The sequence below is a fragment of the Humulus lupulus genome, chromosome 6 (assembly GCF_963169125.1).
Source record: "Humulus lupulus chromosome 6, drHumLupu1.1, whole genome shotgun sequence".
NCBI classification, from domain to species: Eukaryota; Viridiplantae; Streptophyta; class Magnoliopsida; order Rosales; family Cannabaceae; genus Humulus; species Humulus lupulus.
The window spans coordinates 61,897,108-61,969,196 of NC_084798.1; the positions used below are offsets into that span (position 1 = coordinate 61,897,108).

Here is a 72,089-nt window from a genome sequence, read left to right on the forward strand (position 1 = left end):
AAAAATTTAACTCAAAATTTCAAAATGGTAATGAAAATATATTCCAACGCATGAATATGCATACCACCCCCAACTTTAAATGAGACATTGTCCTCAATGTCTTACGTTAAGTTCGTTGTGCAAGAAAAAAAGGAATATGATAACCAACAACAAAACCCCAAAAAGTAAAATTTGCAACATAAAATAAAGACACAAATTAAAATAAAATACACTAAAAAGAAAGATAAAACCTTATCAGTCTTTGGTAGACAAAAGCATCGCTCTCAGGTAAGTCTACCAACTGCATATTTGCGTACTATCCTGTATCAAAAATGAATTTTCTTTTATCCTACGTCTCAAAAATAGAAGCGTTAGTAACATTTTCAAGATAAAGAAAATGTTTGGTATCAAAATCATGGAGGAAATTGGGTGAATGTTTCATTGCAAATATGTTTATGATTTCCTCAACGATTAAGTATATCACATCAGTATGATAGCTTCCATTTTTCTTTGGAGTGGTTGGAAGAATTTCGGTATGGGAAAGAGTTTCACTCCAAATGGTAATAGCATCATCCTCATCGGGTTTAGAACTGAGAGTAAGGGATGGTGTTATGGCCTCAAGTTGGGACGGGAATTGACTTAAATTATGTGAAATAATAGCGTTGGTCAATTCTGAAAGTTGAGTACTAGTTTCCCTAAAATCTTCCACAAATTGTCTATTGAATTCTCTTTGCTCCTCTATAAATGTGTGTAAAGTGTCCTCTAAGGAATTCGTATTAGTGTAGACATTATATGGAGGGGCATGAGGGAAGTGAGGAAAATTTTGCTCAAAATTCATGTGAGGCGGTGCATGGTAGTTGTACTCAGGCTTCCAACTAAAATCTACGGGGTTGGTCCAACTAGAATTATGAATCCTATGGTCGACTCTTTCAAAGTCACAATAACGTTCATCATAATCTACCTCGGGAACCTCGTAACTTTATCTTTCAAACTTAGTTTCTAAGGCCTCAAGTTATCGGTAATCTCTTACACTAAGTTTGCATGCACTCCTAAAATGGCTAGTACCATCAGTAGCACTAGAATTATGGTTGTTTCTAACTGAAGGATAATACATCGGAAAATACAGCTCGAAACGTTTCTTCTCTTCATCATTCATTTTTTTTAATTTTGTTTTTATGATTTTTTTATTTTGATTTTTTATTTTTTATTTTTTTTTGTACTTGTTTCTAGGTCGATTTGAGGTTTTTAGAACGGTCCCACTTAAAACCCACACTTTATCTAGAACTCCCCGAGGTTGCTAGATAATTGTGGAGGGGTCACAATTCATAAAAACGGTCCTCTTACAACCAATACTTACTAGAACTCCCCGAGGTTACTAAGTAAGCATGGAGGGAACTTTTACTCAAATTGGCCTTTAAACAAAAATTGCTTATGTTGACAAAACAAGCTTAGTTTTTATTATGATATATTTTATGATTTTTTTTAAGATTTAAAACCTAAAAATTAAAAAAAAAAAAACTAATAACAAAAAAAATAGAAAATAAATAAATAAATAAAATAAAATAAAGATACAAATTTAACAATAGAAAATAACACAAAAAAAATATTTAAACAAAAGAAATATTTTACCAACAAAACTAAACTAACCAAATATAAGCAACCAATAAACTAAGGTACCAATAATTAAAATAAAAAAAGAAATAAACTAAAACTAAACTAACAAATAGTTAAGCAACCAATTTATATCTTTTTTTTTCAAGTTTGTTTTTTTTAGTACAATAAAAAAAAGAAAAATAGAATAAGATACCAAAAATAAATTAAAAAAAAAAGAAACTAAATACACACACAAGTTTTTTTTTTTTAGAATTTTGTTTTCAACAATAATAAAAAAAAATAGAGAAAGAAAAAAAAATAATAAAAACAAAATAAAATAAGTTACAAGAAAAAAAACTAAATAAAATAAAGTAAAATAAGCTACAAGAAAAAAGACTAAATAAACACACAAGGAAATAAAGTAAAATAAGCTACAACAGCTTTTTTTTTTTTTTTAAATAGTACAACAAGCTTAAATTAACAAGGAAATAGAGCACAAAAAAGAAAAAAAAAAAGAAATAAGTTACCAAAATTAAATTAACAAGAAAAAAACTAAATACACCACAACAAACTTTTTTTTTACAACAAAAATAAATAAAAAGAGAAAAAAAAAACCGACAAAAGAAAAATAATAACAAAATAAACTAAGAATAAAACTAACAAATCCTAGAAAATAAATGATAGCAATTTTTTTTCTTTTTGTACAACAATGACAAACTAACTAAAAAGGAACAATAAAAAAAATAATTTTTTACTTTTTTTTAAAGGGTAAATAAGATAAATCTAAAAAAAAAATCCTAGAGAAATATTCACAAAAATAAAAGGATAGAATTACTTACCTCTTTTGCAAAATTTATTGAAAAACTTTTTTTTTCACTATTACCTCCCGGCAACGGCGCCAAAATTTGTTTAACGCCCAAACGTGACTTCCACTTAGTGGTGGTTGTAGTATAGATCAGACGGTCGATTCCACAAGGAGACAAATAAATAAAGTTAATCAATAAATAAAGTTTAGAGATAAATAATGTGGGGAAAATAGAACAAGTGATATTTTTGATGTTTTTTTTTAAAGTTAAATATTAGAAATAAAGATAGAATAAAGTGTGAAGTAGCAATAGGTAACAAGTAGGAAGAATCAAGAGTCACCAATATGCATACTTATTTATTTGGATCTTTGATTCGTAAAAGTTACACAAATAAGAAGTTCACATCCGAACTATTCATTTGGAAAATTTAACATTAAAGCACAAATATGTTTTACAAAAATGTATTCAAGTGATTATTATTCTTTACCATGGAAAGATGAGATAAATCTTATGAGAAATCTAAAAATGACATTATACCATTGGCAATAATGCAATAAAAGATTGAACATAAAACCTAACACAAATATTACTTTTACCATTTATAAAATACATAGAAAGAGCATGACTAATTCTATATAGATTTTAACAAAAATAAATATATATGAATGGTATGGAGAAAATGACAAATATATTATCTATATTATTTTTACTAATTTGATAATACATAGAAAGTTCTTGACAAAATCTATATACTATTAGTAAACATAAATATAGATAATAAGAAGAAGTAGTAGAGATGAAAGAAAATAAATCACTAGAATACATAAACTTTAAGCACATGGTGAATCAAAAATACCAAACAAAGTCATAGTACATATAGGATCATCATAACCTTCCTAAGAAGGTTAACCTATTATGCTAGACATTCTCATGAAATTCTAGAGAGAAAATATGAGAAATAAGACTAAAATTTGGTAGAGTTTTGCTACCTAAAAATTACATACAAAATGTGAAAGAAGAGTCCCTATTTATAGATGAAGAAAATGACTAAAAAGAAATTAAACAACAAAATGGGGTTTACAAAATAAATCTAAAATATTAATAATAAAATATGGTTTTGACAAATCAAATCTTATTATAAATATTAACCTAATTATTTTGGTGTATGGTCAAATGCCCTTTTTCTAAAGCACCAAAAACGATGAGCTTTAAAGCTCAAAATGGTAATTTTGCAAGGCCAATACCCACAAAATATGAGTTGAAAGTGGCTGGTGGCAGATGTGGGTTTCGACCCACTCCCAGCCAATGGGGAGGCGCCACGTGGATGGCTGGTTGGAAGAGGGTGAGCTCGGGTTGGGCCTGGTTGCTGTTGAAAGGTGCGTTGGGCTTAGTTGGCTGAAGGGAGCTTGGCTGCTTATTGGGCTTTTGGAGTGTTGGGCCAGCTGGAGGAGAAGGGAAGAGAAAGGGATCCAAATTGGAGGTCACGTTGAAGGAAGCAAAAGGGCTAACATGGGTCAAAGATGGTTGCTGGGACGCGTGGCATGCGAGGAGCGCGACAAGTGGCGTGCTGGAGAGAAGGGAAGCTGCGGGCCTAGGGTGCTTTGGGTCGAATTTCTGGGCTTCAATTTTTGCAAAAAATGCCAACTTTTCCTCCTTTCTTCAACTTTATTTCTTTCTTTCTTCTTTCTTTTCTTTATGATAAAATGCATCTTTAATTCCTACAAAATAACAATAAATTAAATTATAATCAAATATTTTCATTCATAAAATATATCATATTAATTAAATGAAAATAATAATCAAAACTTAATTTATTTTGACATTTATGATCAATAAAGTTGCACTTTTCACCTCTAATCAGGACAAATGGTGGATGCGCAGTTGCAGGAAGTTAGGCAGCATGTTTTAGCAGGGACAGCTAAGGATTATTCCGTCTCTGAGACTGGTATGCTTCGATATCAGGGGCGGATTTGTGTTCTAGCAGAGGAGGGGATCAGACGGGAGATATTGGATGAGTCTCACACTACGCCGTACTCGCTTCATCCGAGTACCACGAAGATGTATCAGGATCTACGGACATTATACTGGTGGCCCGGGATGAAGAAGGATGTGGTAGAGTATGTGTCTAGATGTTTGACATGTCAGCAGGTAAAGGTTGAGCATCAGCGACCGGCAGGATTGCTTCAGCCTTTGGGTATCCCAGAATGGAAGTGGGAGGACATCACGATGGATTTTGTGGGAGGATTACCCATGACAGTGGGACTTTGTGACTCGGTGTGGGTGATAGTAGACAGATACACCAAGTCAGCTCATTTTCTACCAGTGAAGTCGACCTATACAGTGGAACAGTATGCAGAGTTGTATGTGAGGGAGATAATTCGTCTCCATGGGGTTCCAAGGTCTATTGTGTCTGATCGAGATCCTATCTTTACCTCTAAGTTTTGGGGAGCTCTGCAAAGAGCTATGGGGACCCAGCTGAAGTTTAGCACAGCTTTTCATCCTCAGACTGATGGACAATCTGAGAGAACGATTCAGGTGTTAGAGGACATGCTTAGGGCATGTGTGATTGATTTCGAGGGATCTTGGAGTAAGTATCTATCATTGATTGAGTTCTCGTATAACAAGAGTTATCAATCCACGATTGGGGTGGCCCCTTATGAGATGCTAAATGGGAGAAAATGTATGTAATGCCCTGGATAACCAAGATCGTTACACTGTGTATTTGAAGTAGTGCAAGACTTGCTAATCAAGTCATTTAAATCATAATGTGTAACTAATGGCATAACAAGCTAGGTTAAAAAGAATTATGGTTATAAATGATTAAATTTTACTAAAATACATGTTTGATACATGGGATCCCAAAACAAGGTTTAAATAACGTAAATATAAAATTCTTGTTAACAAATAAACAACCAAGCCACTCTAATGGCAAAATACATAATTTAGGTTCCCGTTCCTGTACAAATCCTCGACCATGGTGGCCGAGCAGCTGACAATGTACACCTTGCCCCCAGAGCTCTCCAACCCATGGCCAACTTGCCTTACCTGCACCATGTAGCACCCGTGAGCCAAAGCCCAGCAAGAAAACATAATATCATAACATAACAGTATTAGCAACTAACAGTTCACATAGCATAGTCCAATAACCACAAAGTACTATTCGGTTCCATCGAGCCATAAAATTCACTCAAGGCAACACACTGATCAATAACCATTAATCCAGCTCCAGATACTCATAAAGTCACAGACAATAATCCACAATAAACACATATCAAGCAATAACTAGGGTTAATGCCTGCAGGCCGCACCCTTTGTTTAACTCACTGCCTTTGGCTCGCTTAGGCCAACTCCAGTGACATGCCCACTGACTCCGGCCAGCTTAACCGAGCTCAGTGATTAATAAGCTATCCTCGGATACCAGTGTTCGAGCCGCGCCATATGCGCAAGTGTGGATTTCGGCACCCTTAGGCTGTTACCACATGTCCCCGTGGCATAATACCACCTTATGACATTCATACGATTATAGGGAACTCTTAGTCCCAACATATTCACATGGTTTATTATGATCACATAACAATACATTCAAATATAGGGAACACTTAGTCCCATCCTATCCACATACACAGGTGCAGTTTTCTTACCTTGATTCCAAGTGCTTTAATTAGAAAGGATGACCCCGAGCACAATCCATTCCCGAGCCCTAGCTTATTACCTAGTCACAACCAAGATAATGGATTCCATTAATATTCACATATAGGTTTTCTGGTACAAAACTAGCTTCCGAGAAAACAAATCCCACCAAGCACGGTGGTGAAATCGATCCCGAGCACTTTAGGTATGATTCCCATACTTTAAAACTCCAAAAGTTCAAGTATACATCTAAGGGTTGTGGCCCTTGAAGCCTAGCCGCGGCCCTGCACCAAAACAGAACCTAAGCCCTTCCTGGAAGAAGACACGTGCCGCGACCCTTGCCTTGGGCGCCGCGGCGCTTGCCCTTGGCCGAGCCTCCCTGGCTCATCTTCAAGCTAGGGCCGCAGCGCTCTAGAACAGAGCCGCGACCCTTCCCTTCGAACCCAGAATTTCCCCCATTTCTAACATCCAAAACCTCATCCAAACCCATTATAAACAATCCCGTTAACACAACTCAATTATCCCAACACTCTAGCATGCTTCCAATCAGTAAAACCCAGCAGAAATCTAGGCTAAAACCCCTCAACACCTCATTTTAATTTATGAAAATCTCACACCCAAGAACTTCAAAACCAGTCAGAAAATCTCAGAAATTCAAACATTGAAACCTTAATTCCAAAGTCTCCTTTGCTGCAGAATCAATCCCCCAAATAAAACTGAGCTAACTCCCAAGCTCCAAGCCTCAATCCAACCCTTAAATGTCAAAATCCACAATCACTTCAAACCCCAGCATAATCACAGAATTTAACTACCATAAACACACTTATAGCTTACCTTGGTGTTGATTCTATTCCTTGGATGATTCTTGAACTAAACCCCAAAGATCCAGCCTCAATTTCCAAAAATTCCCAGCTTGTTTCCCTTTAGATTTCAGTGTTCCTTTGCCTTGTTTTTCCTTAAGAGAGAGAGAGTAGAGTATAGAGCTGAAAAGAGTCGATTTATTTTCCTCTAAGGGTTTCCTTAAGTTTATCCTATCTGCTAAGTTAATTCCCAAGGCTCGGGGTGCCAGAACCATCCCCGAGGCCAAAACAGTAAATTTCCCCAATATTCCCGCCTAGACTTTCTAACCTCAAATATATCTCTATATATTTATTTTCATAACCCGATAGTCTAAATAACCACCCGATACCTATAATATCCCTGACTTATCCAAAGTCAACTATTAAGCCTCGTTGTGACTTTTCCCGCTACCTGCTCCCTAGGATCGCCTCGTGCCGATAGTTACAAATGCACACACCTGCACACGTATATATATATATATTTATCAATCTACCCACATAATAATGTGGTCTCAACAATTTATCACACACATTCACATTTATGCCCTAACGGCCAAAATTACGATTAAGCCCTTACCAGCCAAATAGGGCCCGCATTACTTATCCAATACCCATATTCATGCTTTCTACCATTAATTCTCTTAACCTCCAATTATGCCCTCCCGGCACACTAATCAAGGCCCTTAAGCCTTATTAGTAATTTTTGGTCGTTACAATGTAGGTCACCCATACATTGGGATGAGATGGGTGAGAGGAGGTACTTAGGACCAGATATGGTTCAGAAAACCAATGAGGCTATTGAGAAGATTCAAGCCAGAATGCTCGCTTCGCAGAGTAGACAAAAAAGCTACGCTGATCCTAAGCGTAGGGACGTGGAGTTCCAGGTTGGGGACCATGTGTTTCTGGGAGTCTCACCATTGAGAGAGGTAAGGAGATTTGGAGTAAAGGGAAAGTTGAGCCCTCGGTTTGTTGGACCTTTTGAGGTTCTAGAGAGAGTTGGACAGGTGGCTTATAGGTTGGCCTTGCCACCATCGCTGTCAGGGGTTCACGATGTGTTCCATGTCTCCATGTTGCGGAGGTATGTTTCAAATGCAACGCACATGCTGAAGTATGAGGACTTGGAGTTACAGACAGATTTTTCCTATGAGGAGCGACCAGTTCAAATTTTAGATCGGAAGGACAAAGTGTTACGGAATAAGACAATTCCGTTAGTTAAAGTGTTGTGGAGAAATAACAAGGTCGAGGAAGCGACCTGGGAGTTGGAGACAGCGATGCGGGATCAGTATCCCGAGCTATTCAGGTAAATTTCGGGGACAAAATTCTCAGTAGGAGGGGATAGTTGTAACGACCCAAAATCACTAATATGGCTTAAGGGCCCTGATTAGCGTGCCGAGAGGGCATAATTGATTTATGAATGAATTTATTGATTTAAATACAACACTATGTGATAAAATGCTCGTATGATTATAAGAAAGTAAATGTGATATATATAGTATTTGTGAGAACCACATTATTATGTGGGCAGGAAAGTAGAGAACGACTTGAGGCGATCCTATGGAGCTAGATAGCGGGAAAAGTCACAACGGGGCTTAATATTTGACTTTGGATAAGTCAGGGGTGTTTTAGGTATCAGGTAGTTATTTAGACTGTCGGGTTATGGAAATAAATATATGGAGATATATTTAAGGTTAGGAAGTCTAGGCGGGAATGTTGGGGAATTTTACCGTTTTGCCCTCGGGGACGTTTCCGGCACCCCGAGCCTCGGGATTGACTCGGGATTGACTTAATTAGCCAAAGTTAGAATTAGCCAAAACAGAAGCTAGTGGAACAAAAATAGACCGACCCTTTATTGTTCAGCCCTCTTCTCTCTCAAGAAAACTAGTGAGAACCAATGTAACGACCCAAAATCGCTAATAAGGCTTAAGGGTCTTGATTAGTGTGTCAGGAGGGCATTAATGGAATAATTGTGATTTAATGAGTAATTATATGTTAAATAATTTTTATATGATACTTGATTATATTATGTGGTAATACGATATGTGATATAGGTGAGAACCACATTATTATGTGGACAGGTTCGCTGAGCACGACTCAAGACGATTCTAGGGTCAGATAGTGGAAAAGTCACAACGGGGTTTAAGTTATGACTTTGGAGAAGTCAGGGATATTTTTAGATAGTGGGTAGTGATTTGGGTTATCGGGACATGAAAATAAATATATGGAGATATATTTGAGGTTAGAATGTCTAAGCGGGAATATTGGGGGATTTTACCATTTTGGCCTCGGGGACGGTTCCGGCACCCCAAGCCTCGGGATTGATTTAATATGTGAGATAGACCTTAGGAAGATTTTAGAAGAAAACATAAACTGACTTTAACTTAGCTTCAGCTCTCTCTCTCACGCTCAAGAGAAACAAAGGGAAAAGAAAACACAGGGAACTTAAGGGGGAAACAAGCTGGAACTCTGAGATTTGAGGTGTGGATTTGGGGGTCTAGCTCAGGGATTTATCAAGCATCAAAACAGGGTTAAGGTAAGCTCTTAATTTTCTTCTCTGTGGTTAGAATTCTGGACTTTGATTAAGTGTTGAAACAAGTATAGTTTTGGTGTTTTAAGGCAGAATTAAAAAGGGAACTTGGGAGCTTAGCTTGGCCACAGCTTGGTGAAGTGATTCTACAGCAAAGGTGAGTTTTAACTTCTGGTTTAGAGGTTTAAATTGAGTTTAGGTGGCTGGTTTGAGTGTTTATAGCACTTGGGTTTCAGAAGTTGAAAGGAGGTGATTAGAGTGTACTAGGCTGTGTTTTCTTGGGAATTATGTTGTTTAGATCATGCTAAAGAAGTTGGGAATTAATTGGTTAAGAGTTGGGAAGTTTTGGGATGGTTTAAGGTAAGGTTTTGAGCTTTGAAATGGTGTAAAATCTGGGTTTGAAAGGGAGGGCCGCGGCTCTATTCTAGAGCACTGCGGTCCTAGCATGCAAGGAAGCCAAGGGGGCTCGGCCAAGGGGGCGCGCCGCGGCGCCCAAGGCAAGGGCCACGGCGCATGTGTGGTTCAGTGAGGGAATAGGTTCTGTTTTGGGGAAGGGCCGCGGCTAGGCTTTGGGGGCCACAGCCCTTGGTTGCACGATTGAGATTTTGAAGGTTTTAAGCACGGGGAAGTGGTCTAGTGTGCTCGGGTTTGGTTTCACCACCGTGCTTGGTGGAATTAGGAGTCCCGGGAGTTAGTTTTGTAACTGGAAACCTATATTGAGTATTTATGAAACCCTATACTTTGGTTGTGCCTAGGTGATAAAAGCTTAGACTCGGGAACAGATCGTGCTTGAGGGGCGTTGTTCGTAATTCGATCACCGTACAGACTAAAGGTAAGAAAACTGCACCTGGTTGAATATATGTGACGGGACTAAGGGCTCCCTATTGTAGAAGCTTGAAAAGATGGTATTATGCCATGCAAGCCATTTAGTGAACCAACGGCCTAAGGGTGCCAAGGGTCTCACTAGCGCACAGGGCGCGGCTCGGCCACTGGTAGCCGAGGACAGCTTATTATGCACTGAGCTCGGTTTAAGCGGGCCGAAGTCAGTGGGTTAAATAGAGGGTGCGGCCTAAGTCGTCGGCCCTAAATATTATGTGATATGAATGTTATACATGATAGAATGTATCTAGTATTAAACTGTATATGCTGAATATTTGTTGTGGATTATCTGATGGAAATACATGCTTATTGAGCTATTTGTCTGTGATCATTGTTTGAGTATCTATGATGTTTTCTTGCTGGGCCTTGGCTCACGGGTGCTACGTGGTGCAGGTAAAGGCAAGGGCAAGTTAGATCAGCCCTGACTGGAGAGCTCAGCGAGCGGAATGTGCATAGCCAGGTGCTCAGCCGCCACGGTTGAGGTGTAGGCAAGGACGTGGAACCTAAAGACTGTCTATTTTGCCTTAGTATGGCTAGCGGTTACTTATGTACTTTTGGGAGTCTGCAAACTTATTTTAACTTGGTTTTGTATGGGATCCCATGTTTACTACAGTTTAAATATATGAAATGAGTCTTTTGAGACCAAAACCTTTTTAACCATAGATCTTACATGTTAATGACACGTTTTCAAATTAATGACTTGATTAGCAAGTCCTGCACTTTTATAAGTACACGATGTAACGGTCTTGGCTATCCAGGGCGTTACAACCAAGGTGAATTCAGCTAGGAATTCAGTGATTTGAGGATAGAGCTTTGAGGAAATAGCTCAGTTTCAGCCAGGGAATTCAACCATAAACTAAGGTAAGCACTGAATTTCATTTTTGACTAACTGATTATAAGGTTCTTGGGTTGAAAACTAAGGATTCCTAGGTTATTAATCTCAAGGTTGAATTAAGGTGGAAAGCTTGGGAGTTGGCTTGGATTTCGCTTAGAGAAGTGATTCTGTTGTGGAGGTAAGCTTGAATCCATAAGTTAATGACTGAATTCTGGTGTTCCATTACTGGTTTTTGTGTTCTTAAGTTCTTGAGTTTCAAAAATTAAAAATGGGATTTTAATGAGTTTTAACCTAGGTTTTCTGTTGGATTACGTTGTTAGAGTCATGTTAAAAGTTTTGTGAATAATGGGTTTTGATTTAGGGAGATTTGGAACGGCTTTGGATGAGGTTTAGATGTCAAAAATGGTGAATTTTCTGGGCACGAAGGGAAGGGCCGCGGCTCTGTTCTAGAGCGCTACGGCCCTAGGATGCAAAGGAGTCAGGGAGGCTCGGCCAAAGGGGAGCGCTGCAACGCCCAAGGGCAGGGCCGTGGCGTGTGTCTGCTTCCAGGGATGGCCTTGGCTCTGTTTTAGGGCAGGGTCGCGGCTAGGTTTCAAGGGCCGCAGCCCTTAGGTGCATACTTGAACGTTTGGGGATTTTAGGCACGGGAATGTAGTCTAGGGTGCTCGGGATCAATTTCCCCACCGTGCTTGTAGTGTCCAAGAACTTTACTTAGCTAAGTTAGATAGTAGTATAATGGTAATAATAGTATTATCTTTATGACTGTGGATTTTTGGTTCAGACCGGAATTTATTTGGACACTGATAGTAGTACTTGTAGATTTTCTAAGTTTAACCTATAGTTTAAGAATATTAATTTTAACCTAAGGTTTGATTAATATGACTAATATTGAGGGTAATATTTATTATATTATAAGGTTTAGATAAGAACCAATTAGATAATAGCACATGTTATGTATGGGTTATTAATGATTAAGTATTTTGAGGATTAAATTTATTAAGGGTAAAATTTGAATGCTCTAAGGTCAGTCAGCAGCTTTGAAAACGTAAAAGGGCTTAGTCAAGGTTGTTTACTCAATTCAAATTAAGCTAAAAATGTGTAATTTTGTGTTTAAATAATCAGTGTATGTCGATATATCGCAGCACAAAGATACGAAAAATACGAAACGTTGCACGATTGCCTCGGGCATACTGGCCCAGGCGATATATCGCCTACAGGGGGCGATATATCGCCACTCTCAGTACATTTTGAAAGTTTTCAAAATCGTTTCCCATTCAAACCTTCAACCTCTTGATAAGTCCAGCATCTTTTTGAACGAGTCTTCAGCCTCTGCTAAACGATAATTCAAATGTTTTTCACTTAAAAAGCTATTATTTTTATTCAAGTTAAATGAAGATCTCTTCATTCCTAAACTCTATAAATAGGACCTAGTACCCAGCCATTTATTCATCTATTACTCTAAGTTCAGAGGCTGCAAGTTGCTAGGTGAGTGTGAGAGTGTAAACACTTGGGTTGGGAATCATAAGCTTGATCATCATAAGCTTATCAAACACTTGGGAAGTAAGGTTTTATAGCATTTCGGTTCAAGGTTTAGATTGGTCTTATAAGCTTTCAAGGTATTTCCATACTCTAGTTCATTGGTATTATTTTATTTAAGTTCTCATAGTCTTCTACTCAGCCTTCTAACCTTATTCTTTATTTTGGTTAGGAAATCTAAGAACTTGCGCATAAGTTTTTGGTAAGTATATTCTCAATGGTATAGTCCTTCCATTCCTTTCATTTCTCTTCTTCAATATACTCACCATGTTATAAATGGTTTTTAGGAGTGTTCCAAAGTCCCAACTCTGTCCTCATATCCCGGTAATTTTGGTAAGGAAAATAGGATAGGATTTATGTGTTATATGATTTTATATGTTATCTTATGATTTTATGTTATGTAATATGTTATGTTAAGTATGATTGTAGACTTGGGCATATGACCTATATGACTAACAAGCCCTAAATAGATTATGGGCATATGACTTGCTTAGCTAGCAAGACCCCACTAATCTAATGGGCATATGACTTGCTTAGTTTATGGGACCCCAAGTAATAATGGCCATTATAGTATGTATGTGACATAAGTGTTATAGTATGTTTTATGTTACCTTATGAATTTTATGTGTATGGACTATATGTTAGATTTTCCTTGCTGGGCATTAGGCTCATTCCTTTTTGTTTATATGTGCAGGAAAATAGTTCTAGTGGCGGGAAAGGTTCTTGGAAGCTTGGGGAATGTGTATTGAGGCGGAATGGATTCAAGAGCTGAGCTTTTCAATTCGAGGATGTAGTTTTGTTTCTTATGGTTTTTACATGTATTTTTCCGCGTTTTATTATGTAATCTCTTTTTAATTATCATTATGTCATGTTTTGATTTTAAACCAATGGGATCCCATATCCTACTTTGAGTTTATGTAAGTTTAAACATTGGTTTTACAAGTTTTAAATAAAGTATGATTATTTCACTTGTAAGTATTATTAGGGATTAGTGTCTATGCTTAAGTTTTCATTAATGGTCCATAGTTTAGAGTAGTTGGGTCATTACAGTGCTTGGTGGAAATTCGATGTCCCGGAAGCTAGTATTGTATCCGGAAACCCTTATTTGAATATTAATGTAATCCAATACCTTGGTTGTGACTAGGTGTTAAGGCTATGGCTCGAGAGCGGATCGTGCTCGAGGAGCGTTGCTCGTAATCAGTGAACACAGAAAACTAAAGGTAAGGAAACTGCACCTGGATGTATATCCATAATGGGACTAAGGGTTCCCTAATGCGTATGCTTGAAAGGATGGTATTATGCCATATAAACTAAACAGTGAACCAACGACCTAAGAGTGCCAAGGGTTACACTAGCGCAAAGAGCGCGGCTTGGCCACTGGTAGCCGAGGACAGCTTAATATGCATTGAGCTCGGTTTAAGCGTGCTGGAGTCAGTGGGGTAAATAGAGGGTGCGGCCTAAGTTGTCAGCCCTGATTATTATGTGACCTACTTATTATGAGACTTGAATGTTATATGTGAATAGTTGCGTCCTTGATTTTGAGTATATGCTGAGTGATTAATGTGGATTATTTGATGGATGATCGTGCTTAAAGAATTGACTATTTGCTATTATTGTTTGTCTTGCACATTATGTTTTCTTGCTGGGCCTTAGCTCACGGGCGCTACGTGGTGCAGGTAAAGGCAAGGGCAAGCTTGATCAGCCCTGACTTAGAGAGCTCTGTAGGTCGAATGTAAATGACTAGCTGCTCAGCCGCCACGGTTGGGGTTTAGGCAGGGACGCGAGAACCAGAAATATCTATTTTGCCTTAGTATGGCCAATGGTTGTCTGTATTTTGGGAATTCTGCAAACTAACTTTTAAACTCTATTTCTTTTTGGGATCCCATGTATAAAACTGTTTAATTATATAGAGTTAAACTTTTGAGACCAAAACCTTTTTAACCCTAGCTCATACATGTTTAGTGACACGTTTTTAAATTAATGACTTGATTAGCAAGTCCTGCACCTTTATAAGTACACAGTGTAGCGATCCTGGCTATCCAGGGCGTTACAATTTTAGTCATTACTCCCAATTCCCGCTAATTCCTCGAGTGTCTCTAATTTATATCGCTTACTTCCCAACACCTAACTAATCACCAATTATATTCCTAAATATCAAATAATCCCCAATATACTTCTTAAATTCCCCGAAATACCCCCAGGCTCGCCCCGAGCCGGGTATAAATCCCCACCGTGACTTTTTCGCTAACCTGCTCACTAGGATCGCCTCGAGTCACAAGTTACAAATATATCCACATAATAATGTGCTCTCAACAATTTATCACAGATATTTACATTTATGCCATCAACGGGCTAAAATTACAAATATGCCCTTCTAACCTAATCAGGGCCTACGCATACTAATACACATAGTCATGCATCACAGATATCCAAGTAATCATATAACATGATTTTAATAATTAAATCACATATAATCCAGCTATGCCCTCCCAGCACACTAATCAAGGTGTAACGACCCGGATTTTCAAGACTCGATAATGCGGAAATATAAATGTTTTCATTTAACAAAATGTCTCAAAAACCCATAGAAAAAAAAACTTTTTAAAAAGTTGTATGGCCATACTTAACATTTAGTTACAAACATGTTTTATAAAGATTAGAGTGAGCCTAGTTTAGGAAAATTACACAACATTTCCAAAAAATAAAAAGGCTTCCCAAAAGGTCGGTCTACATGTACATTTGCAAGGAAGACTCCAGCGCTCACTGCTCTGCCTTGCCCTTGCACTTACCTACAACATGAAACAACTAGGTAAGCGAAAACGCTTAGTAAGATCAACTTTCAAACAAGCATGTAGAGAATTAGGGTTGCGGACCCATCCGGACCCTACATAATCAATTTCAAGAACGCTAAAGCGTCCTAGCAAACTTATGGTCATGCCTGATAACCAATGATAAATCAATTCATAACTAAATAAAAATCCTGCACTCAAAAAAATCCCAGAACAAGCAGATATATTATATCACAGCTAATTCTTATCAACAATTATATCCCTGCACTCAGAAAAATCCCAGAGCAAGCAGATATATTATATCACAACTATATCTTATCAACAATTATATCCCTGCACTCAGAAAATCCCAGAGCAAGCAGATATATTATATCACAACATAATTCGAGACCAACGCTCGACAATTTCCAACAATTCATGCGTAACGCGCCCTCCAACATAATTGCTAATCTGTAAAAGAGAACCGAGTCTCCACACTAAGATATAGCCAATAAATATTCTCATCAAGGGTAACTATCGTGTTACTTAGGGCATCGCTACATATTCAAGAGTGTAATCCAATTTACACGGTTTTACGGAGACTTCTATGTTAATCAGTGGTGCTGGTGAGCAGCTGCCCCTAGGGTGTTCAACCTCACTCAATCTTGGCAACCCCTAGTATCTCTAGGCACTCTCACGGAATGGCCAATATTCACGGCTGCTATCCAGGAATAACTTATCAGAGCACTTGCTCGAATTCTAACCGTCCAATGATTAAGTAAGCATGAGGGCCCCTAGGTCCCATTTATCTTGGCGCCCCTAGGTTTAACCAGCTTATCCTCATCTCATGGCCACTCGTCGCGGTAATGAACCGGACATAAATAAAATCAAGCAGTGTGACGGGGATCAACCGTCTAGGATATGACGGACTTCTACCGTTCATATTTTCTAAATCAGCACTCACTAGACTAACGTCTCTAAGCAACTTTCTATGACAGCCTATATATATGCATGTATCCCTATACTAACATACAAGACAATAATCATTTCATGTTGCAGCCATACAATATAAGTTGACTTACTTGGAGTCCTTAGCGCTCAGCAGGTTTTCACCCTCCAACGTTCAGTCCAGTTACGCTTAGCCAATACTGTAGTTATCCATACAGTATACTCGGATTAATTATGGCACTAATAATTCATTATTATTATTTTGGGCAGTTTGGTCATTTTAATAAAAGTCATTTGTAAGGATTTATAATCCTTATTTGGTTTTAAACCTATTAAGGAAAGTCATACAAAATATTCGAGACTAAACCCTAAGTCTCGGGGAGACCTATCCTAAGGTCTCGATACCTAGGCGAGGGTATCACAATGGTATTTCCCACAATCCGCTAAAAATCTTATTCTTTCAAGGTATCGCTATTAACCCGCACTTTCGACTAGTCGGTTAAAATATGTAAGATTTTAGCCGGTATTATATCCAGAAAATACAAATAAATTCCTTAATTATTTTTAAAGAAAATAAACTCTTTAAATTTTCCTTTTATTTTTCTTAAGGTTTTAATATCTAAAAACTGTTTTAAGAAAATTGCCTAATTTGTCTTAATTAGGAAAACCGTTATAAATTTCTCATCTTGACTAATTAATTTTCCAAAAGAAATTAATCAATTTTACTTACTAGGAAAATAATTTATTTAATTATTTTCTCAAAATATAGGGTTTTAAACCCTCTTTTAATTTATTAACTATTAATAAATTAAATATCTTATTTTTATAAAGAATAAAAACTCTTTAATAAAAATAATTCATTTAAACTCAAAGGGATAATTTTAGTGAAAATATGATTTCAAGACTTACCAATTTATATCTTGAAATAAGCAAAATTTTACTTTTTACCTTATGTTCCAAAATCTCATTTTTACACTAAGTGTGAAAAACTCAATTTTCACATTTTTAACTACATACTTCGTTAGTTCATAACTTGAAATTTACTTACCCAATTGTTACCAAAATTTCCCAATTCCATTTTTGTTATGCCATTTAGGTCTTTGTAAAATCTTAGGTCAAAATGAGCATTTTTGATTGGTGAAATCATTTTCCAACAATGAGGTAAAAATGACATTATTTTCAAGTCCTTATCTTTTCCAAACTTTGACAGTTACTAACTTTCAAACAGTTTAATATTTTCTTACCAAATTTTACAGTGGACTAATAGGTTATGCCAGAAATATGTCCACAAAATTTTAGAAAAAACTGGGTTCATTTGCCCTATACAGTGGCTGTCCAAACTTGGTTCCGAAAATGAGAATACGAAAAAACAGTTTTTTACCTAAACTTTGAAATAGCATAACTTACTCATTTCTAAACATTTTTTAGTGTTTCAAAAGCTCAATTTTATGTACTCAATCTCAACAACATATCAGTACAATTTAATTTTACAAAAACAATATACAGTGGCTACTTGACCCCTTGGAAGTCACAGCTTAAAACATGTTTTGTTTTAGGGTATCCTACAAAACCCTTGGGGGTTTTGGTTCCCATTTTCAAAAATCAATACACATGCATCATAAAAATTATTAAACAACTACCATAACCTTATTACATCATCAACAAGAAACTCTAAGCATTAGATATACAAAATAATGCTTAAAACTAAAAACCCTACAACAAAATCATCAAAAGTAAACTTTTTACCTCTTTGGTGTTCTTGCTCAAGGTTTGGACCTTCCTATAAGCTTTGACTCCTTCAAAACCTTTCAAAAACCCTAACAAACTTCCCCCAACAACATAATCAATTAGCTATTTGAAACTCTATGCTTAAAACTATACAAAAGCCTAGATTAGTGAAAGTTTACCTTAGGGAAAATACTTCCTAGACCAAGACTTAGCCTCAAAGTTTCCTTGGTGTTCTTGGGCTTGAAAAATGGAGAGAACACTTTGAGAGGTCTTCAAAAATCAGATGAGTGAATGTGAGAGAGTGGTGTGGTCGGTTGGGGAGGGTTGGAAGAGTTTATACTATCTAATTTATCTCAAAAACACTCAAGTGTTTTCCTCCCACTTGCCCACTTGACTTGACTTAGTTAAAATGAGATTTATCTTTATTAAGTTGGGTTCACACCACCTAAAACACCACATGGCCGGCCAACCCTTGCTATATATAATCATTTCATATATATTTTTTTTTTTAATAAAGGTTAAAAAAGGTTTCATAAGAAGAAAAGTCCAAATTGGCTTTTGACACCTTTTTCACTCTTATTAAGTTTTAATCACCAAAATTAACATTAATTAATTAAATTAAATGTCTCTCACATTTAATTTAATTAATCACATAATAAAATTTAACCTAAGGTCCATTCATAGAATAAAATTCCCCATTTCGGTAAAATTAGGCATTTAACACAAAATGCCCTAAAATTTCCATTTTCTTTTAGGTTTATTATTTTTGACCAAACTTTAACTTTTATGAATGTATTTTATGCCCAAAATATAGTTGCCATGATTTTTCATTTTATTTTCCGAGATTTTTACCCGATCAGGGTTTTTGTGTCGGTCCAAGACCGAAAGTCTTATCTTGACTTTTAAAATCACAAAATTCATATTTTGGATAGCAATAACTCATGGAATACTTACAAACAAAATATAATATTATTTAAAATAATATTCTTAACCCGGGGGAAAAATTCCGACCCGAGTCGTTTAAAGGTAACCGAAAATGCAGGACGTTACACAAGGCCCTTAAGCCCTATTAGTAAATTTGGGTTGTTACATGTTTGTTACCAGCTTACCCTATGGACTAGCCCATACTTACATCTTGGGAACTCGGTAGTATAATTGAGTGGGAGTGTTAATCATAGATATGAACATCTATAGCTTCTGATGAAGAAGTGAAACGATGGTTTCCTTTTAGTTTGGTTCAAGGTGTTAAATGATAGAGATCTCATTTCGGTAATTAAATTAGTTTACTGAAATATCATTTACAAGGAACTAAGTGTTTTAAGGATAAAATATAATGAGGGGTAAAACGATATTTTAGTCTCATCTCATTGTAGACCATCTATATAGGATTGAGTGACAATTATGGTTGTAACAATGGATAATTAATAGCGTATCTATATTTGTTATAGAGCGTTCTATGAATTCAAGAGTGCAATTCCGAGTCTTTAGTGGAGTCACGAGGAATTAATAAGTTAGTAAATTTATTTGTTAGATTTATGATAACTTATTGGAGGTTGATTTCATAGGCCCATGGTCCCCATTGTACCTTGGATAAAATCATATCGATAGTCTCAATTAATTGATTTAATTATCAATTAGAATTATCAAAGTTGACCATGTCAATTTTGGATAGTTTCAGAGAGCTATGTAATTTTGAGAAGAAAAGAGAAATTAGGACAGATTTATTAATTAAGATAAATTGGTATCTAAATTAATAAATAAGTTTAAATCAAGGTTCAAATTATAAATAATTAATTTGATAAATGATTTAAATAATTATTTAATTAATTAAATCAATAGAAAATAATATATGCATTGATTTTAAGTCCAATGGGCTTATAATTAAATGAGAAATTTCACGGGCCCATGATAATTTCGACCTAGGGCTTCAAATTGGCTATTATTTTATTGATTTTTTTAATTAAATTAAAAGGACTAATTGAGTCTATAAAATGAGTGCTAGGTGAGAGATGAAAACATAAGCTCTGATAAGTTTGACAAGTCACAAGTCAGATTTTCTTGTAGTTTTTAGATTCTTTCTAAACACAAGTCATTTTCTAAGCCTCTTTGTATCTATATCATGTGTTGAGAATTGCCTACTCTAGTCTAGGTGATTCTAAGGATACTTTTGAAGACTGTGAAGATTATAGAAGATCGGTTCAGTTTCTTAGTACTACTCTGCGACAGAAAGGATACAAGGGTTAGAAAACTGAAGGAATGACTCATTCATTTAACTACGTATACTATAAGTATTCTTATCATTGTTTCTCTTTGAATTCAATTTTACAAACACGTTCTAGGTTATCTTATAATAATTTATTTAATATTAGATCTACATAAAAATAAATAAAGATCTTGTATGAGTTTCCCAACACGCTCATCATTAACGGGGAGTTTAAGTCCAAGCTCACCAATGAATCCATATCTATCTAATGCATGGAAAATATAACAAGTAGAAATAGTGGATTATGTTGCCACGAAACTTGTCGAACTAAATATTTCCCCGTGCTATTTTTTAGTGGTTAAAATTCTTGATTTTTTGGGAGACATGGCACTGGTCACGCATCAAAAGTAAATAAGGACGAACATATTCTTATACACTTTGAAGAATGAGGCTTAACTGGATCATAAATGAAACTGGACACCTTTTCAATGATCGCGTAAACCAAGTACCTGAAAAGGAAAGAAAGGAATGAGGTTATGTTCGCACATACACAATATGAGGCTTGTTTGCCCATATGTGTGCCACTAGGGCGAACATAACCAAAAAGGTCTAATACATAAATGTACATCTCAAAGGAAAATGTTTGCCCTATCATGTACCTATATGGCAGGCAAAGCTAAAAAGACGTGTGAAACTCATTTCTTACAAAAGCAAGTCAATTCGCATGTTATAGCAAACATGAGGTAAACAACATGTCGCAAGGGGCACTTGTTCACTTCTATTAGCCTAGGCTACGCGGACAAGAAAAGATAAGAGTGTTCAGAATCCTTCAAGAAAATCATTTGAAATCTATTTGCCTACCTAAGCATGCATAATGCTAACATGAAACAGATGATGCAAACAAGAAATGAAAAGCTCTCAGAAGCCCTCAACTGCTATTACATGGAATCTTGTTCACTTTTATTGTTTGCGATCATTACAAAGATTATATTATACATGAGCGATCGGGGAAGATTGTCACTGAATGGTATGTTCATTGGCTTATATGTGCAAAAATGAATAGAAAAGAAGCCTTAAGGGAATTTGGTTGCGCAAGGTGTAAATACATGTTGCGAACAAACTAGTTGTTTAGGGGACGCATAAATTGGAGTTATCCAATAATATAACATGTTCGCATATGAACCCATATATGGGGCAATTAGAAATCAAGACAGAAAGTAAATAGCTTAGTGAGTATCATTCGCCCAAGTGTTCACATGAAGTAAACAAGAATCAATTCAGGATCTTGCTCGCACAAGCTCTCATTCCCAATAGAAGTATGTTCGCTCATCTATCAGAATCGAAAAAGACAACAAGAAGAGGGTTGTTCACCAGTGACCACAAACATGGTACGAACAAGAGTTAAACAAAGGTAATAAAAGGAAAATGTGCTTGATCATGTTCACACAACATAAACTCACAACCTCCTTGTTGAGATCTTCAAAAATTTCAAAGTGTTCTTTTGAGAACCAAAGCCTCGACAGTGGAGAAGTATGATTCTCTCTCAACTTTTAACATAATTCAATGAAATAGAGCCAAAAATTACAATACCCAAAGGTCGATTCTATGATTACTACCAGGCTATGGCTCTAAAATATAAAGATTCGAGCAAAATGTTTACAATGCAAACTTTTCAAAAGTTAAAGGAGCCCTAAATCTCCAGTCAATTGCGCAAGATAAAGGAAAGAGTTACATGATAGTGTGAACAGAGAGGCGGGGATGGCAATTAAGTCCTTCTCCAGCCACCTTAGCTTTACTCCAATCAACAACAAGCTATTCTTCTCTCGAGGCGTCAAGCTCTCCCCAAGATAGTGGGATCAGTGACGGGTTGCTCATCCTTGCACCCTTGACCTAATTTTCATCAAATGAGCAATGTGCCTCACAACAATGGGCTTCAAGGTTTTACAAAATAATGGGCCTAATTATCCACTTGTTAAGAAATGCAATGAAGGAGAGGCCCAAGGGGTACGGCCCAATTAAGACAACCCAAAAGTATAGTATATTCTGATGAAAGATTTTGAAATACAATAAAAGAATGGAAAGAGAATGCACGTTTAGAATAACTAAAGAATGTAATGACGCAACTAATTCTAAGACTTTGGACCATTAAAACTACTATACAAAAACACTATTTTCAAATAAACATACATAAGAAACATTCACAACTTCATTAAAAACTCTAAAGTAAAAGTTGAAATACATAAACACGGGGTATGGGATCACATTGTTTGAAAATAAAACATAACTTTAAACTTAAATGAATTTATTACAAACTAAGTGCGGAAAATACATAGAAACATAATTAAAAAGACTGAAAATGACGTCGTCCTCGAATCGTTCACGTAGTCCATCGAATCCATTCTTTCTCAATACACAGGCCAAGCTACCACGAATCCTTCCGCCGCCAAATCTATTTTCTTGCATACATAAAAATAAAGGAATGAGTCTAATGCCCAGCAAGGAAAATCTACTAATAACATAAAACATATACATAAACTATATCATAAACATATGTCATATACTACTACAATGCCCATTATACTACTTGGGGCTTGTAAACTAAACAAGTCATATGCCCAATAGATTGGTGGGGCTGGCTAGCTAAGCAAGTCATATGCCCATAATTTACTGGGGCTTGTTAGCTAAACAAGTCATATGTCCAAGGTCTATAAACATACTATACATAATGTAAACATAAGATCACATATCATAAGATAATATAACATATCATAAAAACATATATATTTTTATCCTATTTTCCTTACCAAATACCGGGATTTATGAGAACAATGATGGGATTTGGAATACTCCTAAAAACCAACAATAAGAATGTGAGTATTTCTAAAGAAATAGATGATAAAGAAATGAATTAAACCACCATAATGAAACTTACCGAAAAGAAACCTTATGTTCAAAGAACTTTAATACCTAACCAAGAATGGAAAACAGCGAGTTAGGATCTAAATGAAAACTAAAGAAAATTAAAGAATTAAACTGAAATTAACTTAAGATTAGGAATACCTTTGATGTACTAGAACTGAACTACACCTTGATATTGGAAACACACTATTTACCTTACTTCCTAAGTGTTTATAAAGCTTAAGATGATAAAGCTTATAACCCAACCCAAGTGTTTATCACTCTATAGTAAACCCAACAACTTGAAGGCTCTGAACACAGCTTGAAGAATGAGAGAAATGGCTGGGTACTAGGTCCTATTTATAGAATTCAAGGAGTGAACTACCTCCTTTTAGCTTGAATAAAAATAATGAGTATTAATTGAAAAATATTTGAATATTCATTCAACAGAGGCTAAAGACTCGGTCAAAACGCTCAGAGGTTAGTTAAGAGGTTAAGTGTTGAATTGAGCTCGGTTTCAAAAACATTTGAAAACATAGCCCTAGGGCTGATATATCGCCCATTATAGGCGATATATCGCATGGGCTTATATCCCAAGGGTTCGTCGATGCGTTTGTGCGAAGTTCACGTATTTTTCGTATTCCCCGTGTAGCGATACATCAGCTCCAAGGCAGCGATATATCGGCATACGTGAATATTTTAAACACGTAATTGCACATTTTCAGCATAATTGAATTGATTAATCAGGTTTGACTGAGTAATACGAGATTCCAGCAAGTTTTGGAAGGGTCTAGAACTTCTAGAAACCTCTATTTTTGAATTAAATGCTCAAATCCTCAAATAAACAAGGTTGTGACAAATGTCATGCTCTTAATGGTCTTGGAATGTTCTATAGTTTTCTAGAACTCTCTTTTATTTAAACTATAGTTAAATCCTTAAATAAACTTGCACACGACAAGTGTCATGTTCTTATTAATCCTATCTAAACCTTATAGTATAATAAATAGCATCTTTATAATCAGTTATATTAATCAAACCTTATGTTATAATTAATATTCTTAAACTATAGGTTAAACTTATAAAATCTATAAGTGTTGCTACGAGTGTTCAACTAAGTCCCGACTTGAACCAAAATCCACAATAATAAACATACTATAACTACTACTAGTTATTACTACTACTACTACTACTACTATTATCTAACTAGCTAAGTAAAGTTCTAGGACTCTACAAAGAAGTGGTACTGTGATATTGAGGAAAGTGTTATTCGCATAAAGGTCACATGCTTGTATGACCAATAAGAATGGGAAAAAATTTCACATAGATAAGTCATCCTTGTGCAAAGCACAAAAAATGACTTGGGAGACAAATGTTATACCCATTTTTTTCCATGATGACGTGTCAAAAAAAAAATCAATGACTAAGATGTCAAACTTGAAAAGATGACCAGAACTTGTGGAAGGCCTCCAAGGAAGCAATGTGTGGAACTCACTTGGGTAACAATCCTGTTCTCACACAGAAGGCATCCAAACGCTAGCAGATGGATCCAAGTCGTCGTCCATGTCTTTCTACTCCTGGTCGTTCATCATTGTCTATGATATGCTAGTAGAAGATGCTTGGGAGCAAACCCTTGTTAATTTATTCCTGGTTGTTCATGATAGACTAGCGAACACTAGCAGGATAAGAAGAAGGAGAAGGAATTGTTATTTTTTAAGATATTACTACATTAACTTGGTTACAACTTGTAATGTAGTATTTAGGGGCCAAGCCCAATAGCTTAGACCTACAATTCAAATGTAACTTTAAACTCCTTACTGTAAGTAAGGGAGATGGGATCAAACTAGGGGAAATTGATAGTGCCAATCTAATGAAAAACAACACGTACAAACTAGTCCTTATGTAATCAAAGCGAAGGAGTGTAGAACAATCAGCGATGCAAGGTCGTTGGAAACTATGATTCTTCAAGCTTAAATTTCAATAAAAATGACTAAGTAGATGTAGGTCATCTGTTTTTGGCTGACCACAATAAATATTGTGTTATTTATTTGCTCATATCTCTATCCTTGTGTAATGACCCAACTATTTCTAAGACTTGGACCATTAAAACTACTAGACATAGCTACTACTTTGGAGAAAACGTACATAAGAAATAATCATAACTTTATTAAAACTCCAAAATAAAGATTGTATTAATAACATAAAATTATAAATTTAAAATGTAATATGGCATGGGTACCCATTGTTTATAAAACATAAAACATAACTAAATGCGGAATTACAAAAGAACATAAAAAGACTAATAAATAAACGTCATCCTCGATCGACACGCAGTCCATTGAATCCCTTCATCCTTAACACACAAGCCAAGCTGCCAAGAATCCTTCTGCCTCCATATCTATTTTCCTGCATCACACTAAAAAATAAAGGAGTGAGTCTAATGCCCAGCAAGAAAAATCTACAAACAAATAACATAAGACTATATCAAAACATATTACTACAAAACATCTATTACAACTATGACCCATGTACATGGTAAACATTAGAGTTTGCTAGCCAAGCAACAATGAGCCTCAAAATACATCGAGGTTTGCTAGCTAAACAACTATGATCCCTAGATAACATAAAACATTGGGGTTTACTGGCTAAGCAACTATGAGCCTCAAAATACATTGAGGTTTGCTAACTAAGCAACTATGAGCCCTAAGCAACATAAAAACATTTGGGGTTTGCTAGCTAAACAACTATGAGCCTCAAAATACATTGAGGTTTGCTAGCTAAGCAACTGTGAGCCCCTAAGCAACATAAAAACATAATCATATATCATAACATAACATATTATAACATAAACATATCATATTATAACATAACATATCATATCATAACATATAAGCATATAAAAACTATGCTATTTTCCTTTCCAACACCAGGATATTTGAGAACAAGGTCGAGACTTGGAACACTCCTAAAACCAACAATAAGAATAGTGAGTATTTCTAAAGAAAAGAGATGAAAAGAATAGAACTAAACCATTAAGAAGAAACTTACCGAAAAGACAACTTAAGTTTAAAGAACTTAAATACCTAACCAAGAGTTGAAACAACGAGTTAGGATCTGAATGAAAACTAAAGAATCATATAGAAATGAACTTAAGAATAAGAATACCTTTGGATGTACTAGAACCGATCTACACCTTTATATTGAAAGCATACTATATCTCACTTCCCAAGTGTTTATAAAGCTCAAGATGATAAAGCTTTTATCTTAAACCCAAGTGTATCTCTCTATAGTAATACTAGCACCTTAGAGACTCTGATCAAAAGCTTGAAGAATGAATAAAATGGCTGAGCACTAGGTCCTATTTATAGAGTTTGAGGAGTGAAACTATCCTATTAAAAAAATACTTAAATCCTTAAATAAACATGATTATGACAAGTGTCATGCTCTTAATGATTCTGGAAGGTTCTAGAGTTTCTAGAACTTTCTTTTATTTAAACTATAATTAAATCCTTAAATAAACATGATTATGACAAGTGTCATGCTATTAATGGTCCTGGAAGGTTCTAGAGCTTCTAGATACTTCTTTTATTGAATTATCCATTTAAAATGCTTAAATCCTCAAATAAACAAGATTGTGACAAGTGTCATGTTCTTAATGGCTCTGGAAGATTCTAGAGTTTCTAGAACTTTCTTTTATTTAAATCCTTAAATAAATGTGATTATGACAAGTGTCATACTTTTAATGGTTTTATCTAAACCTTAGGTTATAATTAAAATATTTCTATGACAAAAAATATTAATCAAACCTTATGTTATAATTAATATTTCTAAACTATAGGTTAAACTTATAAAATCCATAACTATTGCTACGAGTGTACTACTACTACTACTACTACTACTACTACTACTACTACTACTACTACTACTACTACTACTATCATCTAACTACTACTACTACTACTACTACTACTACTACTACTACTACTATCATCTAACTAGCTAAGTAAATATTCTGAGACTCTACACCTACCATGTCAACAAGAACCAAACTTTCAACCATCTAGATGCCTTCTAATTGATCAAATTTTTGTAGAACAATTCAGATAAAAATAATTGTTGATCAAGAGTTACGCTACCAACTCGAATAAAAAAAATCAATTCTCAGGTATGTCGTGGTACTTACATATAATTGACATTATTTGTCTAATTTATTCATACAATTTGGTTGCTATCTGGTTGATTATCATAGTTTAATGTTATTTGTATCTATACTTTGGTTGTTATCCGGTTGATTTTCAAATCTTGATAGGAAAATACTGACTTGAAATTCTAGGAAATATAATGGAAGCGTGGATATTATTTTGAAATTGATATTTAGTCAACCATATATGTCATGTTGCTTTAGTGTTGTGTTAGCGTTGATGTCACTAAACTTGGGATATAAATTGTACAACTGCAACCATTAACATTCTAAAAAACGGGTATTATGTACAATACAATGGACACTCTGACGACAAAAAGAATTATGTTGATTTTGAAGTAAGTACAAAATTTATACAATAAGGATTAAAAATATGAAGACATTGTTTAAAAACTGTATTAAAAATTGTACTGCAATCTAGAAACAACTACTATTCAACAATAGTTATCAAGTGAAACAAGGATACCTACCTTGAAAATAGTAGATGATGTCAGTCTCTCTATTTACATACAGCTAAAAAAAAGGAAAAAAACACAGATTTCATAAGGTGTTCCTTATGAGTGAGTGTACAACACAATCAATCATTCTTTTTTTCACCTCTTGTGGAAACAATTCTTTTAAAGAAAGATTGATTGATTGATTTTTTTAAAAAAAAAATTAATACTAAACATTTGCTCTGAAATTGATCGATTCTTTAATTCATATATTACTGATATATTCCATACTTAATGCATTGCTTTGGGGTGGTTTTAGCATTTATGTTACTGAAATATATATATATATATATAGATATAGATTGTATAGAATTTGAATTTTTGATATGTCTTTGTTGATCTGTAATTGTTATTTTTGGATATTTACTAATATAAGTTGATTGAAACAAGATAAATTTGGATATAATGTGAGAAAATGTAAATACACAAGTGTAATTTTAAATTAAATTTATAAAACAGTGTATGTGGAGTTGCTTTGTGTTGTGGCAGCATTAATGTTGTACGCCCTGGTTTTCCCACGGGCTGATTAGCAGGTCGAGCCTCGGACTAATCAAGATTAGTCCGTAAACTTCCCCAGCTCGGAGATCCTGTTTTCCAGGCCGTACCCCCTTAGCTCGAGGTATCCTCAAGAAATCTCCAAGGCTGCCCAAGACTGCGGGAAGGAATCCTTGAAGCCGAAGGTCGGATTAGGGAAGCAGCTCGTGGTACGAGCTGCTTCTCATAGATCTCTGACCCTTTGTAAGGTCAACACACGCAAGATAAACGTGTCTATATCTGACATCACATGTCCGATATCTCCCTGACTTCTCGGACACGCAGCAGGAACGTGCGCATTCAGACACCCACGGCTGGGTTGGGCCGTGCGGCCCAATATCTCCTTATCTATCGATTGGACCATACTCATGTGTCAGGTTTAGGAATTAATCATGAATGTCACAGAGTTGATATGACAAATAAGAAGGTCACGGGATGACCTCCTTACCAACTTCCAAGTGCCTTCTCCTATAAATATGGAGATCCTGGGAGTTGATAGGGGTTGGAAAAAAAGAGTCTCAAAAGAGATATACACTTTGTAACCAAAAAATCCAGAATATATCAATAATATTGACTAGTGGAGTAGAATGATTTTAACATTTGAACCACTTAAAAACGTGTCTTGAGTCACCTAGTTCATTCTCTAAGATTTCATCTGTGACGGTTCTACTTTCAGCACTAATCCCTTTCTCTTCTTCTCTTAATTACCTGTTGGCGAAGAACCGCGTCAACAAATGTCAATGAATAACATATTCTTTATCTAAAAAAAGATAAATATCTATTTTATATAATAAGTGCGTAGATAACGAAAATTTTTGGTTTTAACGGTTTTTTATTTTTTTAATGTTTTTTAACAGAATATTCTTATATTCAACAAAATATTATTATATTTAACGGTAGTTTGTAAACACTTAAACTTAAATAAAATAAAATAAATAATTAAAAAAAGTAAAATATGATATTTTTGAGATATTTTATAATAATAATTATTTAAAAATAATAAATAATTAAACAAATTAAAATATGATATTTTTCAGATATTTTACAATGATAATTATTTTAAAATAATAAATAATTAAACAAATTAAAATATGATATTTTTCAGATATTTTACAATGATAATTATTTTTAAAAAATAAAATCATACGTTTTATAACTTAAATAAAATTTAATTAAACTTAAACTCACTTATTAGAATAATATCATATAAAACATATAATATAATCCACTGTGAACTAGCAACAAATTGCTTTTTTTAAAAAAAAACTAGCAATAAAATTAAATTTAAAATCCACGTATAATATTTAATATTACATTAAACATATAATATATAATCTCTTGTTGTCACTCCCAAATTCAAAAACTAGAACAAACTTAAACTTAAACAAAAATAAATAAATTATTTAATTAAAATAGAATATTTATTTCAAAATTTATATGACATTAATATAAATTTAATAAATTCTATAAATAAAACTAAGCAAACGTGCATATTGCATATTACTTGTATCTAGTATACATATAAATCTTTATACACACTCAAGAATTTAAAAAAAATGAGAAACATAAATGTTTTTGTGAGAACATCCAACATCAGGTGGAGTATTGAAGTCATCATCTCCGAAATCCGTATGGGAGACAAATTGTGAATAAATTTTTTAATATTAAAATCATTTTTTTTTACTAATTTAATATAAAAAATTACATAGAAGCCAAAAGAAAAAAAAAAACATTAAGCATTTCCCCCTAAAATTTCTCTACAAGAATTACCCGATAACAAAAAAAGTAAAATGATTCATGATACTAACATTTTAACAGATTGGGAATTTAAATGCAAACAATTTAAGATTGGGACCTATGAAAAATACATTTTAGGTTGGGAATTTTTACTAAAAATAAGACTATATATAAACAGTTATTTGAATTTTAGCTATAGACTTTTAACATATTTTTTTCTTCCATGTTTGACTAAAATTTAACTCCACGGTAGATTTCTTTTTATAAACTCACAATGGGAGGATTTGATTGCCAATTTAAATACCAAAGGAGAAATGCTTTCTCCCGTTTTATTAATGCAGAATGTTTAATTTAGGTAGAGTTGATTATTTTTTTTCCCTTTTGTATTGGGTGAGGACAAGTTAATTATTTATTTCCCGGTTCAGTTATTGAGTGTTTCTTATCAGTCCACTATTTGGTAAGATGATTACATCAGTTACCAATCTTAAGATATTTGGCTGAGTACAAGTTATTGTGTTGTTTCTTATCAATCTGCTATTTGGTAAGATGATTACATCAGTTACTAATCTTAACATATTTAGCTTACTGAGTACAAGTTAACTCAGTAGACTGACCCAATTCAATCAAACATTTGTTTTTCACTAATTTATCTCTCTTTAAATATGATTCAAAACTTCTATTTCCCCCTTATTTCTTGATCAATTTGGACCACCAAGAAAAGCCAAGTTTCCTAACCAAATTTTGACTCTTCTATTTTAGGACGAATGACCATAAAATACCTTTAAGGAAAACTAAAAGAATGGAAAAGGAAGCATATGGATTTCACGCGTACTTTCCAAAAAAAATAACCAATGAAGTTGTCAGATACCAAGGAATTGGTGCTCTAAATTTATAAAGTACACAAGACCTACAAGTCAGATTTCAACAATGCACGCAACTGAATTTCGTGCTTTTACTTATTGGGATGAGCTTGTTTGGGATCTCTGGGCCTACGTCTTGTGTGGTTGGTATTTGAATTATGTATATGCTTTGTCTTTTTCCTGCATCATATTAGGTTTGACTTTTAGGTTAGAATATTACGGAGTCAAATGGATTATTCTTTTGAAAAAGGACATAATTACTTGTAATAAATAAACTAACCTGAAGACAACTGAAAACAATTTGAACAGAAAAAGAGCAGGCAAGGCCAACAAAGCAGTGGCCTATGAAAGCATAAAGAAAAAAATTAAATTGGAATATTTGTTTGTGATCATAATGTTATTGTTTGGCTAAGTAATCAATATAATAAATTTTGCAGTACACAACTAGGAAGTACTTACCACAAACCAAGCAAGGTCCATATTTGCAACTGGTCGCATTGACTCATTATCTTTTAGCATGTCTTGAACCTTTTACAAAATAACCCAGTAAAATAATTATCAAAGGGACCAATATCACAAATCACATAATAATAAAATCGATTCAAGAGAACACCTGTGAAGGCTCCTACTTCCACAATTACTAGTTTCGTAATTTTCCATTGGAGTTTGATCCCAGAATCAAACTAATAAAAGTATAACTATACAGAAATAAATTAGTTGGGATATGTATCCGTACACAGCATAATACAGTTCCCTCCACTAATTTAGCTATTTTGACACTAAAATTGCTGTATATGCCGAAATAAGTTTTAAACATACATTTAAAGTTGTTTGCATTCAAGAAGAATAGAGATAATAAATTAGTAGGTATTATATCAGTGTTTTTATGCCATAAAAACCAGCAGCGGCCAAAAGCTAAGCCTTCCACACACCTACAATTGGCAAAAACTCAACACAGGTCGTCATGCAAGCAGCAAATCTGCAAGCTGCTCCCAAAAGTGCAAATCAAATTCATAATATCTAACAATAGCTAAAATCTAACTAGACTTTAGCAGATCACGTTGTGATCTTTATCTCTAAGGAAATCACCTAATTGTATTCTAACTATATCACCTCTTTATGAATAGGGGAGAAGGAGAAGGCTAGGGGCCAAAAATTTAAAACCCTCATTCTCAGCAGAAAAAAAAATCCCTTATTCTTTTCATTTTTTAGATCAAATAGTGAAAAGCTGTTGGGAAAACTATAGCACAAAATTCAAAGTAAAGTGATAGGGTAAACCTGCCAAAATGGTTAGCAAACAGATCTCATAAGGAAGAAAACTAAGGAACCAAGACAGGAGAAATGAGAATTTGTATTAGACAGGAACTCGAGAGCCTGATTCTCTCCAAATTACATTACCCAGCTATTCCACACCTTACACAAATGACTCTTCTCAATATTTATTCCCTTACTACTCAGGTACACACACACATGCACCCCTGTACCTGCCCATAGGCTAAGCTAACTCACATAACAACTTACTCAAACTAATTCCCCACTGAACCTGCATTATTCTCTGTTGACTTGGCAGCCATCTCACCCTTCCCTCTCTTTCGAGCATACACATAAGTCAATAGTCACCTATCATTAAGGTAAAAGATACATCATTTATACTTTTATAGTGGTTCGACTTGTAACTCACTAGCTTATGTTCACTTGTTTTTTTAAGAAAAAAAAACTATATCACCAAACTATATTTTTTTATCTCTTGGTATTGTCAAAAATAAAATGTTCACCAAATACCACAAATTAATAATATTAAATATCAACCAACTTACCACAAACAATTAAAGTGATAAATCAACTACAAAAAAACAAGATTAATTTTTTACACGGAACACCCAGTGAGGAAAAAATTATGAGATCATAGTCTACTTTAAACTTCCACTATCACCAATATAACAATAATAGGTTTACAATGTTGGTCACTAAGACAACAACATCAAGATTTCAAAATCGGAGTAAACTTGATCCTAAAGCCATTAGGACAGTGTTTTTGGGTTATTCTCCTACACAGAAAGGCTATCGATGCTATTGTCGTCTCACCAGAAAATCCTATGCCTCACGTGATGTTACCTTCTTCGAAAATACTCCTTACTTCACTCCCACCTTGCTTCAGGGGGAGAATCATAATCATCACGAGCAAGAAGCTCAATGGTCGTGGGGAATAGAATTACCTCTATCCCCCCTCTCTCTTCAGAGCCTAAAATCACTCATGTCTCTTCTCCAGAGCCTGAAATCACTCATTTATCTTCTTCTGAGCCTGAACATCAACCCTCTCACAAAGATGGATCTTCTTCTCCTCAAGACCAATAGAAAGAACTACGGGTATACTCCAGAAGGAATAAACAAATCACGAATCCTCATCACAATCAAGAGCCCAATCTGGAGGTAGATTCACTGTTTTCAAAAGATCCAGGTACTCTAAACCTCATTAGATATTCCTATGGCATTGAGAAAGGAAACTAGAACTTGCACTCAACACCCTATTTCACAATTTATTTCTTATTCAAAATTGTCATCACCATTTAAAGTTTTTACCTCTAGTCTGTTAGATATTGTGATTCTCAAGAATATCGATGAAGCACTTGATACTCCTCAATGGAAATGAGAAGTCCTTGAAGAGATGAGAGCACTCGAACAGAATGGAACTTGGAAATTAGTGGAATTGTCACCTGGAAAGAAGGTGATAGGGTGCAGATGGGTGTTTACCGTCAAATACGATACTAATGGATCTATTGAGAGGTACAAAGCTCAGTTAGTTGCCAAGGGTTTTTCTCAAACCTGCGGAATTGATTACACAGAAAATTTCGCTCTAGTTGCCAAACTCAACACTGTTAGAGTATTACTTTTGCTTGCAGTGAACCTGGATTGGGAGTTGCATCAGCTTGATGTGAAGAATGCATTCTTAAATAGTGATTTAGAAGAAGTGTATATGAGTCAGCCCCCGGGTTTTGAAAATCCTCCCAATACAACTAAAGTCTGCAAGTTGAACAAGTCTCTATATGGATTGAAACAATCTCCTCAAGCATGGTTCAACCGTTTTCTGAAAGTAGTCAAGGGACTTGGATACACGCAAGGTCAGATTGATCATACTCTATTTATTAAACACTCCGAGAAGGGAAAAATGTCAATGTTAATTGTGTATGTTGTTGACATAATTGTCACTGGTAACAACACTGAAGAAATGAATTCAATCAAAGAAATATTGGCAAAAGAGTTCGAAGTCAAGAATCTCGTTTCACTCATTTTCTAGGGATGGAATTTGCTAGAAGCAAGAACGGTATTTTTGTGTCCCAAAAAAAATATACTCTTGATCTTCTAAAAGAGACAGGTATGCTTGAAAGTAAGCCAAGCAAAACTCCAATTGAGCTCGGAGACAAAAAGAGGATGTTTGAAGGAAATCCAGTTGATAAAGGAAGGAATCAACAGCTAATAGGAAAGCTAATCTACCTCTCACACACCAGACCAGATATTTCTTTCTCAGTAAGTCTTGTTAGTCAATATATGCATGATACGTGTTAAGGACATCTCAATGCAGTATATAGAATTTTGAGGTATCTTAAGCAAACTTCAGGAAAAGGTCTTTTCTTCCAAAAGACAACTGAAAGGAAAGTTGAAGTATTCATAGATGCAAACTAGGCTGGCTCAGTTGATGATAGAAAGTCTACATCTGGATATTGCACAATGGTATGGGAGACTGTGGTAACATGGCGAAGTAAAAAGCAAGCAGTGGTTGCTAGAAGCATTGTAGAAGCAGAATATAGAGTCATGACCCATGAAGTGTGTGAAGCAATATGGATCAAACGCCTATTAGAGGAGTTGAAGATTGAGTATAAAGCCTCTATTAAGCTTTATTGTGATAACCAGTCTACCATTAGTATTGCCCATAACCCTATACACTATGATAGGACCAAACACGTTGAAGTAGATTGTCATTTTATTAAGAAGAAGATTGATGGAGGAATTATCAGTATTAAATGTCTAAATAGATCATCAGCTGGCTGATATTCTCACATAAGGGTTATCTGAACGAGTATTTGATTTCCTAGTAAACACGCTTGGACTCATCAATATTTATAGTCCAGCTTGAGGGGGTGTTGACAATTATGGAAATCAAAGGGTGCCTCATTTATAAGGATTTTTTAGTATTCTGTAATTAAAGTTGTGATTAGTGTATAGCCTATATAATACTAGCCCTAAGTTGTAAATTTGTATCACAAAAATAAAATACAGAAAGAAGGGTGATCTTTTCCTCACCATTTTTACACTTACTCTATGTTCCACGAAAAGTACTTCATCTTTTCTTAATGGATCTAGTGCAGCATGTGATGCTACTTTCCCTCTTCACTTTATTATGTTTTTTTTTATTATTATTGATGACCATTATACAAAAATTTGAGCTTTTGTTATGAAAACTAAAAGCCAAGTGCTCAATGTGTTTAAAGAATTTAATGTCAAAATTGTAAGAGGAACTAGAAGAAAGTCGAACTGTGTTAAAGCAAATAATGGTGGTGAGTATAGGGGTCTATTTGACAAAGTATTATAAACTACATGGTATCATGATTGGAAAAACAGATTAGCAGAATGAAGAAACAGAATCATAAAAGAAATGATTAGGTGTATGCTTTCCCATGCCAAGCTACTTAAGGCCTTTTGGAGGAGGCTACTAGAACCGTGATTGACTAGATTAAATTTTGTTTTGTTTTTCCTTCAATTCTTTTGCACGGTGATGAACCTGAGAAAGTATGGAAAGGAAATGATGTTTCTTATAATCTGTAGGAAAATCTTCTCTAATGCATGTATAATCTGTGTATAGCTGTAGGATAGAAATTACAGTTATTGATCCATGATTTTAGGGTATAGTTATGAGATTTTATTCAGTTTTTATTATATGATTTTTTCCCTTAATAGGGTTCTTGTACATGATAAATACACAGTTGTGTATATGCAATAGAATAACAAAAACAAACCTTTTTTGTCGACTTGGTATCAGAGCAAGAAATGAAACCCAAAAAATCGCACCATCCCTAAATCGTTTTGTCGACTTTGTCGACTGTTTCCCTTGTCGCACCTAAGCCCTAAATCGCACCAAAGAAATCACATTCCACCATGACAGACAGTAGCGAATCAGTCACCACAAAAGCCATTCCCACCGATTCCATCATTGTTCCAATTCCAACCAAATCCACCACTGTCGAATCCCATTCTGTCCAAATCACCACCATTCGTTTGAATGGTGACAACTTTCTGAGATGGTATCAATCAATTCAGATGTATATGAGAGGTCGAGGAAAAATGGGGTATTTGAATGGTGAGAAGAAGGCTCCAGCAGAGACAGATCCAAACTACGACACCTGGGATGCTGAAAATTCTATGGTCATGGCATGGCTTGTTAACTCCATGGAGGAAGATATCAGCTCAAACTATGTGTTATCCTACTGCAAAAAGAACTATGGGACAATGTTATTGAGATGTACTCAAATCTCGAAAACCACTCTCAAGTATTTGAGTTGAATCTCAGACTTGGAGAGATAAGGCAAGGGGAGGACAGCATTGCAAAGTATTTCAATTCATTGAAGCGAATATGGCAAGACTTGGATCTCTTCGATACTTATGAATGGAAATCTGCTGAAGATGGTAAACACCATAAGAAAATAATTGAGATAACCCAGATTTACAAATTCTTGGCTGGTCTCAATGTCGAGTTTGATGAGGTGAGGGGGAGAATCATTGGAAGGCAGCCCTTACCTCCAGTAGGTGAAGTTTTTTCAGAGGTTCAAAGAGAGGAGAGTAGGAGCGTGATGTTGGGAAAAAAGGTTCTTGGCACTACTGTTGAAGGTTCAGCTCTTGCTGTTGGAGGAGGCTACAGTAGGAACACCTCGTATCCACCCAAAGCTAATGAGAAACCTCGTGTTTGGTGCGATTTCTGTAATAAACCTCGCCACACTCGTGAGACTTGTTGAAAACTTCATGGAAAACCAACAAATTGGAAGAGTAAGGCTGAAAGATCTAGTCGCACTCCTACTGCCAATGAAGTCGAGGCTATTCCTTTCACTAAGGAGTAGATGAATCATCTTCATGCACTGCTGAAATCCACCTCGTCTTCATTTGGTATTCCTAATGCTTCTGTCGCACAATCAGGTAAAGAAATAAATGCTTCAAAATGTATTTTCCCAACTTATGCTCCATGTATAATTGATTCTGGAGCTTCTGATCATATGACAAATTCTTCTAATTTGTTTGACTCTTATAAACCTTACTCATGTGAAAAATAAGTTAGGATTGCAGACCGTAATTTCTCACCGATTGCAAGAAAAGGTCTTGTAAAATTGTCCAAAGGAATAGATCTTAAATCTGTTCATGTTCCCAATCTAACCTGCAACCTTCTATCTGTGAGTAAATTATCAAGAGATTCTAATTGTTGTGTAATTTTCCATGATTCTCATTGTCTTTTTCAGGATCAGAGTTCGGGGAAGACGATTGACAGTGCTAAGATGACTAATGGTCTCTATTATTTTGAAGATTATATTTCTAAGAATAAAATTGTTCAAGGGCTAAGTAGCATTAGTTCTTTTTCTGTTCATGATCAAATAATGGTTTGGCATTATAGATTGGGTCATCCTAGTTTCTCTTATTTAAAACATTTGTTTCCATCTTTGTTTAAAAGGTTGAATCCTTATCTTTTCAACATGAAAGTTGTTTATTGGCCAAAAGCCAATGTAAATCTTATACTAAAACTTTTTATCGTTCTTCAAAACCTTTTTATCTTTTTCATAGTGATGTTTGGGGAGCCTCTAAGGTCACCACTAATTCTGGAGAAAAATGGTTTGTTACTTTTATACACGACCATACTCGTCTTTGTTGGGTACATTTGATGAAAGAAAAAAATGAAGTTGAGCAGATTTTTTCAGATTTCTACAAAATGATTGAAGCTCAATTTCAAACAAAAATCAGCATTTTAAGAATTGATAATGGAACTGAATATCTCAATAAAATCCTTGGAATTTTTTTGAAAGACAAACATTTTGCATCAGTCTACTTGTCCAGATACACCTGAACAAAATGGTGTAGCTGAATGAAAAAATATGCATTTGCTAGAAACAGCTCATGCCATGATGTTTTATATGCAAATTCCAAAATATTTATGGGATGATGCCATTCTTACTGCATCTTATTTGATAAATAGGATGCCCGCCAAAATTTTAAATTACATTACTCCATTACAAAGTTTAAAAAAAATCTTTCCCGATTCCAAGATTAATTCTGATTTACCTTCGAAAATTTTTTGTTGTACTGCCTACGTCCACATTCCTAAACGGTCTAGGTCTAAGTTAGATCCTAGAGCTGAAAAATATGTTTTTTTGGGATACCCCTAATAAGAAAGGATATAAATGTTTTAATCCTATTACTAAACGTATCCACATAACTATGGATGTATCTTTTGTGGAAAATATCCCTTATTTTTTGAAAAATTTAATTTAGGGGGAGAATTTAGTGGAATCAAATTTTTGGGAAACTGTTGAACCTTTACCTAAGACTATGCTTGATACTGTTGTTAAGGAAACTAATCCCACTGAAACCGAATCTGAAATTGGCTTGTCAGAAAAAGAAATGCTATGTTTGATTAAAAATCGTAACAATCTTGAACCTGTGGTTTATTCAAGGAAGAATTTTGCTGAAAAAAGTAGAGACCCCGTAATCATCTCTGCACCTAGTCAATTGCCAGCCCTGGACAATGGTTCTTCAAGTATTCCAGGTAATTCTCCTTCTATTCCTATTTCGAACCTTTACCTAAGACTATGCTTGATACTATTGTTAAGGAAACTAATCCCACTGAATCCGAATCTGAAATTGGCTTGTCAGAAAAAGAAATGCTATGTTTGATTAAAAATCGTAACAATCTTGAACCTGTGGTTTATTCAAGGAAGAATTTTGCTGAAAAAAGTAGAGACCCCATAATCATCTCTGTACCTAGTCAATTGCCAGCCCTGGACAATGGTTCTTCAAGTATTCCAGGTAATTCTCCTTCTATTCCTATTTCCGATTCAATCCCACATATTATTCAGCCATCTCAACACACTTCAAATTCTAATTATGCTCTTAAGCCTACCCTAGAATTAGCTCCAGGAAATCTCAAATTAGATAATCTTCCCATTGCTCTTAGAAAAGGAACCCATGCCTGTACTAAACATCCTATTGCCAAATATCTATCCTACAATCACCTTTTTCAATCCTATAAAGCATTTACTATTAAAATTTCAGAAATGGTTGTGCCTAGGAATATACAGGAAGCTCTAGATGAATCGAGTTGGAGACTTGCAGTGTTCGAGGAAACGGATGCTCTAAAAAGGAATGGTACTTGGGAAATTGTAGAGTTTCCGAAGGAAAAGAAAATTGTAGGGTATAAATGGGTGTTTACAATAAAAAGCAAAACTGGTGGAAGTGTTAAGAGGTACAAAGCTAGGCTAGTGGCAAAGGGATTTACTCAAACATATGGAATAGATTATCAATAAACATTTGCCCCAGTTGCTAAAATTAATTCTATTCGTGTGTTATTGTCTCTAGCAGATAACTCTAATTGGTCTTTACACTAGTTAGATGTAAAAAATGTCTTTCTCAATGGGGACTTAGAAGAAGTGTTTATGAGTCTTCCACCTCGATTCGAAAATCACTTTGGAGCAGGAAAAGTTTGCAAACTGAGACAGTCCTTATACGGACTCAAGCAGTCTCCGAGAGCCTGGTTTGAACGCTTTGAGAAGGTGTTAAAGCGTTATGGATACACTCAAAGTCAAGCAGATTACACAATGTATTACAAACATTCAAAAGAGGGTAAGGTGGCTATTCTAATTGTATATGTGGATGATATTGTGCTCACTGGGGATGATTCTGATGAACTCGTAAAGTTGAAAGGAAGACTTGGTGAGGAGTTTGAAATCAAGGACTTGGGTACTTTGAAATACTTTCTTGGAATAGAATTTGCTAGGTCCAAAGAAGGTAATTCTGTTAGTCAACGTAAGTATGTGATAGATCTCCTTAATGAGACAGGTGTGATGGGCTGCAAACTAGCTGAAACACCGAGTGAACCTAATGTTAAACTACAACATGTAGATCTGAAGTGTGTGAAGGACCGAGAGTTGTATCAAAGATTGGTTGGGAGACCGATTTATCTGTTCCATACACGATCAGACATAGCCTTCTCTATGAGTATGGTAAGTCAATTCATGCATTCACCTGGTTCAATACATTTTGATGCTGTCTACAAAATCCTAAGGTATCTAAAGGGAACACCTGGAAAAGGTCTCTTGTTCAAACCACGAGGGCATCTAGAGATTGAAGCTTATATTGATGCAGATTGGGCTGGAAGCATAGTAGACAGAAGATCTACATTAGGGTATTGCTCATTTGTTGGTGGGAATCTAGTCACTTGGCGAAGCAAGAAACAAAATGTGGTGGCTAGGAGCAGCGCTGAAGCTGAATTTGTGCGATCATGAAGCATTGGATTGTGAGCAATCGCAATTGCTGTCTTGTTGTCACATTACAACTTCATAGGTGATGACTGAGATGACTTCAGCTCTTCAAGCAATAGAATAACACTTGAAAATGATTTTCTAAGATTGAACCTCAAGAATACCGATCCCTAATTGTTTAAGAGAGGGCTGAAGAAAATTGAAAAATAAATCACAATTTTGAGCTTCTATTATTCTGATACCATGAAAAAATGGTATGAGAGATTATTTTTATTTGTGTATTCTCTATCTTTTACAACATACAACTAGGTTATATATATAACAAACAACTAAGACCCTTCATATTAAGAAATAAATACAATAAATAGGAATTCCTATAGACTAGGAAGCTGATACAACAGTTGAAAACATAAATTCCTTACTGTCAACATCTGGCAACCAATTACTAGCTTTATTTCCTATAAGCTTCTCTAGTCTTATATTAAACATAGAACAATTTAATCGTGGGCTTGCCAAGTCAATTATGATCCAAAGGATCTGTGCATGCATTAATAATTGCAAAAATCCTTCCACATTTTGATCTTAGAAATATCTTGATGAAGATTGGGGAGGACTATAGATTTCTTGCTTGATTATATAAGATGTTAGAGAAATATATATACATAGAAAGTTCCATCTAAGTTTTGAGAACTATTGATGTTCAGCCAAGTACACAACCTCCTTGCAAATTTGAGAATAGGAACGAAAATAAGAGAAAGGGCAAGGACTAAAGGCAGAGTTCCAAAGAAACAGTAATCTAAAGAGTTGTAAAAAGAACCCCATGCCAGTTAGCTTTAATATTTATGCTACCACGGCACCTTGAGTTGTTCAACTTGCGTCTTTCCCTTGAGGGTGAGCAATCCAAGACAGATCCAAAGAAATTTTGTAAATTTTACAACATCATACAGACTATCAAATTTAGGCCTTCAGAAATGCTATAAAGGAGCTCATCACAATTGACTGCCAAATGGGGCAAGGTGAGACAAACATCATCCGAAAAATATTTAGAGGGCAAATTTTGCATGAGTCCAAGTGAGTTATAGAATGCTACCCCAATGAAGCCTGCCCTCAACTCACTAATGCACTCCACCTCGACAAGAAACCACCAAAGAAAAACAAAAGACATCACCTTTAAAGATGATGCTCACCAGATGCATTATCCTCGCAATGACAATTTAGTCATTGTAGCAAAGATTGGTACTAGTACAATGGAATTGCTTAAACCATTTGGTACCTCTCCACATTTAAGATAATGGAACTCTTCGGGTCATTGCTGAAAAAAAAATCTATGATGCCACTGTATGACTTTACATGATGTTGTATTTTTTTCTCCCAAAAATCTTATCATTGCTTTTACAATGGGGAAAAACCCACATTCCACAATCATGGTAGATATTTTAGTTATAGATTTCTTATTAACATTAAACACAATCTTAGCTACGTCCATGATAAAGTCTACACATGCAGTCATCTCCATATACCACCTCACCATGAAGTGTTTCACATTGCATGGAATAGACATAGTCAAAGGATCACAATATGAATATAGAGAATGTCAGAATCAATATTTGAAAATCACCACCAAGAAGAAGTGCTTTGTGTAGAAGATGGTGGAGATAGCAATGCTAACCTTTAAGCCCATAGAACACACTATTGACCGAAAGAAATTTAAATGTCTTTGCCTAAAAGCATGCAAACATGATGAGAATCAGCTTCAGATTATGTGCCACAAGTTAAACCTAGACCCTAAGAAGAGACCAAAGCAACAAAAGAGGAGCAATGAATCTAGATCATTACAAGTTGCTGAAAGATGAAGTCAACAAGCTGCTAAACATAGGGTTCATTCAAAAATCCTTCTATCTTTCTATATGTTAAAAACTATGCCAAATTTGACACAAAGTATAGCAAAAATAACACAACGATAAGTGTTAAATTTTTAATAAATGATCATAAAGTAGACAAATCAAATTCAATCTTTTATATTTGTTTTATTTTAGTAATATATAATCCTTAATTCCAATATATTGTATATTTTTTAGTTTTATAACTTATTATTTTTGAATAGCATCGTATATAGCATTTTTGCATTGAAACATAATGCTACATAGACAAATATAACATTTAATCACTTTTTATTCCAAATTTGACATTAGCATTGGCACTTGCATCAAAGATGTTCTAACTCCCGACCAAAAAGCAATTGTTTGTATTTCTAAGATTTTACTTTATTTTTTTTTGAGAAAAAAGTGGCAGCGGTAGGCTAATGAGGTAAAGTCAAATCACTATAAACTTATCGTTTTATACCAGTCACATACTCGCACAAGATTGCATCCTAATGTTATGTACATTTAGTGACAAATCCAATTGTCAACAAGTATTTTGGACATTAATTTCTCTTTAATATGAATAGTTTTACTTTGCACATTGTTACACTCAATTTTTGAGTTAATTTCTCGCATATCGTGCTCAAGAGACTGCTCGCTAATCAGGTCGAGTACACTCCGTTTATAGGCTAATCCTAGTAAAACTAGGGATCCGCCAAGAATAGTTTATCAAGCCAATGCTTTCCCAACTAGAGAAGAAATGAATCAGAACAAAAAAAAAGATAAACCTGAGCTAGGTCTCCTCAGGATTTAGCTCGGATGGTATCCATAATTCTTCTAGAAGTTGTATTGAAGTTGTTTGCAACTAAATGTAGTTTCGCATTATAAGAAACTAATTAGATATTTATATTAAACTATTCATACAATATTTAAATTCAAATAGCCTAAGAAATAGTTACTTTTCCTTAAAACGTGGGGAAGTTGTTGTTTATCTTTATTATAAATAGGGCTATCAACATGATTAAACACATTTGTTTTCACATACACAAACTCTACTCTACCGATATTGTATTAGAACTTACAATGATTCTTTTTTTTCAATAAAAAAGACTCATGAACTAGTGTTAACTGATAAACCATGTTAAAAATCTTATGTTTTCCATTTCTCCTAAATTGCTTTATCATTCTCTAAACTTTGGTTGACGAAAAAATGAGTCAATACATATAATAATGACCAACAAAGTTAAATATTGAAGATAGATGATACCTGATAATGATACCGAGCTAAAAATGTCATGAACGTCTTACATTCATTGAGCATTTTTATAGTATATGGCTTCAAGGTAATATACGTTTTGGTTAAAAGAGATCTTGCTACCATTGCAGTATGATGCAAGAAAGACACTGTAAGATTCTTTGCTTCCTAAAACAATCAAAAGCAATGGCACATGAGAAAGAGTACCAATCAGTTAATCCTAAGTTAAATAAGTGAATCAGGCTTACCCAAGCATAAGAAACTAGGTCTTTTGAAACCTTGACAGCATGTGGTGCAAAATAATTCTTTGCTACATGGTACATGTCTACAAGCTTTTCCATCAATAGTTGAACACACAACTTGACAAAGGTTACAAATACCAACCATTGTTCCTTTAGAATTGGGACCCAGTCCTACAAATTAGAGACAATTATAAAAGTATGAAAATGATAACTCTAGTACAGCAACAGATTAATCATAATCTAAAAAGAGAGGGAAAGAAAGAATATACAAACAAAAGATCCTATATATGTAATGCCATGTAAACTCTCAGCAATATGCAAGATGATGTTTACTACTAATTCTACAAAGAATGTTTATCTCACAACATAATAATAATAGCAACAACAACAATATGATAAAGTTCTATTTAACACAACCAAGTCTAAACCCGTAATTGGGTCAGTTGCTTCAATCATTAACCATATTTTATTTATCACCAATTTTTTTTACTTCTATGTTAACTAGGTTCTTTCATTACTATGAACTGTTTCATTGAGCATTACTCTATCATTTCACCAAGAGTACCCTTTTTCTTTGTGGTATTTCCCCCATTTTGGTTCAATCCCATACAAAGTCCTCCATTTTGTTTTTATAGTTAAGAGGAAGGGACAGATATAAGGGAGAGACAGAATCACAACACCAAGAGCGATATATCAGCAGTCTAATCCATTTGCATGTGTAATCAAAGCCAAGTCTAACTTGGAAACGAGTCTTCTTTTTCATGAATGGTTGGAAACCAATCGTTTGTCAAACTCAGACATACCACTTTAATCATTTCAATCTGCAGCTTAATCCAATCTTCTACTTGAGCTTTCATTTCTAAAGCCTGAGAAGCACAGGAAAAATGAATTAAGCAAAATTGAAAGAGAGAAAGAGATAGCGAAGAATGGAAATTAAAAAGATTGATCATTTTGTCAGAATATAGCCAATCCTGTTAATAAAATCACATCTAATAAAGTGATTCTTCCTGTAGCTGAAAGTTTAATTTATTTCAATAAATTAAATTAATTAAAAGAAAAGAGGAATATACCTTCTGAAATAATATATCCATGACCTGTTTCCCACCTTTGATCCAATAAGCCTCTATGTACAACTGCATGTAAACATCTAATAGTCACTAAAGATTATTCTTCATTTCTTCTAGTGAATTATATATATTCTTACCTGAATATGGCCTAAATGAGCTGAAAGCCAATGGGGAAGCCACTCCAAATGAACCTGATAACAAGTCATAAATGATATTAGTAGGCATACTCGATCCTTTTGGCCAGTAGGTTATAAAATGTTAGGTAAAATTGATGAAATAGGCAAAACTTGTAGGAAGGAAGTATTTAGGAGATCAAGGCTAGAGCAAAAGGGCTACCTCTTGGTCTAGACTTAAAGTCTCCTTGAAAAATATTTTATTTTTTCAATATTGAAATTGCTGTTATATACCAGTTTGTTATGATTTTTCACTTTGCAACGTAAAATACACCTCCGCCAGAATTCAGAATTTTATTAAATACTTGAGATCTTTAACCAAGAATAATATCAAGCCTTCCTTAGAAAGATAAGATAACAACCGCAAGCCAAAATTTGTGATATGTTTTGAACCATACAATAGCAATTATATATCCTCATTCAAAAACACCACATTAAATCACCTACATACAAATGCAAGGATCTTATTAAAGTTCATAATCTACCAAAATATTCCAAATATAATTTCAGCTACTGACAGTCTATTACGACGCTGCACACGAAACACAACAAGTCCTGAAAGGAATACGGAGAGGAGAGGGAAAAAGTACAAGTTAAGGCAGTAAAAAAGCCATAAGGAAATATTGGCTTCGGGTCTTTCTTACCCAAGCAGTCTCCACTTCTGCCTTCATCAATTCTTCCTGTAGATAGCACAATATCACTAATATCAATCAGCAATAGTAATATTTACAAGTTGAAAAAGACTGAAACAATACCTCTGCCACTTGAAGAAGATGTTCGATTTTGTGAATTATGGTTTCTTGTTCATCATTAACTATATAAAGCTGCAGAGTGGGGAATATAAATGAGATTAGACAGTAACTGCAAGACTAAGATTAAGCATACCTTTTAAAATTTAGTCAAAGAAAATGAGGACAGTTGCAACTAAATACAAGACTATATACTAGTTAATACTTTATTGTAAATGAGGAAGAAAGGCCTTTGCTAAAGTAAGAGCAGTTATTACTTTTTTCAACTTTGAATTCATTTGTTGTATTTTCTTCTCTGCTACATATGCTCGGGCTCCCAATCCATATTTTTTGTCACTTTGCTTATCTATGTCCGTCCTTAGTCTTTCAACCTGGAATGAAGAGTAGGACCCTTGTGAAACATGAAAAATTGTAAATTGTAATAATAGGAGTTATTTACAGAAAACTAACCTGCTTCTCGATTTCACCTTCTTGTTGATCTGGCTTACTCATATATTCCTTCCCATACAAAGATTCCTTTCATTCAAAAACAATAATCAAAAGGTTACAAAATGAATCATACTTTCATTTTACCAAGAAACAGTAAGATGTTAAACATATTAGTTATAATTTGTCCCACCTGGGGTTCCAACCTCAAACTCATAGTTACAGCACACCCACACAACTACTTGAGCTAGACTCAAGTGGCAAATGATCAACTTTTACTTAGAATCATCACAGGTACCAAAGTTTTAACCTATTATCTCTACACAATTTACTTAATGAAAAGATTGATAAAACTAGTAAATAAAATAGAAAAACCGTAGACATGTATCTTAAACACTTCTCAGATTCTTCCCTCAAACATGAATTTAATTATAATAATGCTTGAATAATTTCTATAGATCTAACCTTAAATATGATTATGAAGAAAGATTTTCTTGCATGAATAATGAGGCCTTACCCGAAGCAACTTTATCTCGATTTGTAATAACGAAATGTTATCTGCTTTAACCTGAATTGTCTTCTGCATTTGTTTAATACTTTTATCTTTTTCGCTCAATTGATGGTTTCTCTCATCAATGCCCATTTCTAACCATAAAAGACAAGGAAGAACTGAGAAGTGTCCTTCAACTAAACAAAAACAGTGAATTGAGTAATACCATATCATGTATTACTGACTACCAAATTGGATTACAAAATAATCATGGTGAACTAAAGATACAAAAACCAATCAAACTTATTAGACAAATCATATATCTTAAAGAGTAATCTGGAAAACAAAATCAGAATAAAAAATAAAAGCAGCCCAAGGAAATGAAAAGGCTCGCTGGTACCATAAGAATCTTATACATTATAAACATATTATATTCTATTGCAGAAAAAAATATTCCTAATCCTTTTCTTGCTCTACATTAAAATAACCAAAACTCAACGACTCTTACTTCAATTTTTCACACATCATCACAAGAGACGAGACAGTTAACAAAAATAATATATAATACAAGAAATTTAAAGAATTTCCATTTATTTCGTACATTTGTAGATTTTTTCTTTTCAAACCCAAGAAATTTCAAAGTATGCCAATCAAAGACGCAAACATAAGATAAAGAAACGCAAACATAATGATTACCTAGTGATGCAATCCTGGACTTGAGCAGCTCGAGTTCGACTCCAAGAGTGGACCCTTGAACCTCTGGTGCAGAAACAAAGTTTTCGGGAAGCGATGGCTCTGCTAGAGTTATGGCGAATGTTAGGGCTAAGAATATGGAGAAGAACAAAGATTCAGAGGCCGCCATTGGAGAAACTGTACGGTCCTCCGAGGGGAGAAGAAAGTGTTTTTGTGTTTTAAACATGTTAGTGATGTAATTACTTCCGCATTGAGTTAGTTTTGCTTTCGTGTAACATAATATATATAGCAACCAATGAAAACAGAATAATTGACTTTTCTCATTTCTTGATTTTACTTTCCCATTTTGTTTTTTTCTCAAATTGGTATCAAGACCTTGGGTTAAAAAAAATTTCGCTTTCGCGTTTCTCTCTCTGCAGTCATGGCATCTTCTTCAAGGCGTGGGTAATGGAAAAAAAATCAGCCGTGCCCAACTGTCACCTCCTACCCGTCTCGCCAATAATTTTAAGACATATTATTTATTTATTTAATAGATAATTAACTTGCTTGATAACATTAAAATAAGTTAACGGAACTTTTAATTCTTTCTCTTAAATTAATATTAAATTTAACATTAATATGTGACTTTTCATATTCACATTAATATTAAATAATTATTTTTTTTTGCAGAATTAAACATTTTTTCTTTTCCGTCCTCCTACTTTTTTGCAGAAGAAAGCATTTTTTCTTTTCTTTGCTCCTATTTTATTACAAAAAATTACAAGTAAGTAACATTTTTTTCTTTTAAATTATTAAAGATATGCTACTGTATATTAAGTGTATATACTTCTTTTTTTTTTCTTTTATGATTCTACCGAAATTTGTCATCAATTTTTTTTAAGTCTATGGTTTCATCAATTTTAAATTATTAAAGATATGCTACTGTATATTAAGTCTACGGTTTCATCAACATTTTTTTTTTCATTATTTGTCATATATCTATAACATGATTACTTGAATTATTTTATATTAATTAATATTTATTTAAAACTTAATTTTGCTGATATGGAATTTTTTTCTTTGATGCAAGCTTTTGTTTTTATTTATTTCTCATATACCATGTTAAGTTAGTTGATATTATCTTAACTAATGAAATATTTTCTTCAAAATGTTGTTTTATTATTTTCTTTCTACTGTATAATAGCAAAAATAAATTCATTTTTTCTACATGTAAGATTAATTTTAGCATATCTTCTATTTTAAACATATATAAATTAATATCTGATTTTTTTTTTAAAAAAATAATAAATATCGATACAAATGATATGGAAGAACATTCCAATAATCAAAGTAATAAAGACCAAGAAGTTACAATTGATGGTGCAGCAAAAATAAAGCAGATTCATTCTAACATTCCTGATGAAGAGATACCAAAAGTTAGTATAGAATTTGAAACTGAAGAACAAGCTTACAATTTTTATAATGTTTATGCTTATAAAGTTGGATTTAGCATACGAAGAAGCAAATGGCATAAGGATAATAAAGATGGAAAAGTAAAAGATGGAACATTTTGTTGCTCATGTGAAGGCTTTCGCAAAAAAGATAAACGATATGATAATGTGAAATGTCATCGTGCTGAAACAAGGTTTGGTTGTTTGGCGAGGATGAAGATAAAACTTCATCAATTTGGAAATTATCAAGTTGTTGAATTCTATGCGGACCATACACATATGACTTCAAGCCCTAGTAAGAGCCACTTACATAGGTCACAAAGAAGAATAACCCCTGCTCAAGCATCTGAAATTGAATTGGCTGAGAATTCAGGAATTGCTCCTAAAGCGAGTATGGAACTAATGATTAGGCGAGCTGGTGGACATGAAAATCTTGGATTTATTTTGGATGATTGTCGGAATTATATACTCATCAAAAGAACAATTCAAATGCGTACAGGAGATACAGGTGGTGTTCTTGAATATCTTCAACAGATGAAGTCAAAAGATCCAAAAAATTTTTATGCTTTGCAAGTGGACAAAGATGATTTGTTAACGAATATTTTTTGGGCAGATGCACACATGATGGCATCATATCATAACTTTGGTGATTTTGTTTGCTTTGACACAACCTACCGAAAAAATCATGATTGCCGCCCTTTTGCTATGTTCGTTGGGGTAAATCATCATAAACAAACCACTATATTCGGGGCTGCATTGTTATATGATGAAACTACTGCAACTTTTATGTGGTTATTTGATACTTTTGTAGCAGCAATGTCAGGGAAAAAACCAAAAACTATTCTTACTGATCAAGATGCAGCAATGGCAAAGGCATTAAGATCCCAATGGCCAGAGACTTATCATCGCTTATGCATTTGGCATATGTATCAAAATGCAGCAAAACACCTGAGTAGTGTTTTTGAAAGATTTCGTGAATTTGCTACGGATTTTAGAAATTGCATATATGAATATGATGAAGAATGTGAATTCATTGAGGCTTGGGGGAACATGCTTGGGAAATATAATCTTGAAAATAATGATTGGTTGGCAAAACAATTCGAGTTGAAGGAGAAGTGGGCACTTGTATATGGAAGAGAGACTTTTTGTGCAAATATGACTAGTACTCAATGAAGTGAAAGCATGAATAATGTACTTAAAAAGTATGTTAGCTATCAACACACTTTGTTGCGTTTTTTCAAACATTTTGAGAGGTTAATTGATGATCGTCGTTATGAAGAGTTAAAAGCAGATTTTCGAGTAAGTCAACGCAATTTAGCACCATCTCTCCCAATTTAAATTTTGAATCATGCAACATATGTGTATACCCCTGCAGTGTTGAGAATGTTTGAGGTTGAGTTTTCAAAGGCTTATAACTGTGCTATGGAATTTTGTACTGAGCTAGGAGCAGTGGCAGAGTATAAGCTTACTCCTAATGGTAAGTATTTTCACCACACAGTTAAATATGACTCTTCAATTGATGGAGCGATATGTAGTTGCAAGAAGTTTGAGTTTGCAGGAATATTGTGCCCACATATTCTTAAAGTATTTTCCTTTCGTAATGTTTTGAAAATATCTTCTCAATACATTTTAAAGAGGTGGACAAAGCGTGCGAAGATTGGAGCTACAGGTAGTACATCTGAGATTAAACAGGGAGATGATCCTAAAGCATGTTTGGCAATGCGTTATCAAGATTTGTCGAGATCTTACACTCATATTGTAACAAGAGCATCAGAAACTGAAAAAGCCTATAAAGTTGCTAGAAATGGCTTTAAAAGACTTTGGGATGATGTTGATGCATGTTTGAGAGAAGAAAGAATTGAAAGTAAAGAGGAGAGTCATACTACCTTTGGAATTGATACAACAGTAATGTTGATCCCAAAAGAGGGTGTTTTAATAATTAAACTCGCAAGTGCACGAATCGTTTCGGAATATAATGTTCATGTAAGTACGAGGTCGAACCCATGGGAGTTGACTAACATCAAAAGAAACTATTTCAAACAAAGCAATAATATTCTAACCTAGTTCCAAATATTTGATGAGATTTTGTTTTAGAAAAAATAAAAGACAAGTAATAAAAATATTTAAGATTAAATAGAAAAATTGTTTTCAAATGATATATAAAAAATAAGATTATTAAGATGTTAGAATCCACAAAATGCAAGTTCAATAGTATTTATAAGTATATTGATTCCCAAGTTTTAATATAGTTGAAATAAATCACACTATATATTTTTTCAAAATATATTTTCTATTCAAGCACAAGTTACTCTTTCAAAAAGGTAGGATTTTTCTTCACTTATATAAGATATAATTTCTAAGCATTAGTTGTGTTACAACCTAATGAAACTACAAAAATCAAAGAGATTATGTTTAGGCAAAATATGATACTTATGCTCTAAGAATTAGATGTGAACAATTTAATGAAAAACATTTAATCAAAGAATATCATATTTTTTTGCATAATGAAGAACTAAGTGTAATATGCTTTAACACTCAATAATAGATAAAAAAATGCATATCATTGATAGAAAAATCCATAAACAATGTTACACAAATGGGAAATCAACATACAATAAAAAATACTATCTAGTTACATTTTGCTTCATCATCATCTTAATAACCTTTGAAAAAGATTAGAAGCTCATAACTAGATAAAAATTACAAAATAACATACTTGATATGCTCTTCAAAAGATGAAAATGGTAGAGAGAAACTAGTGAAAAGAAGAGAGAAAAATGTGTAGAAGAGGTTGAAAAATATGAAGAAGAAGAGCTCCCCAAATGGTCTTACAAGACTCTATTTATAGGCAAAATGTAGAGATTAAATTAATCAAATTAAAATAAATAAATTGATTAATTTAATTGTATTGGGAAGTGGTAGGATAAATAGAGTAAGTGTAAGAGTATTGGAAAGATGAAATGTTTGGTTGGGTAAAAAAATTAGTGAAAAGCTAGGGTAAAAAAATGAATTAGGAATGTTTATTTAGGTGAGAAAAATATGGAAAAGTGAATTGATATTTGAGTGAAAAATATTGGGAATGAAAATGTAATTTTTTGGTCTTTTTGGTGGTTGTTTGGTGCTTGGTCTAGGCTGGGCCGAAATGGGCTTGGGGCTGCTTTGTGTTGAAGAGATTAGAACCGTGGGTGACTAGCTGCTTTGATTGCTGAAGGTGGACTTGGGCCAAAGGAGATGCTGGCTGAATGCTGATGGAATGAAGTCAAGAGGTTGGGTTCATTGATGGGAGCTGGTGGCGTGGAGGAAGGCTTCATTATTGGGCCTTGGTGGAATTGGGCCAGATGTGGAGCCTTTGTGAAGCTGGCGTTGGTGAGAAGCTGATTTGTTGATGTTGGTAGTTGGAGCTTCAGGCGTTGATGCTATATATATGATATGATGAAGGAACTTCATTGATGTAGAGGCAGGGAGCAAGTCACGGCTAGAGGCAACAAGGCATTGGGCCAAAGTGCATGGGCTGAATAGATCATGGGCCTAGTGCCAATATTTTTGTTATTTCCTCTTCAAAAATACCATTTTCCTTCTTTTTTTTTTTAGCCTTCTATCCTTGTATTTCAAGCACAAAAATACACCAAATTTCCTAACAAAATAAACATAAAATAAATCATAATAAAATATTTTCACTATAAAATAAATCAAGTTAATTCTTTGAAAATATTAATTATAACTTAATTTAATTTAACATTTAGTTTCAATAAAACACACATTTTTTTACCCCAAACTAAACAACAATAATTTAAATAATTAGCTACAATATTTTACAACAAAATAACTATAAAAATACACAAAAATCTATAAAATTAAATTAAGCCTAATAAATTCAAAATTACTTAAAAACTTAATAAATCAATTAAAAACTCAAGAATTAAGCAACAATTAGCACATAAAAAGTGGTAAAATAACTATATTTTATAGAGTTATCAAGTAAAAGGTATAAAAACAAAAAATAAGAGAATTTGTGGTAGCTCTTCTCGTCCAAAGAATTCTCTTGAGAAGATGTGTAAGAAAACCAAAGTTTCCAAAAAAAAAATCGTCTACGAAACAGGTATTTATTCTTGATTTTTTTCACTTTATTTTTTCAATTATATAATTTTACAATATAAAAATTTGCATATTTTATCTTATAGGTATCACCAAACTTTAACAACAACGATCAAGTCAATAACTATATGCCACTTTCTCAACCAGATTTGTCATTCTCCACAACTTCATTTAATCTTAACCATGTAATATATTATATTTTTTTATTAACTTATTTTATCAAGAGTTATTGTTATATATAGATAATATTATATTTTATTTTCTACATATTGGTATGACACCTAAAAATTCAAGTATAGGAACAAGCATGACTGAATTGCTCTTATAGGTATATTGACTTTCAATAATAATCATAAATGACGTATATTTTTTAATTGTTACTTATAAAATTATAATTATGCATATACAGGCTGAGTCTACATCTTTTGGATTTGAAGGTAGCCAATTTTTCAAGAATATATAAGGATTTGGTTTGTTGGAGTTGGCTATTTTCGAAGCCTAAAATTGGTTGACGTATTCGAAATTTAATTTCTAATTGTGATTCTATCAGATACTTATTAAATTCGGAGTGCTAAATTTTTTATGATTAGATTTTAACTATTATAAGGATGTTGAGAACAATAATATTCATATGATTTTCAATTTTGTTTTTATTATCAAAGTCATTAATAATTTTTTATAAAGTGACTAATATTAAATTTATTAGTGACTCTTGCAACATATATATATATATATATCCACCCCAGCAAACAATGGTAGCTATTAAGCAAGAGATAAATGAAGCTTTTGTGATATAAAAAATATTGTTTTATCTTCAAGAAAATCACTAATACATAAACCACTAATACATAAATATGTATGTATAAGATGAGCATGAACGTTCAAGCTAAATATGGCCACTCCTTTTTTATCTTATGTATTTATTTATTTAGTTTTTGTATATATCATTTTAATTAGTATTTATTTTGTATAACTTAATTATTATGATTTTGACTAGATGAAATCGTGACTGGAATATGATATAATGGCATAGATAATTTGTTTGTATTCTTTTGCAATAAAATAGGAGCAAAGAAAAGAAAAAATGTTTTCTTCTGAAAAAAATAGAAGAAGGAAAAAAAATTGATTGTTTAATCTTAATATGTTACTTAACATATTTTAAAAAAAAATAAGAAAACGTTATTTACTTGTATTCTTCTGCAAAAAAATAGGAGGAAGGAAAAGAAAGAACGTTTTCTTCTGCAAAAAAATAATTATTTAATGTTAATGTGAATATGAAAAGTCAGATATTAATGGTAAATTTAATATTAATTTAGGAGAAAGAATTAAAAACTCCGTTAACTCATTTTAACGTTATCAAGCAAGTTAATTATCTGTTAAATAAATAAATGATGTGTCTTAAAATTATTGGTGAGACAGGGAGGAGACAACAAATTGGGGGCAGCTGATTTTTTTTCGTGGGTAATGTGGCTCCTTCTTCATCTTCGTCTGCTATATTTCTAGATCCAGTCAATGTGAATGTAATTCCTGCTCACATGGCTCCTCTGATTCTTCGCTTGGATAGGCACAATTATTTTTACTGGAGGTCTCACGTGCTGTCAAATGTTCGTGTGCATCCGTTGGAAGGTTTTCTTGATGGCTCTCGAGTTCAACCTCAGCCTACAATGGTGGATCCGGCTGCTGCCGACAAGATGACTCCGAATCCGGAATTTTTCAACTGGATTTGACTTGACCAATTTCTCATGAGTTGGCTCTTCAACTCGATTTCTGAGAATATGCTTGGTCATGATGCTGCCGCTCGGCGCATGACTTGTGGAGTGTTTTGATTCATCTTTTCTCTAATTCGTCTGAAGCACGAGTTCTTCAGCTTCGTGGTCTGTTGCAATCGACTAAGAAGGGATCTACTCCTGCAGATGAATATATCCTCAAGATGTTATGCTTGGCTGATGCGTTAATGGCCGTTGGTCATCATATTTCGGATGATGAGTACATTCTTGGTGGTTTGGGAAGTGAGTCTGAATATGTTATTGTTAATCTCACTTCTAAAGATTCTGTTATTTTACCGGATGTTCAGTTCATGCCTCAAAGTCATGAGATGAGGCTTGAGGAACAACTTGCTATTTCTACTTTGGATCTTCATAATGCCTCTACCAATTATGCTACTACCAACAAGAAGGAGATGTCTACACAGTCCTCTGGCAACTATGGTCGTGGTCGAGGCTCTCATCGTGGTAGAGGTGGCTGATTTTCCCACAATCGTGGTGCTAATAGGCGCCCAATTTGTCATTGTGCAACAAAACCGGGCATATGGTTATGAAGTGTTATTGTCAATTTGATGTGAGTTATCACGACGAGTCTGGTCCAGCTAAGTCTGTTGAGTCTCCTGCTATTGAACCTCAGACACTTCTTGCTATTGCTAGCACTATGGTTGATCCCTCTTGGTACATGGATAGTGGTGCTTCGCATCATGTGGTCTCCAATGGTAACACTCTGACTGCGAAATGTGGTAAAATCTAAGGCAAGCTGATAGTAGGTAATGGTTCTTCTCTTCCCAAAACTACTATTGGATCTATTTGTTTACTTACTGAGAAGCCTTTGTATCTTAATAGAGTGTTACATGTACCTCTGATTAAAAAGAATCCGATTAGTATTTCACAGTTAACGGTTGATAATGATGTGCTTGTGGAATTTACCTCTACTTTCTATTGTGTTAAGGACAAGGTCACAAGGCAGATTCTTCTGCAAATATTGTCTCTATCAACTTTGTTCTCTTGGGTCTTGTTTTCACAAGTCTCCTAGTCTTTCTGTTAGTGTAGTCTCTAAGAAACCCGTTGTATATCTTAGTGATACTATTGATTCTTGTAATAACACTGAATGTGATGTGTCCAGTTCTTCCTCTTGTCATTAGTCCTCTCTTCTTGCTGCTCTTTGGCACAAGTGACTTGGACATCCATCTAGTGAAATTCTTTCTAAAGTTCTAATGAATTTGAGTGTTAATTGTTCAAAATCAGATTTACAATTTTGTGATGCCTGTCAATTTGGTAAGAATCATCTTATGCATTTTGCTTCTTCCACACTCAAAACCACGCATTCACTTCAATTAGTGCACTTGGATGTTTGGGGACCAGCTCCACATCCTTCACCTGAAGGTTATAGATTTTATATTCTCTTTATTGATGATTTTACCAGGTATAGCTGGATTTATCTTATGCGCACTAAATCTGATGCCTATTCCAATTTTCTCACCTTTAAAGCCCTTGTTGAAAAACAGTTTAACACACCTATAAAAGGGTTACAAACAGAATGGGGGTGAATATAGAAAACTACAGCCTCTTCTTCAACAGTTAGGTATTCTTTTTCGGCACCCTTGTCCTCATACCCATCCCAACAAGGAAAGGTTGAAAGGAAACATAGACATGTAACTGAAGTAGGTCTCACTTTACTTGCTCTGGCTCAAATGCCTTTACTTTTTGGTGGGATGCCTTTGTCTTTGTTGTCTTTCTTATTAATAGGTTGCCTACTATGGTGTGTGATTTTCGGTCTCCCTTTGAGTGTCTTTATTCCTACAAACCTGGTTATACTTTTCTTAAAGTTTTTGGGTGTGCTTGTTTTCTATTTCTTAGACCGTATAATACTCACAAGTTTGACTTTAAGACGTCTAAATGTGTTTTTCATGGTTATAGTCCTTGTCATAAAGGCTATTGGTGTCTTCCTTCTTCCGGTCGTGTCTATATTGCTTGTAGTGTCAATTTTAGTGAATTTGAGTTTCCATATCAAACTCTTTTTTCTTCTTTGTCTTCCATTACTCACGGTACTCTCCTGTGGTAATTTTCTTACTCCTTCTTTTTTTTACCAACTTCTCTTGTTGCTTCTGCATCTTCTCCTACACCTTCTTTATCTTTTACTTCTTGTTGTGCTTCTCCTTTGTCTTCTTCTGTTAGAGTTTGTAATGCCCAAAATTTCCTAATAAGGATTAAGACCTTGATTAGGAGGTCGGGAGGGCTATAATTGATTAATTATGTTATTAAATGGAAATATGCATGTTTATGTGAATTATATTATAATATGATGTTATATGCATGCATGTGAGTCCACATTTGATTATTAGGGTATTTTGGTAATTTGGCATGTTGAGGGCATAGGGCATATTTGCATATTTGGGTGCATATTGTGATTTGTGAATGAGATTTCATTATTATGGAGATATATTCGAGCTATTCGGCATGAGACGGTCTTATATTATTGATCAGCGGTTTTGTCATAACGGGGGTCTTTTATTGGGATATTGAGTTATGAGGATGTTATTTGATGATAAATTGAGAGTTATTGAGATCAGGAGGAAATTCCAGGAGTTTTGACTATAATGCCCCCGGGGGTGTTTTTGGGACCCGAGCATTAGGTTTTATTTGAGGTTACTTAAGCTTGAAGTAGCTTGTCAGATAGAACCGTACGTTAGAAAATCTCTCTCTCTCTTCCCGATAGTTCATTTTACTGTTTAAAGCATTTTCGAAGAAATCTCGAGTTCTAGGAGTCGGAATCAAGCAAGGATCGAGGCATAGCGATCCTAGGAAAGATTGGAAGCTTATTAGCCGAAGGATTTAGTTGGAAACAACTCAATTGGAGGTAATTCAAGTTTTAAGTTTTTAAAGTTTTTAAGCTTAGAATTGGACTTTGTGAATCGTTGAGTTTTTGGTTCGTTTGAGCCTCAGGATTTGATGGTTTTGAATCATTGGGAAGCTTGGGAACTTTGATTTGATGATTTGGAAGTGTTTAGGTATGTTTTTTGGGTGTTTGGGATGATGGAAAATAGGTTTATGGATGGTTTTGGGTTGGGGGTCGTGGCCCTGTTCTTGGGCGCCGCGGCCCTAGCTCGAAGAAGCAGCTGGGGAGGTTTTGGCCTTGCTGGGCGCCGCGGCCCTTGCTCCTGGAGTGGCTGGGGGCCGCGGCCCAAGGGGTTAGGGCCGCAACCCTTGGACAAGTTTGAGCCAGTTTGAGTGTTTTGGCCCCGAGAACTTGGTTTTAGGCCTCGGGATTGTTCCTACTACCCGGATTAGTGGGGATTGATGTCCCGGAGGCTAGATCTTGGTTTGGGAACCTTTGATGTTCATTTTATTGATGGTGTCCCATATTTGGTTATGAATAGGTAACCGCTAAAGGCTTAAAGGTTGATCATTCTCAAGGGTCGTTCTTATATTAATTCTTGCTCGAATCAGAGGTAAGAAAACTGCACCCTGTGTATATGTGACATGCATGGTTATTCTTGATGAATGTTGGATGCTTAAATGTGACATGCATGGTTATTGTTGAGGCATGTCAAGTGATTAAATGTGATGCATGTGTTGCACGAGAAACATGTGGTTAGGGCATGTTATGAATATTGAATATGAGCTTGTTCAGAGCTTGAGCCTCTGTGATTATGCATGGCCCTAATTATGTTAGCAGTTGTTAAGTAAGCATGTTGAATGCCCTATATTCAGATATTTGACATATGATATATGTTTGGTAGCATTGCTTGCTTGTGTGTGTGGCACCAACTGTTCAGGATCGGCACTGGCCGCGTATCACTGACCTGAGAGTCAGAAACGGCATAAGCGTCGAGGACGCAGGGCTGAATGAAGATTAGATCTAATCGATATCAGCGTTGAATGAGTCATATGGGGTATTAATGCTGGACCGACCTGAAGGTCGATGAAAATTATAAGCGCTTGGCTAGTCTAGGACTATTTACTCAGAGCCAGGGCCTAAGGCCTAGGTGACTGCTTGTTACATGGCTAGGGAACAGTGTTCCATAGTTATGACTCTAGTGTCATGAGGAAGGTTATGTTGGTGACTAATCATCATGCACCTATCCTGTTTAAGCTAGTGAAATGATCACTTATTTATAAAGGGAACGAAACCCACCTTAGTGACTTGTACCACTGTCACTCTTTTATTTAGGGCTATCAGCCCGGTATGGTTACCGGAACCACCAATGTTAAATCACTTATCTGATTGAGATTTACTTGATAGTCATCCACTCAGGAGGGCAGGATTTCTTATCCTGGATACCCATCATTACATGGATTTGTTTGCCTACTTGACTAGGGCTATATTTGCTAGGCGTGTGCCTTATGATTTGATGACATGTTATTACTGTTCATGAGCATAATGAGTTTTCTTGCTGGGCTTCGGCTCACGGGTGCTATGTGGTGCAGGTAAAGGCAAAAGAAAGCTGGACCATCCTTGAGTTGGAGAGCTTAGGTGGAGATGTGTACATATGCAGCTACTCGACTACCACGACCGAGGTTTGAAGGAGAGGAGCTAGGGTTAAACCCTGTTTTGCCGCTTAGACCGGCTGGTTGTAAATATTTTCTTGTAATAGACCTTTAAATTATATTTTTGGGATCCCAATATATATAATAAACATTCTAATGAAACGTTATATCTTAACCAAAAATTTTATTCCCTAAACCACTAATCATACTTAGTTATACGATTTTGGCCAAATTGACTCGACTAGCGAGTTTAACACTGTTTACAAGGCACACCGTAACGGTCCCTGGAGTTTAGGGCGTTACACCCGACAACGGATATACCCCGAGCTAAATTCTTTCGAGCTCATAAAGAACTTCGAGGTTAAATGTATTCGAGGTTGCCACCTTGATCTGAGGGTTTGACATCTGGGCCATGAACATGCGTTTTAGATATCTCGAGCTTACATTTGACGAGTCCAGCTTTCGAGGTCACAATCTCGGGTCTCGAAATCTGGGTATAACATTTTGCCCCCTCAAAAGTATTAGTTCAAATCTTATGAGAAGGAAACTTTTGAACTACTTTTCTCGGGAACCGTTTCGTCACACACTCGAGTAGGGACACGCATCAGTTGGGTATTACTCACTCAAGGTACTTGAGTGCCTTGAAACTCTGCCCATGTCTATCCGCCTGCCCTCTTTTTGGGTACTATCATTTCACTAGTCCCTGGTCGTTAGATATGATATGGAATCTGGCCAATGGCCCAGATTAGTTCAACTTTTAACATCCCCGTGGGCCTATAAATATGTTTCCGGTTGTCTTCTCCATTTTTCCTTCACATTCAAACTTCTAGAAAGAAAAAACCAGAGCCTTTCTTGTCCAGTTCTTGCATGTTCTCCAAGCCGAGAAGACAAAGCAACGTTGGACTTTTTGACTCAGTGAGATAGCACTTGCAACTGCTCGTTCAGTCATCCATTTCTCAGTTTCCACCGATTACATTGTGTAAGTTTTCGGTTTATGACTCCTTTGCGTTATATATACATTTTTTTTTCTTCATGTATGTTTATGCTTCTGTTACACCGAGGGCACTAGGATTTATTCTCGACCCATTCACTAGTTTAATGCACTAGGTTAGGGTGCTTCGACTGATAGACATTAGGTTCAAACCCAGCTTTTGCGAAAAAGGGTCCAAATATGGTTCCTTTTTTGAGTTTTCAAATTTTAGAGGCCATATCTTGCACACCAAGATATCAGGTACAAAATCAGGTTTTTTTTAAGGAATGCACGATTCCCAAAAATATCGCCTTTTAAACAACTGCCACCTTTTTTCCCTAATACTTAAGGATTTCCCATAACATATCCACCTTCCTTCCTTTCGGTGAAATACACGCTCTGAGATTGGCCTCATCCTTTGAATCGAGCTTGCCTTGTAGCCTCGATCATTCGAGCTTAGGTTCTTTTTGTCTCTTTATTTCTTGTTCGCTTGGCCCTCACCCTTTTGCTTTCTTGTTAGATGCCGCAGAATTCGGGAAAGTGGTGGGGGTCAAAGCTCGCGATTCCTTACTCACCAGTAACTTCGAGCCCAGAATCTCCTTTTACTCGGAACCAACGGTTAATTCGGGAGAACGAACTGAGGCGTGAGCAAGAGGACATTCGAGACCATTTCCGACATCAGATAGACGAGGTCGAAGAAGGGAAGAGAAAAAGACTAAGGGTCGCCCTTTAACCGGATCCAGACACCGAGCTTAGACCGATTCCCCTCGACCCTAAGCTCAAAGTGGCAATCGCCTTCAAGCCGGGTGATCTTCAATTTTTGCTGATGGGGGAACCCTCTACCTCACAGCCAAGGAGAGAATTCTTCAAGGTCGAGCATTACTAGAGCTCGGTTACGTCGTTTGGTCAGATAGCTGATATCCTGGCCTTTCACAGAATAGGACTATCGGGCTTGCTGAGGTCTCGAGCTCCGACCTCCCACGAGCGGAGCTGCCGCGCTCCAGGAGATGGAAATCCTGACAGCAAGCTGAGATACGCAGCTTGGAGTCTGGAGCATATGAAGGCAGGGGCGATTCTGCCCTTGAAGTCTTTTTTCAAGGACTTCACAGAGTTTGTTGGGTTGGCTCCTTTCCAACTCAACACCAATTCTTACAGGGTTCTGTCTGCCCTGAGGTCGCTTTACCACGAGCTGAAGTGGAAATGACCTTCACCTGAAGAGATCTTATACCTATTTTTCCTGAAAAGCAATCCCTCCCGCTCGGCGGGGAGGAGATGGCTTCTACTATCTCTCGAGCTTTCCCAAGGAGAAGAAGATGTTCGAAGATCTTCCCAACCACCCTCCTGATTTCAAGAAGGCCTTCTTCTGGACAGATGGCCTAGCCTCGTCTCGATTCTACTCTTTCAGACGGATTCGTAAGTATCGCAACTTCCCTTTATTCTGTGCTCGAACTTTGTTTTAGGCTCGTGCTTAGTTGAAATGTGTTTTATCTTCCAACCAACTACCATCGCCCCACCCCCACTAAGGAGATGAGGGAGCACAGAGAAACTCTGCTCCAACTTCCCTATGGCAGGAGATCCCTCTCCTACCTCCTACATGAAGGCAAGCTCCGGGCATGCGAGCTCTTAAAGGAGGATTAGTCTACATCTGACTGGTTCAACAAGAAGTATGACCAGTGGGAGCTCGTGCCTCAACCGACAGACAACCTCCCCCCAAGGAGAGATGCGAGGCCTCCATCTCTGGCTCAACGTCAAAGGAGTCCACAATCAGGGAACGAGGCCAACGACGAGGCCTTGAGCTCGGACTCGGATGAACAAGGTACAGTCATCCTTAGCTCGGATTTGTGGTCTCCCTCACTACTAAAACATAAGCCAGATAGATTAGTATTATGTAAGGACGATAGGAACCATTTTTATGTATGGTCTTGGGTAGATGAGAGGGTACATAGGTTCGATAGCTGGCTCGGGAAATACGACACCATGTATAGCCTGAACGAGGTATGGAACGGAATAGCCGTCCAATACGGGACTAACGACTATGGGGACCTTTCGAGGTTGACATCCACCTATAGGGAAGGTACTCCCCCCGCCTCTTTTGAAGATAGGGGAATTTCGTGGTCGCCGAGCACAAGCTCGGGGGAGAGTTCCAGTTAGGTTTCTCTCCACTTGTCTTCTCATCCCTTCTGTGCTTATCATGTTAAATTATTTTGTTTATGGGATAACTCATAATGTGGTGTAAATGTGCAGGCGAGATGGACTCCGACCTTGACAACATCCTTGAGAGTGGCAGGGCCAAGAGAAGTAAGCGCCCGAGGGGCTCGCGGAAGTCTGAGCGACCCGCCAAGGTCCTCAAGAGGACTGAGAAGACACCTCCTTCACCAGCGCCAACTGCTACGAGCCCGGCTGTGGAGCCGACTCCTCAGGTCGAAGCGTCCACTACGGTCGAGCTCTAACCCCCTCCAATCATGGTTCACCCAACACTCGGCCCACCTCCGAAAAAACCCTTAGTTTCCACAACACGCAGGTTGTCGGTTTCTACTCACGTCGATGAGTATGTAATTGACAATGTTGCCGGATCCCATGGGGCTACACTTGGCTCGGACATTCTATCTCGAGTGAGCTAGAGCTTTAGTGGCTTCGATGCCCCTCATTGGCAGTTTTTGAACAACGCTCGAGACCGCAATACGCTTTATGAGATGAGTGTCGAGCTTACTACTACGGTAACATTTCTTCTCTCGCTATTAGCTGTATTTACACTTGGTCCATATGCTAATTTGATTTCTTTGTATGCCAGGCTCTTGCTGTCTCTGCCCAGCTCAACTATAACCTGAACAACAAGATCCACTCGAGCATATCCCTTGCTCAGGAGGCGAAGGATCTTTAGCTCAAATTGAATGACGAGCTCAAGGCAAAAGCTAAGGTGGAGGCAGGAGCTGAGGAGCTAAAGGCCAAGTCTTCCGAGCTTGAAAAGCTGAATGCCCAGCTCGCGGAGCTTAAAAAGGAGAATGCTTGGGTCAAGGAGACCAATACCAAGCTTGAAGAAGAGAAGGCCGTCACTTTCGAGATCATGGAGGGTGAAAAGACTCGTCTTCTTGAAGAGTTTAAGGAGAAGAAAGACTGGGCAGTCGACATGGCCATGTACAGAATTTGGGCCAACAATGTCGACCTCGACACCAGCTTCTTAGGCCATCTTGAAGCGAAGCTCGTGGCCCAGTGGCAGGCTCGGCTGAATGATGAGGAGACTGCTCGAGATGAGGCGGAGAGAGTCGGGGGGGACGCTGATGCCGAGAAGGCCAAGGAAGATGCTGAGAAGGCCAAGGAGAATGTTCCTCCTTCTTAATTCTTGCCTCGGGGCTGCGTCCCTCTGAATCTTGTGTAATAGCCCTTTTTTTATTATTATTTATGCCCATAGGGCCAAGACAATTTTACAGCTCGTGAAAGAGCTTTCCTTTATGATCTTTGAGACATCACTTTTTTTTTAATTTACTTTAATACATTTGCTTTACATTTCTTGGGTCGAAATATTTTGCATAATTTAAATTAAAGTGTCATATATGCCTGTTTATTCATACAAACATAATTTGGATTTAAGCTCGAGGTTTAATGCATTCATGCACAATTTGCTCGAATTATCCTCTTCCGATCTCGTTATTTGTCAAGGTTGGATATTACTTTTACCATGCACCCGAAAGTACTTATATGGCGTGTAATGCAGATGGTTTAGTTGTATCTTACTTTTTTAGTTACTTTTTCTCGTCCTCGGTTATCTCTCCGAAGTTATGAGATCGAAACTATTGTTTTTCAAGATACTCCAACATTGATCTCGACTTAACACGAAGTGGGCTTTGCTCCAACTTACTGTCAATTAGTTGAGCTGGTTTGTTCCAAACCTATTAAGGTCGTGTTAGGTTTGTAATCCATACACTTATGGATTATGTTCAAACTTTCTTATCTCGCGTATTTGGTTACGTCCAAACACTTGTATGTTTACAATAGTTTGGTTATATCCAAACTATCTTTGCTCGCGCATTTGGTTACATCCAAACACTTGTATGTTTTCGATAGTTTGGATAACCAACCTATCTTAGCTCGCGCATTTGGTTATGTCCAAACGCTTGTATAATTTTTTTTTTTTCAAGCTGATGGTATAAGTACCACTAATGCCCCCTTAATATCCTATGAATGTGACCATAGGTTATTAAATTAAGAGAGATTGCAAAAAATACAGCATATTAAAACGAAATCAAACTTTATTTGATAAATCCAAAAATAGAAAACAATACAGACAAACAAGCATGGTTATAGGCGACATCCTTCCTACACTATTGATAGTAAGGTCGTAGGTGCTCGCCATTCCATGCCCGTGGTACCAAACTTCCATCCAATCTCGCCAACTTGTGCACGCCAGGTCGAATGACTGATTCTATCTGATAAGGTCCCTCCCAGTTTGGCCCGAGCACGCCAGCTGCTAGATCCCGCGTTGCCAAGAATACACGCCTCAGCACCAAATCTCCTATGTCGAATTTTTTATCTCAAACTCTTTTGTTGAAGTACCGGGTAGCTCGCTGTTGGTATGCATCATTTTTTAATTGAGCTTCATTCCTTCTTTCTTTGATCAGGTCCAGAGTTTATTTGAGCTGAGAGTGGTTCGAGGTTTGATCATAAGCGAGGGCTTGAATTGTGGGAATCTCGACCTCGATTGGCAACATAGCCTCGCAACTGTACGCCAGAGAGAACGGGGTATGTCTTGTTGATGCACGGGCCATGGTCCTATATGCCCATAGGACTTGAGGCAATTCTTCGGGCCATCTTCCTTTAGCTTCTTCCAACTTTTTCTTTAGCGAACTCTTTAGGGTCTTATTTACAGCTTCAACCTGGCCATTCGCCTGGGGATGGGCCACTGATGAGAAGCTCTTTATTATCCCATTTTTATCGCAAAAGTTGGTAAACAGATCGCTGTCGAACTGGGTACCATTATCGGATACAATCTTCCTTGGCATCCCATATCGGCATATGATGTTCTTTACCACGAAGTCAAGGACTTTCTTTGAGGTTATCGTTGCCAAAGGTTCGACTTCAGTCCACTTTGTGAAGTAATCTACGGCGACCACTGCGTATTTTACTCCGCCCTTGCCAGTCGGAAGGGAGCCTATGAGATCGATTCCCCAGACCGCAAATGGGCACGGGGAGGTCATCATAGTTAGCTCGGATGGTGGAGCTCGAGGAATTGTGGCGAACCTTGGCACTTATCACACCTCTTGACGTAGTCGAACGAGTCTGATTTGATGGTAGGCCAGAAGTATCCCTGACGTATGATCTTCTTGGACAAGCTATGCCGCCCAGTATGGTCTCCACAGAACCCTTCATGAATTTCTTCCATGATTTTCTTAGCTTCGGGTGGGGTCACGCATCCGAGTAGCGGCATGGAATATCCTCTCCTATACAGCTTTCCATCTACCATGGTATACTTAGGGATTTGGTACATCAACTTTTGAGCCTTGGCCCTATCTCCCGGGAGAACGCCGGTCTTGAGGTACTCAACTATCGGAGTCCTCCAGGTTGGCTCGGAATTGATCATACAAACATCCTCTTGTTCTGGCTTGTTAATATTGGGTGTCGCGAGATGTTCGATTGGCACGACATTCAGTTCGTCATTCTCGGTAGAGGAAGCGAGCCTAGCTAAGGCGTCCACGTTCGAGTTCTGTTCTCGGGGGACCTGTTCTATCGCATAGAACTCGAAATGCTCCAATGCCGATTTTTCCTTTTCTAAATATGCCGCAATTCTTGTACCACGAGCCTGGTACTCTCCCAAAATTTGGTTAACCACTAGCTGGGAGTCACTGTAGCAATTTATTGCTTTGGCTTTGAGCTCCTTGGCTATGCGAAGTCCCGCCAGTAGAGCCTTGTACTCGGCCTCGTTATTCGACGCGTCGAAGTCAAATCTTAAGGCAGAGTAAAATCGGCTTCCTGCAGGGGTGATTAAGATTACTCCTACCCCTGATCCATTTTCATTGGAAGACCCGTTAACATAAAGTTTCCACAGCTCGTGGGCCAGGGTTATAACTTCTTCGTTGGCCACTCCCGCACACTCCACTATGAAGTCTGCCAGGGCTTGTCCCCTAATGGTCATCCTTGGATGATAGGTGATCTCAAATTTTCCGAGTTCAACGGCCCATTTGAGAAGTCGACCCGAAGCTTCTAGCTTGGACAAGACTTGTCTTAGTGGTTGATCAGTAAGTACATGAATGGGGTGCGCCTGAAAATAAGGTCGAAGCTTTCGAGATGAGTGAATTAGACTGAGGGCTAATTTTTCCATCAAGGGATATCTTGATTCTGCCCCCAGTAATATTTTACTGACGTAATACACGGGTCTTTGCACTTTTTCTTCTTCCCGCACAAGTACCGCGCTTATGGCGTGCTCGGTCGTAGCAAGGTACAGGTACAACACTTCTCCCGTAACAGGTTTTGACAAGATGGGGGGTTCTGCGAGGTGCTTCTTGAGCTCTTGAAAGGCCAACTCGCACTCCTCCGTCTATTCGAATTTCTTGCCTCCCCTCAAAAGGTTGAAAAATGGAAGACAACAGTCTGTAGATATTGAAATGAACCTACTTAATGCCGCCATCCTGCCAGTCAAACTTTGGACATCCTTATGTTTATGAGGTGAAGGCATGTCGATCAGAGCCTGGATTTTCTCTGGATTAGCTTCTATTCCTCGAGCATTTATAATGAAACCCAGGAATTTTCCTGAAGATACTCCGAAAGAGCACTTCTGAGGGTTAAGTTTCATGTTATATTTACGTAACACGGCAAAGCATTCTTTAAGGTCATCAACATGGTTATTGTTAAGTTGAGATTTAACTAACATATCATCAACATAAACCTCCATGTTATTCCCTATTTGTTCGGAGAACATCATGTTCACGAGCCGCTGGTAAGTGGCTCCAGCATTTTTGAGCCCGAATGGCATGACATTATAACAATATAGCCCTTTGTCAGTTATGAAGCTCGTATGCTCTTGGTCTGGGGCATGCATGGCAATCTGGTTATATCCAGAATAGGCATCCATGAACGACATTAGTCCATGCCCTGCCGTGGCATCCACGAGTTGGTCGATCCGTGGTAAAGGGAAGCAGTCTTTAGGACAGGCCTTATTGAGGTCCGAGTAGTCAATACAGGTTCGCCACGTCCCGTTAGGCTTCGGGACCAGCACCGGGTTGGCTACCCAATTGGGGTAAAACGCATCTCTGATGAATCAGTTTGCTTTTAACCTGTCGACTTCCTCTTTAAGGGCATTTTTCCTATCGTCATTTAGTTGTCTTCGCTTTTGCTGCTTCGGTGGGAAGCTTTTGTCAATATTTAACGCGTGGCTCACTACATTTGGACTTATCCCTATCATGTTCGAATGTGACCATGCGAAGACATCCTGGTTCTTCTTTAAAAAGCAAATTAATTGCTATTTGGTTTCTTCGTGGAGATTTTTCTCGACCTTTATCGTTTTCGGGGGGTCTGATTCTTCGAGCCTGATTTCTTTGAGCTCTTCCAATGGTTCAAGATCAGCTCTTTCCTCCACTCTTGGATCGATTTCTTCATCTATCTCCAAGATTGTCCCGTCCTTAGTCTGAATAACGACGAGCACTTGTGCCCTTGCCTGCTTCTTTCCTCTTATGGAAATGCTATAGCATTCCCTTCCCTTCAGCGTCCCGATGCCACTAGAAGTCGGGAACTTGATGGCCAAATGCCTTACAGACGAGACTGCCCCCAGCACTACTAGGGCAGGTCTCTCGAGCAGCACGTTGTAGGCCGATGGCAGGTCCACTACTACAAACTCCATCATCTTGGTGGTTGAGACTGGGTAGTCTCCCAAGGTCACAAGGAGTTCAATGGACCCCATACAGGCAATTCCCTCTCCTGAAAAACCGTACAGTGTCGTTGCACAAGCTTTTAGGTCACGAAGCGCGAGTCCCATCTTTTCTAAGGTGGCCTTATAGAGAATGTTCACTGAGCTCCCATTATCAATGAGGACTCGGTGAACCCTCTTGTTCGTGAGATGGAGAGTGATGACCAATGGGTCATTGTGAGGAAACTGAGCATGGGACGCATCGTCCTCAGTAAAGGTTATAGGCTGAGATTCAACCTTTTGGTACTTTGGAGCTCTGGGTTCGGGTTCATAAGGGGACCCGTCCTTAGTTTTCAACTCATTCGCGTATCGCTTCTGGACGTTCTTGCCCAATCCTGCGAGGTGAGGCCCGCCCGAGATGGTTACCACATCTTCTCCATCAATCGGAGGGGGCCTCTCTTCTTCCCTAGCTCGGGAATTGTTGTTTTGAGCAGGCGGCAACGCAGTTGTCCTCTGGCTAGTAGAACCTGATTATTTTTCTGGTTCTTGACATACTACCTGAAGTATCCTCTCGAGATCAGTCCTTCGATCTCATCCTTCAGTTGCCTGCATTCATCAGTAGTGTGCCCAGTATCTCTGTGAAATCGATAGTATTTACTGGAGTCTCTCTTGGAAATCTGATTTTTCATGGGGTCGGGACGCCTGAAGGGGACCTGGTTTTCATTAGCTAGGTAAATATTCTCCCGAGACTCGTTGAGCTCGGTGTATACCTTGTACACGAAGAAGTATCTTTCCCCTTTCTTCTTCTTTCCCCCTTCTGCCTCGGGGTTACTTCCTTCATTCTTCTTTCTTTTGGAAGGGTTTTCTGCAGGGGGTTTCGAGGCTGATGGGTCCGCCGAGGTCGAGGCAAAGTTTACGTTTATCGTTGTAGTTATGGGCTGAGAGGTCATATTCAGCGTTGACCTCGCCTCTTCTACGTTGACAAACCTCTGAGCTTGTCTATTAAACTCGGTTAAGGACCTCACAAGCTTCCTCTACATATCATCCCAGAAGGGACTTCCCGGCATTACCCCAGCTTGGACGGCCATTAAATGACCGCTGTCGTCTACATCCCGAGCTCGGGTGACTTCCAGATTGAATCTTGTAAGGTAGCTCTTTAACGTTTCATTTGGTTGTTGCCGGACGTTGGTCAGGGTCAGTGCCTTGGGTCTTACCCCGATCATGGCTCTAACTGCTTCTTGAAATCTTTTGACAACTGATCCCAAGATGTAATTGAATGTCTCTTATATTTTTCAAACCAGTTTTTTGCTGGTCCTGTAAGCGATGCTGGAAATAACATGCATCTGAGCTCGTAACCCACATTACTTGCTCTCATTATAATGTTAAATGCACTCAAATGACTATACGGGTCGGATTTCCCTTCAAAAGGTGGGACATGAGGAATCCGAAACCCTTGAGGAAACGGAGTGTTGGAAATGTGGGGAGCGAATGGCTCGAGCTCCTCATCAGAATCTTCGTCCTGATTCCGACCTCGCTCATTCTGTAAGAGCCTAAATGCTCTTTCCAGTTGGTCAATTCTATCCTGAACTGGGTCCACAGGGGGTCTCGCCTGAAATTGGTTATCATTGATCACAATTCCAGGCTCGCGCCTTCATAAGGGATCCTTGCGCTCATTTAGACGATCTCTCAGATCTAGGTTCGAGGGCTTACCACTACCCCGATTTTGATTCAGGTGTTCCTGCAGGTCAGGGCGGTTCCTTTGGCTTCCAGTATTTCTACGTCCTTGATCAACATACTGACTGATCTGGTGTCCCCTAAGTCATCACTGGCGAGGCTCGTCGCATGATTATTTCGAGATGGATTCCTTTCAGGCTGCCTCGTCTCTGCAGTGCGAGACCGAGACATTTGGCTTCTCGCAGGCTGGGCACCTCTCCGTTCTCTAGTCGCTTCTCCATTCCCCTACTTTCATCCAGCCTGCCTTTCCCTATCACCCTGAGTCAGTTGTGTGTTCCTCCGAGGCAGTGAGGAATATCTTATTGGCGATGGAGGGAACCGTATGGGTGACGGTTGCTGCCACCCATTTCGGGGTCTGGATGGTCCCAAGTTCGCCTGTGCCGGCTTGGTAACAGTCTGCCTGTTGCCATGATTTTGAGTCCGAGCCTCTGCAGGGGCTCGGTTATTCCCAGTTTCAGCTGGTAACTCAGCAGTTGAGTTAACCGGAGCTCTAGCCCGAGTGTTTCATTGGGGCCTCGAGAGAGCAGGTTGCTCTGCCGATGGCGGAGGTTGCTCCGTTCTTCTTGTGGCAGCATTTTTGCGAGGGCGCCCACGAGGCCTGCGGGGAGGAACATGAATGTCCCGCGGAGGTGGGGCTTGGTTCTCAGGCGGAAGTTGAGGCTGAGCAGCCTGCGCCTCCGCAGCTAACCTGGCCAGCTCCTCGTTCCGCTTTTTGGCCTCAGCCAACTGTTTTCTTAACTGTCGATTTTCGAGTTCCACAATGGGGACATACCGCTTGGGATTATAATACATGTCCTCATCGTCCTTGGGAGCCGGAGGTGCCGGAGGTCCTCGAGAATCGGAGGACTCACTTCTTTCTTCTAGTTCTGGATTCATCATTGGCTGCTTCCCAGGGTGTCGTGGATAGTTTTCTTCAGGAACATTCTGATCATTTTCGGCCATAGCTAATCAAGGATTGTACTGCTTAAGGCTCTCAATGAAAGCACCAAACTGTTGACGTCGTTTTTCGTCAACTTAAAATGTAGAGCAATTAAACAATAAGGACTATGGCGCAGATAAATAAGATGGCAAAACAACAAGGATTTTACGTGGTTCAGCAGTTAACTCTGCCTAGTCTACGAGTCTATTTTATTAAGACTTGGAGTTTTATGGAAATCCTTCAGGGATGAATTCTCCAGAATTTCTCTCCCTATATCAAAAGATCCGTCCTCTATAAATGTTCATGAACTCTCTATTTATAGAGAGTTTTCAGAGTTCATTCCCACATATTTCGGGAAGATACTTCTACTTATTAATTAAAATAATGATATTAAATATTGTAACTCCTATATACAAGGAAACGTCCCTTGAAGACCAGGGGAGAATAACAGACTTGTTAATATCCCTTTAATGTTAGGATGTTACAACAATAAATATCTTTAAATGCATAGAACGCGTTACATCAGATGACCCATTAAATCTTTCGAGGTCGGCAATCAGCATCATGTCGGTCCAGGTCTATAGATAAGTTACGAACTAGCCGCCTTACTCCAAGACCAGCTCGGAGCGGGGTAGATACCAGCGAGGCTGTTACATTCTGAGCTTGTACACCTGCTAACCTCGGTCTACTTGATCCGAAGACACCCGGCAACGGATATACCCGAGCTAAATTCTTTCGAGCTCATAAAGAACTTCGAGGTTAAATGTATTCGAGGTTGCCACCTTGATCTGAGGGTTTGACATCTGGGCCACGAACATGCGTTTTAGATATCTCGAGCTCACATTTGACGAGTCCAGCTTTCGAGGTCACAATCTCAGGTCTCAAAATCTGGGTGTAACATCTACCTAGTCCACGAGTCACTGTTATTACTGTTTCTCTCTCACTATTTTGGCAGAATTTCAGTATTATAGAATAATATTTTTCTTTTCTTGTCCAACATTCCCAGTATTTATAGGGGAATTTCATGCACAGGTTTGAGTAACCGCGTGAGTCAATCACACATTTACATAATGTCTATATTCAATACAAATAATTCTCATTTATATGGGGATATGATTTGATAACAGAATAAATATGTTCATGCTATCTCAGATAATAAATATGACAGACTGGTCATAAATAAACGTACAAACATATCCCGAGTCTCTGGGGATCCCAGAATATGCATCATAGTTGAATCGTCATGAGTTGGATATCTCCTCCAAACTCGTGCTTCGACAGTTATCTGATTCCGAACTTGTGCTTAACAACCATCTTGTTCTTAATTCATGATAAACTCAGGACGCTTAACACCATGTATGGTATTTATGAATCCCGAGTTGTCCACATGAATAATAA

General features: G+C 36.6%; 2 protein-coding genes and 1 long non-coding RNA gene across 7 annotated transcripts; 1 reads left to right on the forward strand and 2 right to left on the reverse strand.

Moving 5' to 3' along the window:
- Window positions 1–15,034: 15,034 nt before the first annotated feature.
- Window positions 15,035–18,549, reverse strand: LOC133784049 (uncharacterized). The gene is made up of 4 exons (XR_009871098.1): window positions 18,245–18,549; window positions 18,084–18,162; window positions 16,472–16,537; window positions 15,035–15,410 (listed from the first exon to the last, which is right to left on the reverse strand). It is a non-coding gene; the product is annotated as an uncharacterized LOC133784049 (long non-coding RNA).
- A 12,380-nt stretch (window positions 18,550–30,929) lies between these two features.
- LOC133782219 (uncharacterized) lies at window positions 30,930–47,721 on the reverse strand. 5 transcript variants are annotated; one of them, XM_062221454.1, is made up of 14 exons: window positions 47,459–47,721; window positions 46,790–46,917; window positions 46,297–46,362; window positions 46,104–46,217; window positions 45,853–45,921; window positions 45,742–45,777; window positions 45,062–45,115; window positions 44,928–44,990; window positions 44,661–44,723; window positions 43,864–44,028; window positions 43,628–43,783; window positions 31,449–31,517; window positions 31,270–31,331; window positions 30,930–31,169 (listed from the first exon to the last, which is right to left on the reverse strand). In XM_062221454.1, the coding sequence occupies exons 1-14, from the start codon at window positions 47,679–47,681 to the stop codon at window positions 31,082–31,084; spliced, it is 1,356 nt and encodes a 451-aa protein (XP_062077438.1). In that variant the 5' UTR covers window positions 47,682–47,721; the 3' UTR covers window positions 30,930–31,081. The 5 variants fall into 5 exon arrangements, 4 of the variants coding, with proteins under 4 accessions (XP_062077438.1, XP_062077441.1, XP_062077440.1 ...); XR_009870383.1 differs by lacking the exon at window positions 30,930–31,169 and adding an exon at window positions 31,603–31,921 and having other exon boundaries at window positions 31,269–31,331; XM_062221457.1 differs by lacking the exon at window positions 46,790–46,917 and having other exon boundaries at window positions 47,459–47,720.
- Window positions 47,722–48,759: 1,038 nt separating this feature from the next.
- On the forward strand, window positions 48,760–50,058 carry LOC133785145 (protein FAR1-RELATED SEQUENCE 5-like). Its single transcript, XM_062224400.1, has one exon. The coding sequence runs from the start codon at window positions 48,760–48,762 to the stop codon at window positions 50,056–50,058; it is 1,299 nt and encodes a 432-aa protein (XP_062080384.1).
- The last annotated feature ends 22,031 nt before the right edge of the window (window positions 50,059–72,089 follow it).

What these genes read in the sequence shown, in the direction of transcription:
- LOC133782219 (XM_062221454.1), bottom strand. Translation starts at nt 47,681, where the DNA reads ATGTTTAAAACACAAAAACACTTTCTTCTCCCCTCGGAGGACCGTACA. An exon ending in AAGGTGAAATCGAGAAGCAG is followed by an intron (nt 46,218 to 46,296) that starts GTTAGTTTTCTG and finishes TCTTCATTCCAG; the next exon opens with GTTGAAAGACTAAGGACGGA. An exon ending in ACCTAGTTTCTTATGCTTGG is followed by an intron (nt 43,784 to 43,863) that starts GTAAGCCTGATT and finishes TGATTGTTTTAG; the next exon opens with GAAGCAAAGAATCTTACAGT.
- LOC133785145 (XM_062224400.1), top strand. Translation starts at nt 48,760, where the DNA reads ATGGAAGAACATTCCAATAATCAAAGTAATAAAGACCAAGAAGTTACA.